The 70,051-nt window shown below is 51.8% G+C and overlaps 1 protein-coding gene across 1 annotated transcript; it reads left to right on the forward strand.

Annotated features, from left to right (window-relative positions):
* Positions 1-13,921: 13,921 nt before the first annotated feature.
* Positions 13,922-44,472, forward strand: NOL6 (nucleolar protein 6). Its single transcript, XM_050913641.1, has 26 exons — positions 13,922-13,927; positions 14,043-14,246; positions 15,258-15,374; positions 15,643-15,822; positions 16,455-16,623; positions 19,811-19,945; positions 20,087-20,250; positions 20,744-20,864; positions 21,208-21,266; positions 21,429-21,530; positions 22,063-22,178; positions 22,568-22,745; positions 23,147-23,269; positions 23,430-23,578; positions 24,354-24,429; positions 26,321-26,461; positions 26,761-26,878; positions 27,098-27,252; positions 27,487-27,650; positions 28,102-28,254; positions 29,447-29,544; positions 30,836-30,960; positions 31,120-31,209; positions 33,819-34,016; positions 42,768-42,869; positions 44,098-44,472. Exons 1-26 carry the CDS (start codon positions 13,922-13,924, stop codon positions 44,245-44,247), a joined length of 3,393 nt encoding a protein of 1,130 aa, XP_050769598.1. The 3' UTR covers positions 44,248-44,472.
* Positions 44,473-70,051: the final 25,579 nt, after the last annotated feature.

The following is a 70,051-nucleotide window of genomic DNA, read 5'->3' on the forward strand; positions in this document are numbered from 1 at the left end:
TCCGGACCCTCATTTGCACAGTGCTTTAAATAAAAATGCTCTTGTTCTTGTCTCTGGTACAGGGTAGGAAACGGGTGGGAGAGGGCGATGCATTCACTGGTGCTGCAGGGGAGGCGTTCAGCTGGTGAGCTGGCTGCAGCCCAGTCCTGTCTGGTTTGCACTCTCCGTATCTCTGAGATAATCAAAGGACCTTTCCTTGCTCTCGCCCTGGGGAAGAAAAAAAATCTGAATGTATTTGCCAGCCGGCGGGAAGGACCAAAAAGGGCAAGTTTTAGCTATTTCTCTCTTCCTGCTGCCCCTCTGGTGTGAGAGGGGGGTGAGTGGGGCAAAGCAGGGAAGCCCCATGGGATGGAGGCCTGAAAGCATCTCCCTCCACAGGGAAAACATATGGAGTAGGGCCTGCAAAATGGGAACCAGAGGAAGCAGCAAGCACCTTACAGGGAGTGAATCCTTCTCTTTGCAAAGAAGCAGCCAAAATACCACGAAGGCCACACAGCTCGGATAAAAGCTTTTCTCCACCTCAAGCATGTTCTTCTCTCAGCATCCGTTTTTAATCTATTTCTCTCTTTTTTTTTCTTGAAGTGCAGCACTAGTGAGCATTGCCAGGGCACTCAGATCCTTCCCTCGGCAGCAGAACACATGCTCAGCTTCAGAAATGCAGAGTTTTTCCCTAGAGTGAGACATATTTTCATTTACCTGATCACTTATGAGCAAAAGAAATTAGAAGGGAGGGTTTAGTAACAGTGTGCCTAGCTTGTCCTCTAACAGTATAAATCTGTTCCTTCCAGAGCCATTTCCAAGCTTGACTTGATCGTAGGGCATTTTTCTGTTTTTTTTTTTCAGATATGTGAAAATACTGTCCCAGTCATTCTGCTGCCCTACCTTCCTTTTTGTTAACACTCATCAACATCACGTCTTTCACATATATACGAAATATATATACATATATGCTTCTTTCACAGCTACTTGCTGTCTAAAAATTTGTGAAAGCTGCGGAAGGATCTCATAAAAGAGCACAATGAAAATACCCTGCTGTTACTCTTAATATTCTGATGATTAATAAATAATAAAAAACATTTGAGTAATATTTTATCTGGGGGTCTCGGAACACAGGACATGGGAATATATATAACCTGTGAGGCTCCCGGCCATTTTTATCCTTAGGGGTATTTCCAAAGGCTTGGCAAAGCACGAGAAAACAAAAGGCTTCTCACTTATTGAATCATGCAATCATAGAATGGTTTGGGTTGGGAGGGACTTTTAAAGGTTATCTGGTCCAACCCCCCAGCAATGAGGAGGGCCATCTTCAACTAGATCCGGTTGCTCAGAGCCCCGTCCAAGCTGACCCTTGAATGTTTCCAGGGATGAGGCATCTACCGCCTCTCTGGGCAACGGTTTCCAGCGTTTCGCCACCCTCATGGTAAAAAATGTCTTCCTTGTGTCTAGCCTGAATCTAGCCTCTCGTAGTTTAAAGCCATTAGCCCTTGTCCTGCTGCTAGAGGCCCTATTGCAAAGCCTGTCCCCGTCTTTCCTATAAGCCCCGTTGAAGTCCTGAAAGGCCGCACAAAGGTCTCTGCGGAGCCTTCTCTTGTGCAGGCTGAACAAGGCCAACTCTCAGCCTTTTGTTATAGGAGGGGTGTTCCATCCGTCTGACGGTGTTTGTGGCCCTCCTCTGGACCCACTCCAAGAGGTCGGTGCCTTCCTTGTACTGAGGACTCCAGAGCTGGACGGAGTACTCCAGGTGGGGTCTCACCAGAGTGGAGTGGAGGGGCAGAATCACCTCCTGTGACCTGTTGGTTATGCTTCTTTTGATGCAGCCCAGGATACAGTTGCCTTTCTGGCCTGTGAGCACACATTGTTGGCTCACGTCCAGCTTTTCATCCACCAGTACCCCCAAGTCTTTCTCTGCAGGGCTGCTCTCAATCCCTTCATCCCCCAGCCTGTATTGATATGGGGGATTGCCCTGACCCAGGTGCAGGACGTTGCACTTGGCCTTGTTGAAGCTCATGAGGTTCATATGGGCCCACTTCTTGAGCTTGTCCAGGTCCCTCTGAATGACATCCCGTCCCTGACTGTGTTTCTTGGGTGTCAGGTTGGGAATGTGGCCGGCAGCATTTTATTGACATTGGAGGTGGCCCAAGACTTCGAGGCTCTCTGCCAGCGCTGACACTGGCTTCATGAGACATACTTTGCTGTCGTGGTTTAACCCCAGCCGGCAACTAAGCCCCACACAGCCGCTCGCTCACTCCCCCCTAGTGGGGTGGGGGAGACAATCAGAAGAGTAGAAGTGAGAAAACTTGTGGGTTGACATAAAGACAGTTTAATAGGTAAAGCAAAAGCTGTGTGCGCAAGCAAAGCAAAACAAGGAATTCGTTCACCACTTCCCATCGGCAGGCAGGTGTTCAGCCATCTCCAGGAAAGCAGGGCTCCATCACACCTAACGGTTACTTGGGAAGACAAATGCCATCACTCCGAACATCCCCCCTTCTTCTTCCCCCAGCTTTATATTCTGAGCATGATGTCATATGGTATGGAATATCCCTTTGGTCAGTTGGGGTCAGCTGTCCCGGCTGTGTTCCCTTCCAGCTTCTTGTGCCCCCCAGCCTACTCACTGGTGGGGTGGGGTGAGAAGCAGAAAAGGCCTTGACTCTGTGTAAGCACTGCTCAACAATAACGAAAACATCCCTGTATTATCAACACTGTTTCCAGCACAAATCCAAACCATAGCCCCATACTAGCTACTATGAAGAAAATTAACTCTATCCCAGCCAAAACCAGAACATTTGCACACAGAGAGAGGGGTGGCAATGCTTTGCAAAGCCCTTGGTGTGAAGATGGTGTTATTTCCATTCAGTGGTTGTACACTAATATGGGGGTAATGGATGACTTGAAGACTTGGAGGCTGTTTTGAGTGCAATGGACTTGTCTCTTTTATAGACACAGATGTGAGAGCAGCCCAAAAGATGGAAAGGTGCTACCATCCGTTGGGATGACTCTGAATCCTGCTCCTACCAGTGCCTTCACCATCCAACTCTCAGGTCATCTTGGTCACGAAGACCATGAAGATATCGCACATGCTGTGCCCTGCTCACCCCTTCAGAGCAGCTGGGCCTGGGGCAGCTGGGCTGGGCTGTGCCTGCTCAGAGTATGTATTAATTGCTTTGAATATTTTCCTTTTTATCTTGTTTTCCTGTGTCACAGGAACGAAAAGGAGATTTGTAAATTCTCACTGCCAGGTCACGGGCTGGTTTCCCTCTGCCCTCGCCTTATCTCAGGGCCTTCAGGCTCGGTTTCTCGGATCGAGAGCCAGCAGCTGGTGCTCTATCAAGGTGCCACACCAAGCGATTCCCCCCCACCGCCGCCCTATCTCCAGGAACCTGCCTGCACGAGTCCTGCTGGGCACTATCTCCTTTCCCCACCTGCTGGGTGCCATATGTGCCTCCTGAACCTCATGCCTCCAGGAGATGCTTTTCACAGCACGGCAGTGAGATCTTGGGGCAGATTCACACAGGTGGATAACAAACTTATCATGACCAACACAGCGTTTCAGCACTGGGTGCTTCTATATTCTTGAATCTAGAAATGGTCCCCAATGGCCCATCTGGCTGTCCACTTCTCTTCGTGGAAGTCCACCCCTGGAAGGGCATAAGGGCAAGTGATACTTCCGTAGAATATTTCCTTGACCTTCGACATTTTTTTGTGACTCAGACTCCCTGAGTCAAAGGTGTCCTTGTATTTAATAGTCTTCAGTAGATTTTTCTCCCATGAACATGTTTAGTTATTTTTGAAGCCGGGTAAATTTTAAGTGTTTGCAACATCCTGTGGCAAACAGCTACCCAATCTAATGACCTGTTTGGGTCCAGAATCATTTCCTTTGGTTTGTTTTGATCCTGCCACCTGCTAGTTTTTTTGATGCCCTCATCCTTATGGTGGAGGAGACGATGGGTGGTCCTTTTCTATCCAACCACACTCTGCCCCTTGTAATTTTGCAATCTTTACCATAACCTTTCCCATGGATGTCTTTTGGGGTCAGAAGAGTCCCAGCCTGCACAGCTGTGGACACAGAGACCTTATGGTGTTATGATCACCTGAAGGTGGTTTCCCTTTTGTGTCCATCCCTTTCATAATAAGCACCATGACTCTTGGGTACACCCCCCAGATTGTTTAAAAGACAAATCAAAGGAAAATGCCCCCAGGCGAGACGTCCACCATCTCCCAGGTAACTTCAAATTGTCCTGTGCCCATATTTTCTCTCCTGGGTGCTGCTGCTGTCCTTACCCAGACTGCAAGACCTGCTGCCTGGGGGATCTGTCTCTGTGTGTTTCCTCCTACACTAGGTGCAGGGCAGGCAAAGGAAACCCCAAATGACAGCAGAGTCATTCATCTCCAGCATAAAAACTGAGTGCAGTAACCAGCCTGTTTCAGGACAGAGGTTCATCACTCGGGGGGCAAGGAAGCCTTCTGCTCATGACTTGGTAACCCACAGCAGGGCAGGATGGGGTATCCAAGTGAGAGCATCCAGCTGGGAGTTTCAAGCATGCCTGTCACCCCTGGGTCTGGGCATTTGGGATTTTTGGATCCACCTGGGCATTAGACAGCACAAAGCCCTCAGCTCCCTGTGCAGCCTTCAGGGCCTTCAGGAGGCATCTGGCCTCACCTCGTGTTCCCCTGACTCATCTCGAGGCATGTCTCTCCTGGGTGTGTAAGCAAGGGCAGGTAACTCCTACCCTTTGAGGTCAAACCAGGCTAAAGGGCAGCACAGCAGATTTGCTCAGATACCCCAAAGCTGGTGCCCGGTTTTTGCTTTGGTGGAAGGACCTTCATGTAGACCTCAAAGGGGTCTTCCCTGATGGGAAAGCCATTCTGACCTCAGAAGATGAGAGCTCTGGCTCACAGAGCAGCCTTGCAGGGGCTGTAGGGGCCGGGAAAGAGGGGTTCATCCCAGCCCAAAGCCAGGGTGCTCCTCTCTGTCCTTCCAGCCCCAAAGCACCCTGTGGGGTGAGGCCACATGCTTGGGACTTATCCCTGCGGAGAAGGAGGCCCAGGAGAACAGCCTCAACACCCACAGGGTAAGACTTTTGCAAGATGTTCCTGGAGTGGCAGAGCTTTGAAGCTCGTTGCTGGTAGCATCCTCTTGTGTGGAGGCTCGGGTGGCTAGTAATGTGGTTCAGCGTGCCCTGCTATCTTCCTCCCAGTGGAGGAAGACTTTGGTCTCTGTCCTCCTCCCAGCTGAGCTGCCTAATTCCACAAAACATCTCTGAAACACCCATATCTGGGGGTGAAGCTGCCCCTGTGGGTTAAAAACCATGAACGAGGAGGGATCTGGCAGGGAGACAGACAACACAGTTGCATAATCTCTGTTTCCATGGCAAGTGAGAGCAAAACGGAGAACTGTGAGGGAGTTTCCTGAATACCCATGTCAGCTCTGACTCAGCTTTCCTGCACCCCAGCAAACCCCGCCACTGCTTTGCCTCAGTTTCCCCATCGGGTGAATAAGGATGGACCATACTTGTCTTGAAGAGTCATTGGGATGGAGGGGCTAGACCAAAGAAAAAAAGGGCCAGAGCTGTTAAATCTGAGCCAGGTGTGCCTGAAGATTTCAATTAATGAAGTTGTCGTCATCATCATCATCATCATCATTATTATCATCACCTCTGCTGACGTTTGCCCAGCTCCACGCGGGCTGGGTTTGGCTGAAAGGGAGGGAAGGAGGGCACTCGCATTGCCAGGCAATTTGGCACTCAGAGGTTTAAGCCATGAATAAATAAACGCCACATTTGCATGTTCCTGGCTTTCTCCACTCCATCTAGTCTCAGGAGCTGCCCTGGAGATTGAATTTTTATTTTTGGGGCGTGTTGTGGTTTAACCCCAGCCAGCAACTAAGCACCACACAGCCGCTTCCCCCTCCCCCTCCCCCCTCCCAGTGGGGTGGGAGGAGGAAAAAAAAGGTAAAACTTGTGGGTTGAGATAAGAACAGTTTAATAACTAAAGTGAAATAAAATACACTACTAACTAAGAAGAATAATAAGAATATAATAATAATAATTGTAATGAGAAGGAATATAACAACAACAAAAAAGAAATAACACCCAAGAAAAGACAAGTGATGCACAATACAATTGCTCACCACCTGCTGACTGATGCCAGGGCAGCGATCCACACCTCCCAGCCAACTCCCCCCAGTTTATATACTGGGCATGACGTTCCATGGTATGGAATACCCCTTTGGCTAGTTCGGGTCAGCTGTCCTGGCGAAGCTCCCTCCCAGCTTCTTGCACACCTGCTTGCTGGCAGAGCATGGGAAACTGAAAAGTCCTTGGCTTAGGGTAAGCGCTACTTAGCAACAACTAAAACATCAGTGTGTTATCAACAGTATTCTCACACTAAATCCAAAACACAGCACTGTACGAGCTACTAAGAAGAAAATTAACTCTACCCCAGCCGAAACCAGGACAGGGGGGAAAACAGAATGCTATTCTGCTGCGGGGAGATTGCTGAGGGCTGTTTTGGTGCGACAGACAAGGCAAACCAACCACCGCTGATAAAACACGGCACAACTACAAGAGGAAAGGGGGCAGAGCTTTTCCGCTCCCTCAGTGTCTCCCATGTGATTTTTGGAGGCTGCAGGTTGTTTCTTACTATCAGAAAAAAAAGAAAAAGGTTTCTCCTCCTTGTTGCTATGTGTAAAGCCCACAGCAACAGCTGGGAAATCAGATAAATTCACTCTCTTGCCTGTTGCAGAAAGCAAACAAAAACGACCAGAAGATAAAAACAAGGGCACAAAACAATCTATGCAAAAAGCAAATTGGTAATTTAAAAGGAGGCAAGACACTGCTAGCATGTTACGAAGTGTATCAACTTCCCATTAGTTCTCTTCGTGTAATTCAGGTTGCCACGGTTTTGAGATAAAGCTGCCAGAGCCGCTGACTTTGGACAGTCAACATCAGTCTCTCCCTCTCCGCCCCTGACCTATAGGTATGGATTGGTTTAGTCCTCTTCGAATTTTTGACCTTCTAGGCTTTTATTTTTTGCCTAAGGCAGAGTGTATAACACACCCTCCCGGCATACGACCCACCAAGGAGGGCTCTGGCTGTCGCACCATCCCATGAACCTCGTAAAGCCCTGGAGCCGCTGCTGCTGCTGGTGGGGGGATGCGAAGTGGCTGCTCCATCCCCATGCAGACAGTTGAGGCTTAATGAACCAGGTGCAACTTAACGAACCATCATCCATCCAAGCAACAAGTAATGATTGAGGCTCGTTTTAGTCAACATGGTGCTGTGTTGCCTGGGTGGTCCCCAAGTGCTGGGAGGGACCTTGGCATCCCTCTGATCCCATCCCATGGGTGAGGAGCTGGTGGTGTCTGAGCCAGGAGCTGGGCTCCAGTTCTCCTGGGACCTTTTTTCTTTCGGTGGTTGCCAGGAACGTGCTGGGTGCCTGCCTGAATCCTGGGGTGAAACCCTTGGCATTTTGTTCAAAGCTTGAGTGGCTACAAATACCTCCTTTACTGTGTTTCTGTGATATGGCCATACTTGGGATGGACAGTCAAACATTACAGGAGTGCTTTCTTGTGTCATTACCCTGTGTGCCAGATTATTTTTGTCTGGGAGTTACAAATGACTGTGTTATGTGTTAATACTTGAGAATTTGAAGCACTTGAAAGTACTTTAGAAACCAAAGGGAGGAACCATTTAATCCTACAATAAAATACAGATTCTTCTGGGGTAGGACAGAACCCCCTCTCCCCAGGAGGAGCAAGAAACCCCATCAAATCTGGGTAAAGCTGCTGAGAGGGATCGGCCAGGCAATGAGAATTGCCACATCCCTGAATGGCTGGACCGTGGCTTTCTGCCTTGCTCCAGGCACTATCACCGAGATCAGGTGTTAGGGGTCTTGGAAAAAAAACAGCTGTGGCTGTGGGGTGGCCAAGGAGGGTTAGGGATGGATGCAAAGGTCTCGTGGGGACAGCCCCAGGCAGGAGCAAGCTTTTCCCATGGGGAAGCATGAGGCATCTGCGGGTGATGCTGAGCCTGGGGATGTGCCAAGGTTTTAGCTCAAGGGTCAGCTCCCCTCAGCCGCTGTGGGACCGGTGCATTTCCGCAGCAGCGGTGTTTGCGGGCAGACCCCGGGGTTGGACAAGGCGGTGTGAAGGGAGGGCGGACGCAGCACGAGCCGGGGTCAACATGACAGCTAAAGCTGCTCAGCAGCTCCGTCCGACCGCAGCCCCTTCCCGCTGGCCGCACATGATGCCAGCAGCATTCCTGGGGCAGGAGCAGAGAAAGCACGTGAAACATGTGTGCACGTGGGTGTGCACTCATGCACAGCTGTTTGAGCCACGTGGTCGAGGGCATCAGCACCACGGTGGGCTGAGGTTTGGAGGTGCTTGGGTTTTTGAGAGATGCTCCCAGCAAAGGCAGTGACAAGCAGCCATGTGCCTCCTCATGGTCCTGACGGCCCCTCTGCCAGCTCAGCAGGTTCAAAGGCTGTGGGCAGGAGGTTGCAGGGCTGGGATCTAGCACCCTGTTTGCAAACAGCTTTGGCAGGCCAAAGGGATTTAGGTCTCCTCAAAAAAAACCCCACAGGAACCATGTCCACAAATCACTGGCAGGCTTTTCATTTTGCCAACCGTAAAGGGATGGTGGGGAGCAGCAACCCCCTTTTTCTTCTGCACCTCCCGCTTTTTGGGACACCAGTGGTCCCCGCTGGTGGTTCAACACCACCCCTGGCCCTCCTTGCATCCCAGGGGAAACGACAGCCCTGCTCCACCAGCATGGGTGAACCAAGTGAGGAATCAATGGGAACAGAAATAACCCAACGGGGAGGGGAAAAAACTCAGCCCCAGCCTGTTGGTCCCACCAGTGCTGTTATCTCATGGGAAATATTTCGAGTACTGACTGTCACACCGGCTTGTCCCAGTGTGGGGCAGCAGGCTGTGCGCCCATGAGTGATTTCCGTTTGCGTGGAGCAAAGGCATGGGTTGTGCTTTTTGCCCTGGTGTTGGTGGTCATGGACCTTCTGGGGTTTGGGGCTGACTGTGTAGGACCCAGCATTAGGTATTTGTGTGGCTTGGCCATCTGTGTGACAGCAGTCAGGGGCTGTGTCATGGCTTCTGCAGTGCGATGTAGATGTTTTAAAGGAAGCATGCATGTTATTTTGAGAAGTTTTGCCATTTGTAAGATGCCACTGTTGAATTTTGATGGCGGTGTCTGGATAGCTGGTGTTGATGTGGGATTTCCCCAGGGGTGCATTGATGCTGGCTTGCCATCCATCTGCGCTTCTTAGGATAGCAGGAGCTCTGGGATGCCATGCTGAGAAGATGCCGGTAGACAGAGCTTGGGGATGCTGACCCTTGGTGAGAAACCACCTGGGAATGGCTTCACCTTGGCTAGGAAACCCCAGATTCCTGGGGACAGAGTCAGCAGAAGGATTCCTCCGACTCCCCAGGGCTTTCCAGGCAGCGGGGATGAAGTGTGGCTGGAAGCGGGAGCCCGGCAGCAGGCAGGCACCTGGGGCCACACTGCGGCTGTTTGGGCAAGGTGGGATGGTGGGAGGTACGTGATGCCTGTGAGGGTGGGCACAGGCTGTGGAATGCTGTAAAATATTTTTTTAGTATTAGTATTAGCATTGTAGGATGGGGCATAATTAATGACTCACTAGGTGCTGAAATACTTTATTAAATAACCTGTTCTGGGAAAAGCGTCACTGGGCCTGCTCCCCGCTGCAGGGCTGGCCAGACTGCCTGGCTGCCCTGGGGTGGCACGTCCAGGAGCTGACCTGCCCCAGTCCCCCTAACCTCCCCCCGGCACCCCCAGGTCCCCAGGCCCCCTGGCTCCAGCAGAGCTGGCAGCTTCTTGCTGTGGCTGTGTGTGCATGAGCGCATGTGTCTGTAGGTGTGTGTATGTACGTTTGTGTGTATGTGCATGCGTGGGTGTGTATGTGCGTATTTGTGTGTGCATATGTATGTGTGTGTGCATACGTATGTGTGCATGCATATGTGTATATGTGCATATGTATGTGTACGGGTGTGTAGGGGGTGTGTGTGCATGTGTGTGTATATGTATGTGTTCGTATATATATGTATATGTGTATCTACATGTGTGTGTTTATGCATGCACGTGTGGCCATGCATGTGTGTGCATGTGTGTCTAGAGGTATATGTGTGTGGTGGGGTGTATACATGTGTGTGTGTGTGCGCGTATGTGTGTGCAGTTGTGTGTGTGTATATATGTAAGTGTTTGTGTGTGCATATACACACGTATGCACATGTATCTGTGTGTGTGTGTGTATGTGTGTGCACATGCCCTGTCCTGGAGGCCATGGGGCTAGGGGTTTCGCCTGGAGGCAGGGGGACGCGGGGTGCTGGGGGGTGGCAGGAGGCAGGGTAGGCTCCAGGCGCTGCCCCCTTATCCAGCCCCCCGGGGCCAGACCCTGAGCCCCTTCTGGCACCCTGGCCAGGCATTACACCTCATCCTGGGGATGGCAGGGGCTAAGGGGGGATGCTGAGGGGTTTGCACGAAGGGCACCCCAGCAACCCACCCTGGACCTGCGGTTTATTCCCCATGTGACCAAGTCCTTCCTCCCCTGTAGCTCTCAAGCAGCGCAGGGACGTGACCTTGGGGCCAGGGATGACCAAACTGGTTTTTCCAGCCTTCCTAAAAATCCTGCACAGGGCTGTAATTACCTTCGCCTTAAATCAGACGGGAGCCCGACACCGCAGGTATGCCCACAGCACCCGCAGGTGTCAGGCAGTGAATCACGTCTCGGGGAGCAGCGTGGCACAGCGGGGACAGGGCACAACGAACCAGGAATGGGGGAGAGGAGTGGAGCTGGAGTGCAGGGGTCCTGGCTCCATTGGGGGCGGGAGGGAAGGGGGAAGAATGGGAGCGCCTCTGGCCAAGGAGCTGTTTCTTTTGGGAACACGGAGGATAAATTCCTCCCGAGTTAGGAGCTGATGCTGCAATTCATACTCAGCAGAGTCACTGGGGCTGTGCACAAGAATTACTTGCAAAACGGGCCAGGAGTTGAACATCTGTGCTAACTGGAAGTCAATTTTGGAGGCGACCTTGGGATGCAAGGGACTGCGGGGCAGCGCGTGTATGGGCGTGGATGGATGAAGGGGGTTCGTGTCCCCGCCTCGAGGGGCAGCCCACAGGACCCAACCTGGGCTGCCAAGATGGAGGAAGAAACGATTCGGAGGTTACAATGAGCAAAAATGCTCTCCTAGGATGCTCTGGAGAGTGTTGGGGTTGTTCCTGCTGGTGGCTGGGATGGAAAAAGGCTATGATGCAGCGGCCAGGCAGGAGCTGCAATGAGCAGTAACAGGGACCAGCAGCCTGGTCTCATACCTACAGCTGTCACCTGCATCCCCGCTGCAAGCGTTTGCGTGCAGGAGGTGGTCCCCAAATACAACAACGGGTCAGCTCAGCTCTTGGGAGACTTTCCTTGGAAAGCAGGAGCCAAACACCCACCTGCAGGAGTCCTGGTCCCCTGGCTGACACGAGGCTGAGACCTGGCTTTCAGCAGGTTTTCCTGTGTGGAAGTTGTCAAATACCGGGGACATGAGGCTTGAGGGGGCTCTTGGCAATGATGCTGGCGACCGTGCCCAGGTAGGCAGCAGGTCCGGCGACACACGGGCTGATACCAGCCTTTTTTCAGAACAGAAATGATGCCTGGCCTCGAGCAGGAGCTCGGCACCAGGATTTCCCAGCCAGAGATGCTGCACAGCAGCAGCGTGTGGAAACAAGCTCTGCAGGGTGAAAGCTGCGCAGCCGCGGGCACTGGCGGATGCGGCGTTGCTCTGCTTTCCCTAGCAGAGGTAACGGTGGGAGCCTGCCCTGCTCCGTCACAAGCCAGATGCAGCAAAGACCTGCAGGGCAGACAGAAAATCAGCTGCAAACATCCTCTGAACACCCAGCTGGGGTTTTTTCCCCTCCAACACCCAGCCTGCTTATTTTTCCCCCAAACCTGCTTATTATTCCCCAAACCTGCTTGTATTTGCCGCGAGCACAGGCCATGAGCAGTGGGCTGATTTGGCTTAGGGGTCCTCTGTTGGGGACAGAGCTCAGCCCAATTCACTGGGGAGTTCTCTGAACTCCTACATTTACCTTCAGGATGGGTACGTGATCTTCTACCCTCTGTCTTAACATGCCTACACATTTGCTCTTGAAGAGATCCTGCTTATAGCGTTCTCACAGTGCAGGAAAAAAACTGAACTGAGGGTGGACAGGGTTCAGGGAGAAGAATTTGGACTGGGCATGGAGATGACACACTCCAGGCTGGGATGCTATCTCAGAGCAGAGTCCTAAAGAAGGACAGTCCCACTGGAGTCACAACATCCTTGTTTCACGGCAGGGTGCGGAGAAGTGAATTAAACTGTCTACAGTTACGCAAAAGCCAGTCAAAGAGCTGGAAACAGAACTAAAATTATCTGAGTGGGTGGGCTTTTAAATACCCTGACAACCCAAATCTGGTTGGACCTGGGGTTCGGAGTTGCTTCTGTAAAGGCATATATATGTAAAGGCATATATAAAGGGGATACTTCTCCCGCTCCGGTAATCCGCACATAGGCTGCTGCTGGCCCAGCCCCGCTCCTGGTGGCTGTTCCAGCCCCTGTGGGAGATGGCCAAGCCAGGTCAGGCTGCTGCGGCTTTGCCTTGTGCTCTCTGCAGGTCACGTACGGGATGTCCACCCTGATTAGTCATGAAGTACCAGAGCCGGGCTCTGTGGCGTACAGGCAGCTTCACGCTCGCCCTACCCAGGATCAACCTAGCCGTGCTGCCAGCAGCCTGGCTGCTTTGGAAAATAAAGCTCTCTTCTTCTCTGTCTTCACTGTGTCTCGAAAATGTTGAGCAACTCAGGGTTCTTCAAAAATCCTCACACCAGAAGGCACATGCAGCTCTACCGCTGAGCCACCCAAGGCTCAAAACTGGAGAAGGATGATTTTCCAGACCCCGTTCAGCTGTTTGCCAGAATCGTGTGTACTGTGCAAACTTCAGCTTATTCTACTATGTGTTTATATACAGCCTGCATCAGCTGTTCTGAGCCCAGCTGATGCACCGGTTACCCACCTAACCCTTACACCCAAACAGCCCCACATTTTCCCCGTGTCTAGAGTACAAAGTCAGACCAGACCAAAAACTGGAATCTGGTATGTTATTAAGACCCGATATACCTCATCTCCCCCTCCCCAATTATTTTGAGGTCCCTTTTGAACACGATGTGAAAAACCTGGTGCTGCTTAAATCAAGGTCCCCAAGAGGCACCGCAGGTAGGCCCTGGTCAGTGGGGTAATGCCAGTCCCGGGCCAGGTTGGTCCAGTGCGGTGAGCCGGCTTGTGGCACCCACGTGTGGCCAGCCTGAACGTGAAACCATGCCAGGCCGCCCTGCGAACTGCAGTTTTGGGGTTAAAGGCTGTGAATTTGGCTTACAGCCCGTCTGGTCCTGGACAGCCAGCGGGGGCAGCTCTAGGCTCCACCCCAGCCAAGGGATGGGGAAGCCCGAGGGGGTCGGGGGGGCCCAGCCGGAGGCCTGCGGGGCCTGGAGCAGCAGCGGGCACCTCAGCGGGTCGAGCCTGGGTCCGTGCCCCGCAATGGGCCCGAGGGGGAGCGACCCCCACGCCGGGGAAACCCCCCTCCACACAGCCATGCGACGCGGAAGGCATCTGCCGTCAAGCCCCCGCAACTGCTGCAAAGCACGCCGCTCCCAGCACGACCTGCCGCAAAGCGAGGAAGCACGCCCCCTTCCCCGCCCTCTCAGGCGAGCTCTGCTCCGTGGGCGGTGCGGGAAGGCGGGGCGCAGCCGGCGCGGACCAATAGAAGCCTCGTGCTGGTACGCGCGGCCAATGAGGAGCGGCGCTCTGCGGCCAGCAGGGTGCGCGGCGCTGCACGTGGTGGCAGGGCCCACGCGCGCGTGTGCGGCGGCGGCCATGGCGGTGAGGCGGCGGCGGCGGCGGGGGCTCCGGGGCGGGGGGCGATCGGCGCCCCGAGGGCCCGTGCGGCGGGGGCCCGCGGGACTCTGGGTCGAGCAGTGCTGTCTTCTCCTCGCAGGGCTCTCCGGAGGCGGCGGAGGCGGCGGCGCAGGGCCGGGGGGTCGCGGCGCGGGGCGGGAAGAGGGCCGCCCCGGCCGGGGCCGGGGCCCTGCAGCCGGCGAAGCTGAGCCGGGCCGAGCTCTACAAGCCGCCGACTAGCGAGGAGCTGAGCCAGCTGAAGGAGACGGAGGATCTCTTCCACTCCAGCCTGCTCCGCCTGCAGGTCAGCCGGGAGGACCGCCGGCCCGGGGAGCCGCCGTTGGCCGCGCTCTGCCCCTCTGGGGGCTAAGCTCGGGGGGGGGCTGGGGTGGTGGCGGGGAGCAGTGGGACCCCGGACCCAGAGCTTTCCAGGAACCGCCTGGGGAAGAGACGCCGGGCCACTGGCAGGCCCCTGAGCCCTCCTGAGCCGGTAAATCTGGGCAGCGGCCGCTCCTCTGCAGGAGCTGGGCACGGCGCAGGGACAGAAGGCACAGCCTTTACAGGGCGTCCAGCGTATTGCTGATATATCCACCCTAATTCCTATTACCGTCCCGTGCCAGGCTCTGTGCTTTTACACTATTAAAATTGAACCTCTCCAGCACATAACTGCACTATGGTGGAAGTGCAACCATTGCATCCCTCGCTGCCGTGATTTGTTGCTTACTGGCATGAGGAAGTAACATCACCAGTTGTGCCCGGGTGCTGTCTTTGACAGCTTCTGGATGGGACAGGAGAATTTTTTTATGTCCTGGGAAAGCAAGCTGTCTGTGTTAGGGGGAGGTCAGGCTGGTGACTACATGGCTCCTGGTCGTTGTAACATTGGTGATTTTTATGAGGAGTGGCTTTGATCTGGCTACCTGCTGGTGTTGGTGGCAGGATCTGTAGGGCCTGCATCATGGTGTGAACCTGCGTGATTGTTTCCTGCAGCTGATACTCTGTCATACAAAAAGCCTTTCTGAGAGCTATGCCTGTGTGAATCACAGCAGTTTTTTTGTGGCTCACACAGAAGCCAGTGGGATGGAGTTGATTGCCATCCAGCACTTCACAGGAGATGGCAGGAGCTGCGTTATCCTTCTGCCCATGGCCTGAATGGACTCCCAGCTCCAGGCAGGGTTTGTGGAGAGGCGCAGGTGTGTTCCCCAGCTCACCTGCTGCCCTCCTCACCAGGCTCGTGGTTGGTGCTGGAGGACAACGTAAAGGGCAGGAGCAATTCCAGCGTTGCAGCTGCCTTTGGTGGTCCCCTTTCTCCCTACAGATCGAAGAGCTTCTGAAGGAGGTGACATTGAAGGAGACGAAGAAGAAGAAGATTGATGCCTTCCTCCATGAAATTAACAGCCTTCTGAGCGCTATCCCAGAGACCCCAGAAACTGAAGTAGGTTCCAGAGGGATGGAGGAGGCGGCAGCAAGAGCCCTGTATGGAGCAGGCTCTGCTGTTGCTGTGCAAGCAGAGGTCTTCTGGACTATCTCCCTCAGGGACTGAAAAAATATTATTTTGCTTTATCTTGGAGGGGAGAGGGGGACACTCTGTCTTTAACGCCTGGGTGCAGGCACCTGCAGCTGTGTGGGGAGAGGGGTCCTGGTCCCTGCAAATCTGCTGTTGGTGATGCTTAGAGCATTTCATGTGTTCCGTCTGTTCCCAGCTCACCGACCAGGCCTGGCTCTCCAAGGGCGTACAGGTCCCGTTCCTGCAGGTGCCATTCAGCGTGAAGGGGAGGTTCCGCTTCGTGCCTCCAACTGAGCTGAAGGTGGTGGGCAGCTACCTGCTGGGCACCTGCATTAAGCCGGAGATCAACGTGGACGTGGCAGTGACCATGCCGCGGGTGAGTCTGGCCATGACTACTTCTGAGTGGCCTGGGGCCCTGCTGAGCCCCGTCTCCTCCTGTCCCCCACGACCCCTGCCCTGTCCTCTCCATTCCTGAGTGAGGTTACAGCATCTGGACATGCAGTGTGTTGACTCCCACGAGGAGCTGGGGAGTGTGGTCTCAGAGCTTGTGGCTGCTTTGATATTAGTTCCTCGTGAGGATCTTCCTTCCCTCTGCCTGGGCTGAACCTCTTCTGCATTGCTGGCGAGATAGATGCTGTCCGGCTTTGTACCCCATTGCACTTCTGCCCCAGCTCCCAAGACTGTATTACAGGGAGGGTGATGTTTGCAGGCTGTTACCCCTTTAGAGCTCCCTCCCCTTGCTGCCCATACTTACTCTAATGGGGTTTGAGATGAAGTGACACCCTGTTTGGCTGCATGGCTCTGCTCTGTCTCCTGTAATCCTAGAGCCTGGTGAGCCAGCAGCAAGGTAATTCTCCTGACTGACTTGGAGCTCCTTGGGCCTGTAGCCACATGGCTGAGATAGGGCTGCCTGTGGGACTGGGGAGAGCAGTGGGTGGTGTAGTGCCTCGGGCTGAACTGGGCTCTGCAGGCAGATGAGGTGGGATTGCCCCATCCTTCTCTTCCCAGGAAATCTTCCAGGACAAAGATAACCTGAATCAGCGCTACCACCGTAAGAGAGCTCTGTATCTGGCCCACATCGCCCAGCACTTGTCCAAGGAGAAGCTCTTTGGCAGTGTGAAGTTTGCCTACATGAACAGCAACCATCTCAAGCCCATCCTGCTCCTGAGGCCTCAAGGTAGCACTTGAGCCTTGCTCTGGTGGGGGGTGTGGGTGGGTACTGGTGTTAGCTGGCGGGTGGTGGTGGTGATCTCATACCATGTAACAGGCCCTTTGGAGAGGGGTCACTCTGGGGCTGTCGTCACAGCTAGTTATAAATTTTGGAGCTTTGATGCTCCCAGTTGTCCTCTCCCTCCACACAGAGCCTAGTCCTCAAGGTCCCTTCCCCTCCCAGTCCCCCTCTGCAGCTTGGCTGGGCTCCCCAGCCTTGGCCTTGCTGGCTGGCCCATCCTGTAGGTACTTCAGGGAGTAAAGCAGACCCTACAAAAACATGTCTGTGTCTAGCACTGTCCTTCCTCCCTGCTCTCCTCACCCCTGCTCCCCACCATGTTCTTGCCTTCCCCAGGCAGCTGTGCACAGCCTGGGTCTTCTCTGAGATGACGTGGGATGCGTGGGCTGCTGGGTGCTGCTTGTTTCCACAGAGTCCAGGTGATAGTGAGTTTGGGTCTGGGACAGGCAGTGGCGTGGTAAGGCCAGGGCAGGCAGGAGAGTGCTAGGGTACCATACTGGCCAGTGGGGATGAAGATGGGACTTGGACATGAGCAATGTAACCTCAGGGTTATTGTTGGCTCTGGGATGTGCTCACTCTCTGCTCTGAGATGATTTCCACTGCTGCTGGGTGTCATGGTTTAACCCCAGCCGGCAACTAAGCACCACGCAGCCGCTCGCTCACTCCCTCCACCCAGTGGGATAGGGGAGAGAACTGGGAAAAAAAAAAAAACCAACAACAAACAAAACCAAAAACAAAACAAAAAACTCGTGGGCTGAGACAAAGACAGTTTAGTAGGACAGAAAGGAAGGAAAATAGTGATAATGATAAGAAAATGACAACAATAGTACTAAAAGAATTAGAATATACAAAACAAGTGATACACAATGCAATTGCTCACCACTTGCCGACCGATGCCCAGTCAGTTCCCAAGCAGCAATCGGCCCCTCCTGGCCAACTCCCCCCAGTTTATATACTGGGCATGATGTCATATGGTATGGAATATTCCTTTGGCCAGTTTGGGTCAGCTGTCCTGGCGGTGTCCCCTCCCAGCTTCTTGTGCCCCTCCAGCCTTCTTGCTGGCTGGGCATGAGAAGCTGAAAAATCTTTGACTTAGTATGAACACTACTTAGCAACAACTAAAAACATCAGTGTGTTATCAACATTACTCTCATACTAAATCAAAAACATAACGCTGTACCAGCTCCTAGGAAGAAAATTGACTCTATCCCTGCTGAAACCAGGACAGTATCGACCCTTTATTCTATACCATTTACGTCATGTACAGGTCCCACATTTTCTGATACATTTTCAATTAATCTCCACCACTTTTCCTGTCTTTTGGTACATATACACACAGATATCATTCACTTAATCTATAGGCCTTTAAAATGTTCGTTGAGTTCATTTAGTCCATGACTTTGGGCTCCATCGGTCATAACAGTCTTTCTGGGCAGGAGGGATGGTGCAAAGTCCGCTCAGTTGGCAGAGCAGAATTGGGCTTTGGTTCGGTGCAGCAGGAGGGTGGTGTGTGGTGTTGAATTGCATGCTGCAGTCAGTTCTGGTTTCATCACTAATGTGCTTTGCTCGGTTTTATCAAAGTTAATTCTTCATTAATCTGGGTAATTCTTACTGTAATACCATTTATAGAGCATATAACAACTATAGTAGTGATGACATACAGTGGCAGGTTTATATAGCAATTAAAATCAGACAATTTAATTCATTGGCTATTCTCACCTAAAAGCAAATCCCCTTGAGGCACACATTGGACTTCCCCATCCTTCTGCATCACCCACCAAGTGCGCCCAGATCCTTGAGCAAAAGCAATCCCACAAATGGGTTTGCCTTTGCCTGAGGCAGGAGTAACCCAGACTGTCTTCCCTAGCATATTTTTTATGTGCACTGCAGGGACTTTATCCCCTTCTACAGTACGTAACAACTTTGATTGGGCAGGGCCAGCCCGATTGGCAGATCCTCTAGTATTGACTAACCAGGTGGCCTTTGCTGAATGTGTGTCCCAGTGTTTGAAAGTTCCACCCCCCCATTGCTCTCAGTGTAGTCTTTAACAGTCCATTGTATCATTCCATTTTCCCGGAGGCTGGTGCATGATAGGGGATGTGATACACCCACTCAATGCCGTGCTCTTTGGCCGAGGTGTCTATGTCATTGTTTCGGAAATGAGTCCCATTGTCTGACTCAATTCTTTCTGGGGTACTCTGTCACCATAAGAGTTGCTTCTCAAGGCCCAGGATGGTATTCCGGGCGGTGGCATGGGGCACGGGATATGCTTCGAGCCATCCAGTGGTTGCTTCCACCATTGTAAGCACATGGCGCTTGCCTTAGCGGGTTTGTGGGAGTGTGATCTAGTCAATCTGCCAGGCCTTCCCATATTTATATTTCAGCCATCGTCCTCTATACCGAAGAGGCTTTAACCGCTTGGCTTGCTTGATTGCAGCGCATGTTTCACATTCATGGATAACCTGTGCGATAGTGTCCATGGTCAAGTCCACCCCTTGACCACGAGCCCAGCTGAACAATCTCCTGTTTAATTTGTTCAAAGGCTTGTTGTTGCTCAGGGTCCCATTTAAGATCATTGTTCTTCTGGGTCGCTTGATAAGAGAGGGCTTACAATCAGACTGTAATTTGGAATATGCATTCTCCAAAACCCCACAATGCCTAAGAAAGCTTGTGTTTCCTTTTTGCTAGTTGGTGGAGACATAGCTGCTGTTTTGTTGTTCACATCCATTGGGATCTGACGACGTCCATCTTGCCATTTTATTCCTAAAAACTGGATCTCCTGTGCAGGTCCCTTAGCCTTACTTTGTTTTATAGCAAAACCGGCCTTCAGAAGGATTTGGATTATTTTCTTCCCTTTCTCAAAAATTTCTGTTATGTTGCCCCATATGATGATGTCATCAATGTATTGCAGGTGTTCTGGAGCTTCACCCTGTTCCAGTGCAGTCTGGATTAGTCCATGGCAAATGGTGGGGCTGGGTTTTGTTCTAAGAAAATTAGCTCTATCCCAGCTGAAACCAGGACATGAGCTTTGCTGGGAAGGAGCTTTTTCCTTTCGCCAAGCTGGGGATGCTCCCTGTTTTCTCAAGTTAGTCTCTGACATGTCTTCCTCCTGCACGTCTCACCCTGGTGCTTACAGGCAAGGATGAGAAGATGGTCACCGTCCGACTCCACGCCTGCCCTGCCCCGGGTCTCTTCAAACCCAGCCGCTTCTATCCCAGCAAGAACAATGTCCGGACAGCCTGGTTCATGGAGCAGAGCACCCCCAAAGAAGGTAGGGCCTGGGGCTGGGGGAACACAAGGCTGCTCAGTTCAGCCAGAGGCTGCACCCAGTGCTGGGAGGTGGATTCGCTGCAGCCCTTTTCTGTGAACAGGAGGTTTGTGGTTGGGTCCAACGTGCTTTCTCCCCACACAGGAGCCACTGAGCCCCCGACCCCGCACTACAACAACTCCATCCTCTGCGACACGGTGCTGCTCTCCCACCTGCACTTCTTGTCTAGTACAGTCACCGACTTCCCAGGCATGAAGGATGGCCTGGCCCTTCTCAAAGTTTGGCTGAACCAGCGGCAGCTCAGCAAGGTATGTCCTGTGCCAGGGGACAGGGCATACTCTGCTCACCTGGCTGACCTGCCTTTGGCCTGCTCTCCCTTCCTAGGGGTGGAAAGGTGGTGGTTTGGTCCTGGTAGGTGGTGTGGTGGGCTTGTGACTCTGATTTGAGCTGTGTTAGGTTTCAAGGAGCTCCATCCTACCCTGTGGGTTGCAACAAGTCTGTGTGTACCGGACAATCGTGCTTCTTTGAGATCCGTGGAAAGATGTAGTGGGTTTTGGGATTGTTTGTGGGGGGGGGAATTCATCCCATTTCCCAAAGAACTTTGAGGTGTTGCCTTCCTGCAAGGGGATTCATATCTCTGCTTGTTGTACAGGGCTTTGCCTCAGTGTCTTCCTGGCGGGGTTGGGGCTTGGGGGCTGCCCTGCTGGTGATGACAGAGGCCAGAAGCAGTCATGTGGAGTGGGCTCTGGGGCTCATGGTGCCTCGTTGAGCTCTCGTTGACTCAGCCCTCTGTTTTCACAGGGCTTGGGGTGCTTCAGCGGCTTCTTGGTCTCCATGCTGGTTGCCTACCTGCTGATGAAACGGAAGATCGTCAAGATGATGAGTGGGTACCAGGTACTGAGGAGCACCCTGCAGTTCCTGGGTGAGTTTCCAGGGGCCTCTCTGAGTAGGGAAAGGCTGTTGTCAGCATAGTCTCTGCACAAAGCCTGAACACTGGTGGGGAAAGGGGAATTATGGCTTTTCTCTCTCTGATGCTGAGACCCTGTGGGTGGGATGGACAGGAGGGGATGAGGCATTAGAGCAGGGCTGGATGGGGCAGCTTGCAGAGGAGTGGGTAGGTCCCATCACAAGGCGGAGGCCAACATTGCGTTGTAGGACTGTTAATGTTACGAGACCACAGTGGTATTGGCACATAGCTGTACCACTGTCACTAGTGAGGGAGATGTGGATGGTGGTGTGACTTGTTCCTTCCTGTCTGCCCACAGCCACCACTGACCTGAGCGTGATGGGGATCAGCCTAGCGAAGGACGTGGATGCCTCCCTGGTAAACAGCCCTCTGGGGCGTCTTGTGCCTGTGTCTGGCTGTGCTGCCAGCGCTCCCCATGCAGGGACGTGCGTGTTATAGGGATGTCAGATAGCAATGAGGTGGTGGTGCCCAGGTGTCTGTGCTGTGCCGTGGCACTAAGGACAATGTTTGCTTTTCCAGCCTGTCCTGGACGACTTCCACCAGGCGTTTGAGGTCGTCTTTGTGGATCCCTCTGGGCTGGTGAACCTCTGCGCTGATATGACTGCCAGCAAATACCACCAGGTACAGAGCAGGTTGTGATGGTATCCTGAGATGCTGTCTTAGGAGTGAGCTGAGGCAGGCAGAGGGCGGTTAGATGTCTTGGAGGAGGACGTTGGATGTGGGGAGGGGGTTCAGTGTTGCTTTTTAAGCTTTTAACATCCATCTCCAGCTCTGAAGCTTAGAAGTGAATTTTAAGACTTGGATGTACTGCTGCCTTACCTCTCGTGCTTGAATGATAGAGGAGAGTTGTTTTCCTCTTTGTGGGCACCTTTGGGTGAAGCCAAGCAGGTGTTTAACAGAAGTAACTGTTTTGAAGCAGAAAAACCCCACCTTGATGGCAGGGATATCAAGGATGGACTGGCCAGCAGCAACAGCTGTTGGTGACTTGGCTTCACACTGAGGACAGAGGCTGTCTGGGATCAGGGTCTGCTGGTGACCATGGAGCTGGAGTGGCCGTGGTTGATGGGGGAGCATTGGTGACCACTGCTGGCGGGATTTGCTTTCCTTCTCCCCTCCCATTCATGCTCTTGCTCTGTCTTGTCTCCTTGCTCAGGTCCAGTTCGAAGCCAAGCGCTCCATGGAAATTTTGGATGATCGGATGGTGGATGGCTTTCAGGTGCTGCTCATGACTGCGAAGCCCATGCTTAGAGCCTTTGACCATGTCTTCCAGTAAGTCTCGCTGTGTTGGTGGGGTAATGCTGAGTAGCCTGTTCCGAGAGGAGTGGGCTGCTTCTGGCTTTGGACTGGGATGGATTTGGATGAGATAGCTCTGAGATAGACACTGGTGCCTCTTGCGTTTGGCCGTTCCACTTTTACTGTCTAGGTAGCCTCCCGGGAGGAGCAGGGCAGTGCTTTGGCCTTTGGGAATGATGACTGTCCCAAGGACCAGCATCTCCTGTGGTGCATCCTGAGATGCCAAAGTGCAGTGTTTCTTCTTGTAGCCCCCATCCTGGGCCAGGACCCTCAGGTCCCCACTTTATCCATCCTCTAGCATATCTTTCTCTCAAAAAGGATTTGGTGGCAGAGGTGGCTGACCAGCTTCTCTCCTTCTCCTGTAGCCTGAAGCATGTCTCCAAGCTGCAGGGTGCCTGCAAGAAGATGCAGCTGCTGAACGAGCTGATGGATCGGGGTGGGAACTACGTGGCCACGGCCCTTCCCTTCGTTGTCTCGCTGCTGTCCCGTGGGCTGGCTGGGAGAGCGCTGCTCGTGGCTCACTCCTTGCCCCAGATCCCCGAGGTAATGCAGCTCGGCAATGACACTGCATCCTTTGCAGCACATGGGGTCTTGTGTGTCCCTCATGGCACTGCTGGGCATGGGGAGGGGATCTTTGCTCACTGGGGGAGGAGACAGGCCTGTCCCCTTTGTGGGGAATACAGGACCTGAGGCCCTGCACTGGGGTGTGGAGTGCAGCTGGGAGGCTTTGTCTGGGCAGAAGTCTTGGCCCAGTAATGGGGCAGGGTGAAGACAACTGTTTTTTTCATTGGGGAGACCTATTAAATGAGGCTTTCCCTGTCTGTGCTCATCTGGGCACCCGAGATCATGTAGCAGGAGGTTTGTCTAGCAGCCCAGCATCCCATCAGCCTCTGCTCCAGCAACCTCATCTCTCCCTGTGCTTCACGTTCCCCATTTTCCTACAGTGGCCGATTGACGCTGAGGCCCCAAAACACAAGGATGTTGGGCCCCTGACGTTTGGGCTCCTATTTGGCCCTGAGTTTGCTGCCAGCACACTGGAGAAGGGACCGCAGGCTGATCACCCTGAGGTGAGGGGAGCCCTACCTGTTCCGAGTAGGGTGGAGCAGAGCTGGTGCCATTCTGTGGTTGCAGATGGCTGAAGGGCTGGCTGACGGTCATGGGAGTGGTTTGGCCGGGCCCGGCGGTGACCCATGTCCCTGGCCTGGCTTGGCCAATGTTCCCCCGCAGGCCCTGGACTTCCGGACCTTCTGGGGGGAGAAATCGGAGCTGCGACGGTTCCAGGATGGCAGCATCTGCGAGGCAGTGGTGTGGGAGGCCAGCACCGTCTGCCAGAAACGCCTCATTCCTGAGCAGATTGTCAGGCACCTGCTGAAGCTGTAAGTCGCGCCGAGCAGGAGCTGAGGCTGGGGAACCTGCAGCTGTGTGGGGGTCACTGCTGCTCTTCTGGCTTGTGCTATGTCCCCGGTAACCCCATTGTTAGCTTTGCGCTTTGGAGGACGTTGTGGGTCGTTTTGGCTTTGTGAAATCTGGAAGTCATTTCAGTTGTGGTCCTGATGCTGCGAGCTGCTTCCCAAGAGAAGGTGGGAAGGGCAAGCACATGGTGCTGTAGCTTCTGCTGATGGTAATGCTAAGGGCACGGAGGCAGCATGGTCCTGCCCTTACATGCAGATGGGATGTTGGGACACTCATTGTTGGCAGGGCTGGAAGAGAAGCTGTCTGGACCTTGCAGGATGTTTCATGAAATCCTCTGAGACCCTCTAGTGGTTCACAAGGTTGGGTCTCCCTACAGCACCGGAAAGCCTCCCTGTAGCAGTTTATACCTTCTGCCAAAAATGAGACCCTCTTGCACAGAATGAAAGGGTTGCCTGGGCCTCTTTATCCTAACTCGAGGAGGGGTCTTGTGAGGAAAGGCTGCACGTTGGCAGCTTTGGCTTTGAATCCTGTGAAGGTGCATGAGTTGCTGGGCTGCTTTGGGTGGATAACTGGGGCATGGGAGGAACGCACAGAGATTGGTCTTCTCACCATGACCTTCCTGTATGGAGGGATTCCCCATCCTTGGACTGAGCCTTGCCTGTGGGCGCAGCATGCATGGTCAGGATGGATGGATTGGCGTGTCGTAGCTCTAATGCTCTGTTGTCGTCTTCCACGTAGCCACGCGGACATTCCTGAATCCTCCATCTGCTACACAGGAGCCCTGCTGGAGTCTGTGATCAGGACTGGGCAAGAGGTATAGCTGCTCCCCCAGTGGGGCTGTGGGTTTCTCAGGGAAGGGCGGTATGGGGAGGGCTATAGAGAGGTCATTTTAGCTTTGTCGCCCTGAGGCAGGTGGTTCCCAAGAGAAGGTAGTGAGGGTAAGGAAAATTCCTGCCTGCGGGTGCTTCGATGGGCAGCGTGGTGCTCTCCTTGGATCTGCCAAGCTTTTCATGCCAACCAAGGCATAGCTGCTGAAGTCCTCTTGCTCTGGCAGACCCCACACCCCATTTTCCCCTGCAAGCATCCCACTGGCCTCCTCTCTCTGCTTGTGTCCACTATGTCCACATCATCTGAGGATATATCACTGTCCCACTGTGCTCGTCTGGCTGTACCTTTTGGGTCCTGCGTCCTTCAGAACATGGGCCGGATACTTCTGTGCCTTCATCCCGTAGGTCCAGCTGGGAAACCCAGGAGAAGGATCTTTCTTGTCGTAGTGCAAAGTGCTAGATCGTGCCCACCAAACATTACTTAGTGCTCCAGCTGAATGTGCAGCTGAAACAAAGAAATGTCACTTTGAGACAGAAAGATACATCTTGGAGGTTGGGAAATGCTCCTCTCCCTACTTTTGCTCTCCAGCTTGTGAAATTAAAGCCTGGAGATGAGCCATGAGCACCTTGGCACCACTTCGCTGGTCTTTGGTAAAAACAGCTTTTTACCTGGTTGTTGGATGGAAGATGAAATTGTTTCCTTTCCACTTTTTAAGAGCAGAGGGGAGCAAAACTGTTTGAAAGAATCTTCTGTGCCAGGACCAGTTGCAGTCTGGCAGAGCTACTTGTCAGATTTGGGATGAGATGCTAGTTTGTACAGCCTGTTGTGTAGTGAGGCAGCAAAATCTGTGCGCTGTGTCCCTGCAAGCTAGCCTGGGGTGAGCAGGGCTGATAAACCCCATGCTGAGAGGGGATGCACTTTCCTGGAGCCTGAGGGGTGTTTAGGAGTCCGATTGTTGCCAGTCCTTGAGGAACGAAGGAGAAACTCGCTGTTGTGTGTAGGATGGTGGGTAGGGGTCTCTGCTCCTCCAGCCGCTTGTGTGCAGGCAACCTGGGGAGTCTGCGGTGGTCGAGGGACATGGGGGAGGATGGAAGATGGACGGTGCAGCCAGCTCTAGAGACAGGCAGGACGGGGGTTTGTCGTTTGCGGCACACCCCGCAGAGGGTGCTGCTGCTCTGCCATAAAGCCCAGGCTGGCCAGATGTGTGTGACTCGATTCAGCTGCATATGAGCTGAGTAGTTTGGCGTCAGTGATGTCTCCTCCTCCTCGTTCAGGCTCCTCTGCTGTGCTTTGGGGAGACGGAAGCAGCAAGGGCAGCAGCAATTCTCCTTTTGGTGCCTCTCATCTGCCCTCCCCAGGGCTCCTGCTATGCTCTGGATATTTTCTGTCTTTGCTTTTGCGATGCTTCACAGCTCTGCCTTGGCTAAGGATGTAGTCAGTGCAGTTTTCTGTTAACTGCTGCCTCTGTTGGCATTGCGGTAACTGGCGGAGAGGCAGTAGCAGAGCTCCCACCTTGCCCGTATGTGATCTCTTTACTCCCAAATCACTCTTAGCTTCTCCCTTCCTAGGGAGAATGCTGGCAGTACAGCTCTTGGTGCTGCCTTAGTGTCTTGCACAGGAAATAATTTCACTTGGCACTTGAAATGCAGCCTCTAGGATGCCTGTGGCTGCTGGGGAGCCGCAGACAGTCTTGCCCTTGTTTTCCTTCTCCCTCTTGCCTTCCCATTTTGCTGAGTGCTCTTGCCAGAAGCTGCTCCCTGGAGTGGCAGTGCCGGCTCCTTGGAGCTTGGCTGTGATGCCAGCCCGAGAGGGAGGCGAGGTGAGCGCCCGTGCAGGAGCAGGAGAGGTGAACGGAGAGGCTCCCTGTGTGTCCACAGGTGTCAGGGACGGGCGAGGAGGCCATGGTTAGCGTTGTCTGCTCCTACGACGACCTGAGCCGCAAGCTTTGGAACCTAAAGGGGCTGCCGCTGACGGTGACAGCCGTGCAGGGTGTCCATCCAGCCCTCCGATACACGGACGTGAGTGTCCCTGGGCACAGTGCGCGCATGGGGGTCTGCGGGGAGCTGGGGGGCTGCCCTGGGTTGAGGAAGGACAGAGAGAATTAGTCACTCTCTGCTTTTGTGGCTCTTGAGAGCCCTTGGAGCAATGAAGTGTCTCTTCTTTGCTCTTCTGTCCCTCGGGCTGGCTATGCACAAGTTGGCTAAGCCCTCCGTGCCACAGGGCTTTGCTGGGGTGAATGGTTTGGGGTGAGGGGGTGCACGGTGCCCTGGCGTTTCTGCTCCCTGTTCTCAGTCCCCGGGTGGCTGTTCTCTCCCAGGTCTTCCCTCCCATTCCCATGAAGCCGATTTATTCCTTCCATACCCGAATCAGGACCAAGCACTTGCTGCTTCCCTCAGAGGAGAAGCCCTGCCCGGCCTACATAGCCCCTTTGAAGAGTAAGTGGGGAGAGATGTGAGAGGGAGGTGATTTGGTGGGGGGAAGTGGAGGCAGGCAGCGATGCTGACTCCGTTATTGCTGTGCTGGTGTGCTGCAGGCAGGAGCAGAGCCCTGGCTCCTCCTGCTCTCCTGCTGTAATCTCTAGTCCCAGCCACCCTCATCCAACACCTCATTTCTGCGTGGGGCTCACTGGCCTCCTGCTGTCCCTTTGCCCCCAGTTGTCTGCCACATGGAGGGCAGTGGCCAGTGGCCGCAGGACAAAGAAGCCATCAAGCGCATCAAGGCGGCTTTCCACCTCCAGCTGGCTGAGCTTCTCCAGCAGCAGCACCAGCTGGTTTGCAGACCTGCGGTCACCCACACAGACGTGTACAAGGTAGGGGGGCGACGGGGACCTTCTAGACCTGACTTGCTACCAAGGAGGCAGGCGGGGGGCTGTGACAGGGGTCCCACTGGACAAAACCAGAATTTCAATGGTGGGCCTAGGAAAGACCATGGTGAGACTGTGCTGATGCCAGGATGCTGCTATTGTGTCCCTGAGGTGCAGCGTAGCACACCAGCCTGCTTATGTTACCACCAAGCCTGACTTCACCTTCTGCTCCCGTCTCAGGATGGCTACGTTTTCCGGCTCCAAGTAGCCTATCACCGGGAGCCCCTGATCTTGAAGGAAGTAGTCACCCCGGAAGGGATGCTGAAGTACCAGGACACAGAGGAGTCTCGGCAGCTGGAGCTGGAGACGTTGCATCTGCCCTATCTAACCAGCTCCCTGCATGGGTAGGTGAGGCGGCGGGTGCCTGGGGGTCCAGGACACGGGACGTGGCTGGAAGCCAGTGTGGAGGTGCCCTTGGATGTTGGAGGGTGATGGTGGGCAGAGGAGCTCACCCTGGGAAGCGGCCCTTCAGCCCACCTTGTGAGAGGCTCTGTGGGAGGATGGAGAGACGAATGTAGGTGGGGGCGACACCAGTTGTCCCTGTTAATCACATCCGTGGTCACTGGTATGGGGAGACCAGTACCAAAGAGCAGCATGGTTAGAGAGGAGCATGTGGCAGCATTTCCCCTTCGTTCCCCCAAAATCTCAACACTTGTAGAGAGTGCCCTGTGCTCATGATGCTGCACACATGTTCCTGGCACATTTTTGCCCCTCTTCTCTCTTGCCGAATGTCAGCAGGCCGTTTTGGGTCCTGGGATGTGTGTATTGAGCAGTGGCTTGTCTCCTTCCTTGCAGGCTCCAGCAGCAGCACCCTGTCTTCGGTAGCACTTGCCGGCTGGCCAAGCGCTGGGTCAGCGCCCAGCTCCTGAGTGACAGCATCTCTGAGGAGTGTGTGGACCTCCTTGTGGCATTTCTCTTCCTCCACCCAGCCCCCTTCATGCCACCCAGGTGAGGAGGAGGAGCCTGGGCTGCTCCGATGGGGATTTAGTGCTTTTTTTCCTTACCTGGGATGGAGGAGGGATGAGATGCTGCTAGGGCAGGAGGTTCTGGGAGGGTGCACAGCAGGGAGCGTGAGGCCCCTGTGCTGCCAAAATGCTGTCCCAAGCCCTGTTGGGAGTGGCTGGTCAGAGCAGATGGAGAGGCTTGGTGCTGTGGGGCTGTGGCTTCCCCTACCCTGTGCGCTGCAGAGAAAGAGGGGAAGCAGGTAAGAATGTGAGCAAGTGTCCTTGTGGCCTCTGGATGCTGTTGGCACAGCTGCGGGGTGTCTTGTGCCTTCTGGAGGACAGGTGTGGCCCCTCATCCTGGGTGCGATGGCCAGGAGAAGCAGGGATGAGAGCTGCGTTGTGGCTACCAGCACGCTGGGGCTCCTGGGTTCCCTGGGAGGGATGTTACGGTGGTGCTGGCAGCTGCAGCCTCCCTTCCTTCTGGAGAGGACTCCCGAGGGAAGGGCGAGAGGTCGGCCACTGAAAGCTGAATGGAGTAGCATGTTGGTAAATAACCCTGCGGGGCCAGTTGCTTGCTGGCCCCTGGCAGGTGGATGGGATGCGGCCCAGAGGGAGTGAAATGAAGTTAAAGGGAGCGTTTTTGCTCTGTGTGGAACCAAAAGGTTACTCTGCCCTGCATTTGGGGTCTGGTTTCCTTCCCCAAAGTAGCAGGAGTAACATCCTGATGCCTAGAATGCTTTCCTGTCTCCTAAAATACCCTGCTAGCAGGAGCTCCATCTTCCCAGCTGTCTGGCTTCGCACGCGTGTTGTGTTGCAGGAGAAGAGGCACAGTGGGAACTTGGCTGACGTTCAGAGCTGCAGCAGAGAATGGGAGCAGCCCTCTCTCCACCTCCCACTTGCTCCAACCCCAGGAGTCTGGGTGGGGAGAGTGTCAGGAGATGGGGCAGCTGGCGGCAACGTTTTACTTTCTGCTGGTTTCTTTTACTTGGGGGGGGAGGAACAAAGGGGAGACTTTTAGCCTCGGGATTTGGAGAAGGGGAAGTGCTTCATGCTTGCCCTGGACTTCGCTTTCCCACCATGGGCATCCCTTCTTGGGCTGCGTGTGGGCTGGGCATCACTAAGTCACCCCCAAGCCCAGCCCCTCTTGCCGCCAGGGGAGCAAATGCCAGTGTTGAACTGTTTTGTCTTGCCTGCAGCTCTCCCCAGGTGGGATTCCTGCGTTTCCTCGACTTGCTGGCAACCTTTGACTGGAAAAACAACCCTCTGATCGTCAACCTGAACGCTGGGCTCACAGGTGAGCAGGCAGCGCGCAGGAGAGCCATGCCATGAGGGTCAGCACCTGGCTCCAGGGGTCTTGGATACATGGAAGCATCACAGCTACTGCCAGGGGCAAGAAGGTTTTTCACTCTGCCAGGGGCAAGAAGGTTTTTCACTCCTTTATTCCTGTTCTGCCGTGCTTAACTTGGCTTCAGGATCGGTTTGGTTGTGGCATGGGCTTTTTTTTCCCCCTGCCTGCCTTTGAAGAGGTGGATCTCAGTGGCGATGCTCTGCTGCTTCTGGTCTTGCTGAAATCTGTGACGAGCCTGAGTGGTGTTGGATGTGGCAGTGTCTTTGAAACCCTCTGCTCCTTCGTAGCTGGCATTTTTGCTTGAGGCTTTGCCCTGGCTCTTGGGGGCCAAACCTTCGGTTGTGCTGGGAGAGCAGTTGGGCCCTTGAATGGGAAGCTTCAAAGCCTTCTACCGTGTGTCTGCTTTGAGAGCCCCAGCGAGCCACTCAGATTGTGGGGATGATCTGCTAGTCCCCGATTTCAAAACCTGCAAGGGAAACGGGCTGCAGTCCTCCAGGTTTTGTTACCTTCTGAGCCTTGAAAATTTCCTGGTAAAGGTCTCTGGTTTCCAAAGGAGCGCATTGGTGCATCCAAGCGGACCTGTGGTCCTGCCCTCTTCCTTGTGTTTTGTCTGTTGCTCGTCTTCTGGATACATGCCATCATTCCCCAGGAGCCAGAAGAGACCACAGGATTGTCTTGGCTTTGCGTGATCATGGGGTGGGGGAGATAGCTACACCCAGCTTTTAAAGCTGATTTATAAAAAAAGGTAAAGCTGCTTGGGAGAGAATTGGGTTTTGGAAACTGATATTTTTCTACCCTCCAGCTTTTTGTAATGAACTAAATGGGAATTGGTTTTGGCCAAAGAGCTATTTTTTTTTTCACCATTTCGGGAGGGTCGGGGGGAAGGTAGAAAACTCTTTGGGTACAAACTCTGTCATTAGCTTATAACGTGAGTTCCCAGCCTGCGTCAGTCCCGGTGCCTGCCGTGTCTGGGCCTGCCCAGGTGGGTTTAGAGCAAAGGTCCATCTAGCCCTGCATCCTGTCTCCAAAACTTCCCGCAGGCGGATGCCGAGGGAAGCGTGAGAGCAGAGCAAGCCCGAGGCGATGGAGCTCTGGTTGCATGTGGACTGTGGGATCAGAGGGTGGGAGAGGATAAAGCCTGTTGTACTGCCCTTTTCTGGGCTGTGATAGATGGGCGAGGAGGCCGGAGGGCTGTGGATGGGGCAGAGCCTCTCACCCGTCTGCCTGCCCTCTCCAGACACTGACTGCACAGAGATCAAGAACAAGTTTGTGGCTGCTCGCTCTCGCTTCCCCGTCATGTTCATTGCCACCCCCAAAGACCGGTGGAGCTCCATGTGGACCCAAGAGCGACCCTCAGCGCAGGTGAGCTCGGCCCTCTGTCCTTGCCCCATGGTGACTGCTGGCTTGGGGCAGTTCACTGCTCCCAGTGCTAGAGCAAGCTCCGACGGCCCCGTGGGCGAGCACGGTCCCTGCTACATCCAGGACTGCCAAGTTTCACCCCCTGGCTTTCTTCCCTCCCAGATCCTGCAGCGCCTTCTCGTGCTGGCCTCAGAGTCTCTCCGGGCCCTGGAGGAGCAGCTGATGGACCCACTTAACAGCCAGGATGTGAAGGTAAGTAACCTCCTGGGGTGCCAGCACAAGGGTTTTCTGGCTCTGGCAAAGCATACTGGTCCTCGGTGATGATCACTGGGATGTGTTAGTAGGATTCAGGGTGTGGCATGCGTGGTTGCCCTGGGATGAAGAGCAGCAAGGATGGGAGCATGGAGGCTGGTGTCCTGCTGTGCTACCCTGCTTCTGGGGGACCCAGATCTGCGTAGCAACTTGGGGTGAAATATCATTGACTAGGACAAATTTATTTTGTATTCTCTGGTTTTCTTGGGATGTGAGCAAACCCGCGATGTTCCTGTGCTGAATTGGTCACATGTCTGTGGCTGGAGCAAACAGCTCCTCTGGGAGACTCTGTCTTGGTGTAGCTGTGCAAAATCTCGCTTGTGTGCTCGAGTCTAACCAAGCCCAGGGTGGCGGAGGTTTTGGTGGGATGCTAACAGGCACTTTAGGAAGATATTATTTTTGTTTGAGTGGAGGAGCAAGGCCATATATAGTTTAACCCTCCTCATTTTCTCAGTGATTTTATTTTTTAAGTTAAAACATCCATTACTGAAATGCCCCTGGGAGATGTAGACAAATTTATTTGCCCTTTGAAGGGAGATGTGTGTGTTTTGGAGGGGAGCTTGTTGGTGTGCCAAGTAGTGATCTAGGCAATTAAAGCTGAGAGGACTCAAAAAGCCAAACAGTGGTTAGATATGACAAATTCACATTAAAAAAAAAAAAAGCCAAAACCCACATATAGTGGATTTTTTTTTTTCTGCCTAGGCAATATAAGAAGGATTTACTGACATTGCTTTCAGTTCCGCTGCATTTTGCACTGGAATTATTACAGGGATGAGATCTACTTGAGGCGGTAGCAGTGTGTGTTACAGGGCTGTGAAGATATGAGATGCTGTACACGTGAGATGTGCCCGGTGTGCTGCAGTCACAGTGCGGACCCAAGACTGAAATTCAACAGGCGCAGTGTGAGCTGGGGGTGGTTAGCTCCCAAAACAAGCTGTCGCCTGTCCATAGCATCCTCCCAACCCCCTGACTCAGCCTCCTTGGTCCTCCTTCCCTCTCCCCTCCTCTTGGCCATTGCAGTGGGATCCTTTCCCATTCCCAGGGTATCCCTCCAGTCCATACCAGTGTCCTCCCAGGCCTGTGATATTTCTTAGGGATAAACATGGGATGCTGTTTCCAGGGCTGCTAATCTATTTGTAAGCAAGTCTTGGGGCGGGGAGGAGGGAAAAGCCTTTCCAGTGCAACCTGGAGTTGCCTCTTCCCATGTATCTAAGAGGGTGCTCCAAGTTTTTTTTTGTCTTTGCATTTGGGTCACCTGGGGACGTGCCCGCTCTCATGCAGATGCAACATGGGTTTGTGAGGTCCATTTCTTTGCTTCCAGAGGAGTACAGTAAGCTATGGACTTGGTCAGCTGGGTGGGAAAGGGGGTCTGTGTGGACCAGAGCTGGGACTCAATGGTGGTCACTGATGTTCTTCATGTGTGTTCTCCCCAGCCTGTGCTATAAACCAGCTCTGAGCAGTGGGTTTTCTGCCAGTGCCAAGTTGGGCAATGTCCCATGCCTCTGTTAATGTCTCCACATCATTTATTCCATGAAAGTGTACACATAGTTTGAAGTTTTTTCCATTTTAATACAGCTGCATCCACAGTGCCAGATCCTGCCTGTCCAAATATTTATGTCTGGGATTGCTCCCCTCCATTAATGGGGCTTGCTCTCACCCTCTGTCTGCTTGGTGGAAGATGCTGCTGCCCTCTGGGGCAACTCTTATTGGACAGACAGGACTGTCCCGTTATTACACAGCTCCTCATGTCCCCTGGGTGTCATTCAGCTCCTGTTAGCTTCTTGACTCCCCTTTTCATTCTGGGACTCTGCCACATGCGGCGTGGTTACCTGTCTCAGCTCACCATCTGTCCCTCTTTTGACTGCCGACTCCACTGTTGTGCACTCAGGTGGGCTTCCTGGGGTCTGTGGTCAGGGCTGGAGAGGACCACCTTGGCCCTGTGGAAAGCTTTTCTCCAGGCACTGTCCCCGAGTCCTGGGGACAGCAGTTAGATTTTTCTGCTGACTTGGGAAACCAATATGGTAGAGAGTGTAGTCCTTCTGGCTAGACATCTGATGTGGGTAGGGAGCAGCTCCCTTCTCTAAGTGTGGAGCTTGCTGGACAGTAGGGCTGTGGCAATCAAGTGTGTCCTTCCTGGTGCACTTTGGTGGTCCAGAGAACATTTAGGCTATCCACCAGGAGATGGCCATGGGGGAACCACCTTGTTCTCGACAGAGTCCGTGTTACAGCGCTTGCACGAGGTGTAGGGGTGTGAGGGTCGCATCCTTCTGATGTGAGCAGAGCCCATGCTGTAATGGGGATGTGTCTCAGCCCAGAAGGAATAGGGTGGCCAGTATGGGCTGGAGCTCCCCGTGGCTCCACCACAGCCTTGTTTTTCCTGTGGATGTTTTGGCAAACTTCTGACATTAATCTCACAAAAATTTTGGCTTTGGTTCACTGCTTTCTAAGGAGAAGGGAATAAAATGCAAGCAAGGACTTGGGAAACCTCTCTCATTTCTCCTGCTCACCTGTGTCCTATATTGAGTAGCACTGGTCTTTTCTCTCTGCAGATGGTCTTCCGCCCTCCTTTGGAATTCTATGATGTCCTAATCCACCTGAATCCAAACCAGATTCCTCGGCATCTGGAGAGCGTGGACCGGCCACTAAAGTCGTTTTCCCGGGGCGTGGTGAAGAACAGCACTGCAGTGAAGATCCTCTTTCCTGTGGTGGATTATGACCCTGTACAGTGCTACCTCCAGGAGCTGAGAGTAAGCATGGCACCTTGGGGAGGCACAGGGGGTTACCTGCCTAATGGGGAGTTGCCTTCTGGCATTCAGGTTGCCTGCCACTGCAGGACCTAGTTGGTGACATCTTTATGTATTTTGCATGGGATGGTGACTCCTTGTGTGCATCTGAAATTGCTTCTTCAGCAGAAGACCTGGTGAATGTGCCACCCATTCAATGGAAATGGGAGTGCTGCTGGTGTGAGGATGACCTCAAATACGAAGCACCCGGAGCTTTTGCTGAAGAATATTATATTTCAGTGCAAAAGTATCTGTAAGCCTTTTGTCTCTAGTCAGTTAATTGACTTTTAATGGCCTGTTGTACCAGCTGGGGTGCATGATGGACAGTAGCTACCCATATTTTCTGGGGGGATGTACAGGAATCCATGGCATGGTACCAGTGGGGCTCCTGCTGTTAGGCCAATGGTTGCATGAGCCACAGAGGCTGAATATTGGTCACAGGATGGTTTCTCTGTGTCTGGTTACATGCATGATGGCAGAGGAAGTTGGTAATGTGGGTATACGGAGAACATCAGTATCCAAAGCCATCAATCCCGTTCTCTTCCACCGTGTGGCCAAGCGAAAGCCCAGCAAGCTGGGGAAATGAGCAAGATGCTGGGTGGCAGCAGTGATCTAACTGGATCTGGCAGCAGTGATCTAACTGGATCTGGACAGCCAGTGCTTTGCAGATGTGCAGCCTCTGCCTCTTTGGCCCTTCCCAGCTTCACGTGCGGTAGCTGAGCTAAATGTTAGTGTGCGGAGAGGTGGGACTGTGATGTTCATTTTTCAAAACTTGGCTTGACTTTCAAGGGCCATCATTCCTTACCCACAGAAGTGCTGTGAGCAGTGTCAGAACTGCTGTAGGAATCGTAGGCTGGCTTTGGCAAGAAGGGTGCTGCGGAGGTCTCTGGCCCCGTTCCCCACTCAGGGCCGAGCCAACTTTGACATTAGAGCAGGCTGTGCAGAGCCCAGTTCTGTTGAATGCCGACTGTCTCCAGGGATGGAGATTTCCCACTTCCCTGGACCAACGTTTGGCCACCATTGTGAAAGACGTGCCTGAATTGAAACTCCAGTTCAGGCTGGAAGATGCTGGGCCCTTTCAGTTCAAGCTCCCCTTTCACCTTAACCCAGGTAGCTTAGGAGGTGGGCAAAGAAAACTTGCAAGGGTTTGTTTGAAGGTTTCCTCACCCCAGCACAGCCCTGTTACCTCCCAAGCTGCCTGCCATCTGCGCTGCGTGATGACCTCTGCCCATGGGAATCTGCTGTGGCTTCAGTAGAGCTGCCAAGTCTACCAATGTGCCAGCTCAGTCCTGTCACCCACAGCAGGTTGGGACAGTCTTGAGGGGTGAGGAAGTAAGAGACAGGGATGCATGCAAGGTCTCTTAAAATTGAGAGAGACCTCAAAACTGTCCTACAATTTCCCTGCAAGTAGCATGGCTTCTTTAGCAGGAAGGACATGGGGGAGAGGAGGTGCCCAGTGCTCTCCTGCCTTTGAGAAGGAAGATGGTTGAGAAGGTGGAGGTCCTGCAGAGACATTGTAGAGAGCACTGGGGGATTTCTTGGGGTCCAGGATATGCAAGAAGGAGGGGCAAAAGCACCCTGCACAAGACTTTTAAAAGGGAGCAGGAAGCACAGCGATTGGGAACCGTTCTCTATTTCACTCTCTTTCCTGGTGTCTGGGTCTGAGGAGGAATATCAAGATCAGCCCTCTCTTTTGTTACCTAAATGATAAGGATTTGACCTGCTGCCATGAAACCTCAACCAGGAGGCATAGATATGGGTAGGAAATGGAGTTTCTTAAGCCTGAAATCCATCTCCACCCCATGCTGGAAGTGGGGGTTAGAGCTGAACAGAGCCTTTCAGAACCTGCCAAGGCATTAGAGGTGCCTGTATGCACGGGGCTGGAGCCTCTGTGACTCTGAAGGGGTCAGGGCTAAGCAACCCTCATGGAGACCTGGCGGGAGGCTGACTTGCTGGAAGAGGAACTGGAGACTGCTGGACGAGCTGATTGGGAGAGCGGGCTCCTTGGGGAGGCTGTTAACTGCTTGCAGCAAATCTGGCTGTATATCGAGGCAGTCAATCAGGAGACTTATCGGGGTGTGTGGCAGTTTATAGGACTTTTTTGTGCTTCTAGTCAACTCGGTGTCAGCAGATGGCTCCAGAAGTTAAAGGTGCAGAAGACACTTCCCTGGAAAGCAGCTTTCATTATCCTTTAAGCAATTATGACTTGATTGTTGCAGTCAATAGTGACATCCAAGCTGTCTGAATTTTTACTGCCTGTTTTCTCTAATACAGGTAATAATAGACTCGGAATAGGGTTTGATTGGGTTACAAATTACAGCTTGTCCTAAATCCAACATACTGACATCCCAATGAAGAAACATGAGTATGAGCAAAGGTCACGTTGCCTTGTTGGAAGCAGCGTTGCGTTCGCTTGGTGTCTCTTGTTCTTTGACCCGAGGGTGCTCAGGAGGGAACAGAGCGGGAACTGGTCACAGGTTTCTCTGAAGAGTGAGCTGTGGGGTAGAGAGCCTGAAATCTGCCTCAGCAGCCCTGTCTGGGTGGCTTTTCCTCCTCTTGAAGGCTCTGAGATAGGTATGGCTGTGTTCCTTTGCAGCCATCGTATTGGAGGTATCTTGCAGTACGACTTCACTTGTCTCTCATAGCTTCCAGATCACTAGCAGGCAGACCTGAAGGGCCTGATGAATATCTCTTTCTGGGCAAACAGGTGTTTCTTCTCCTGGAAAAATCACAGAGGTGATGCTGCACGTGCTCTCAGATAACTCAGCCGCATCCACCTGTGTTGGAAGGCCTCAAAAGCTGACTTTGCACTGCAGGGTCACCAGCCAGCGGGTGATGCCGAGCTGTCAGTAGAAACTTCTCCGTCAGAAATCATCTGGCTTCGTGTCTCAGCATACCAATGTTGTTGTTTAAAGGCAAGACCTTTGCATCGGCTTTGTGCTTTGACCTGGCTTTGGTTGTTAGCCTCTCCAGCACCCTTGTATTTCTCCTTCTCTGGCTTTTGCCGCTCTAAGTGGCGTTCAGCTCCTCCTCATCCGGCAGGCTGGAAGCCCCAGGGATGATCCAAACACAGCAAGAAGCTGGTGCCGGAAAGGTGTGTGGTGACAGCAGTGAATCCTTATGAGAGATTTTGGATGAGAAGGCGCTTGGACGCAGAACTGGCTGGCTTTGACTCAGAGTAATTTGCTATCCCTTAATAGCACAAACCACAGAATTGAGCAACAGGGTTGTAGCCAAGCCTGACAGTGCAGCTGTGGTGGGTTTATAGCAACGAAGGGAGACATCTGCCATGCAGCGATGCTGCGGGATTTTGTTCTCTTCTATGGGCAGAAAAGAAACATCTGCCCTTTTCTGAGCTTCCCACGTGAAAAAGGGATTTAAGTGCCTGGGCATATTGATTGAGTTGAGAGGGCCAGGGAGTAGCATCTTCCCCAGTGTCCTTGGCCCAGTAACCAGGAGACCCACTTTCCTCCTGTTCAACCTGTTTGCTCCTGAGAGGTCCCTGTTCTTCTCAAATCAAAGGCGTTAGCAAGGCAGGAGTGCTCTGGAGCTGAAGGATTGCTACATGCCTTCCCCAAGGAGCCTAATCAGAGGAGAAAATGAAAGGAGGGGAGGTGTTGAGTCCTGACTGCTTTAATTTTTCCTGCTCCAAGGAGGTGTGCTGCAGGAGCTGGTCTGATCGAGTTGCTCTGGTGCCTGAGAGGCTCTGGGTAGAGGTGAGAGGCTCTGGGTAGAGGTGAAAGGCTGGTCATGGGATTCAGACAGCAAATTCAATTCCAGGACAGATCTGATAGAAAAGGCCTGTTCTTGGGAGTCTGTCCAGATGAGAAGGCTTTGCAGACAGACGCTTTTGAGGGAAAGCAGGTGCCAGACGTCCTGCAGAGAGGCCTTCCCTGGAGCTTTGGTCCATCACCAGCCTCTCTGCCACTTACGATCCCAAGCACCTTGACGAGCAAACCCTGGCTTGGGTCCTGGCAGGGGTTCTTCAGCAAGGCTAAATTAAGTCTTAGTGTCTCAAATGAGGCTCCTGTTGGATCTCCATCGTGACTGCTGGTCTGTGTTGTGGTGGCTGTCGAGCTGCAGAACGCCCAGACGTTCGCTGGGGACGTGGCGTGGGAAAGCTCGGTCAGTGCAGCTTTTGTTCCACAGTGGCTTGGCTGTCCTCTGGACTCGAGGCAATCCAGAGGACACAGGACTTGTGGATGTGCTTGCCATGCCTATCTGCATACATTTAGGAGCTCACAAAGCCGAAAGGCTCTGGTCATCTCCCTGAGGTCCAGAGCTGTTCTCTCATGGTGGGGAAAATTGGATGAAGCTGCCTGTGCCATGTCCATCTGCATGTCTATAATGGCCGTTAAAAGACCTAACATTTCTTACCAGGTCTTTGGTCTCACTAGGTCACTGGATGTGAAGTGCTCTCTTTCACTGAGATTTAGCTTTCTCTGGCTGCATATGCCTGTGGAAGAGCTCATGGCAGAGGAGCTGCTTATCTTGTACATGGGAGATCTTTCCTGTGTGGATGAGCAGGAAAGTGTTTCCTGCTTTACTGTAAACATCCTTCCCTCTAAAGCAATGTTTTGCATTTCTTGCACCTCCAGACAAGACCTATCTGGAAGACTTAACAGCCCTGTCCTTGCTTCCTCCCATGGTATAGGAATGTGTATCTTGCTACTGCATGTTAGGAAGGAATTAATGATACTAAAAATTCTCAGTCTCTTACAATATATATAAACTCTGGTTACGGGATGTAGCTGGAACTGGTGAAATCCTTTTAGGTCAGACTGCTCCCTTCCTGTTTTGACTGACAGGGCTGACTCCTCCTATGGCGACTCCAGACAGGCAGAGATGAACTGAAAAAGCTCTGTGGGCTCTTGTAGCATGGAGGAAACCTTCCTGTCTGGATCTATGCCCTTGGAGGGGCAGAAATGGCAGGAAATCACCCGCTTGATCACCCGCAAAATCAATGCACAGCAGCTATGTGACCCTTAGCATAGTGCCCAGGGTTGGGGGTGGATGCACACACACATGTGCGTACGCATATGGGCTTAGCGAGGCATCAGCCCCTTGTGCTCCTTGGGTGAGCTGACAAGGTACTTGTGGCTGCATTTCTTCTGTGTTGGTAATGCCTTCCCAGAGGTCCTGTAGGATTTGTCCCGTAGGAAGTGACTGAAGACTTCAGTCTCAGATCGTTGGGTGGATTGGTGGACAAGGCATGTTTGCTAATACAGCCAGGAGAACGTGGGTGGCTTTTTTCCTTGCCATACTTCTTTGCCGCTGCCCCAAACCCCTGGGATAAGGATGCACATGTGGCTCTGATGAGGCATTCGGAGGTGGAAGAGTTTGGATAGTTTGAAATACCTTTTACCAGCCGAATCCCAAACCTAACACCCACGTTTCTTTTCTCTTTTAAAACCTCTCCGACACAGAAGTAACCCCAGCCTGGTTTTCTCAACAGTGCTCCTTGCTCTGTGTGGGTGTGGGGAAAGGCTCTGTCTGTATCACGTAACCTGTGAGCATCAGGGCAGGTCGCAGTAGGATGACAAGGACTTTAAAGGGTTAACCACAAATGTAGTTGTTTGTTGGAAGTAAGTAGCTTTAATCGGGTTTTACACTGGTAGATCCCTTGCTGAGAGCACTTAAAATGTTCTAAGCACTGAGCAAATTTTGATTGATGCATTTGCCACTTGAACTGCTGTTGCACCAGGAAGAGCCTCTAGGTACATTTCAGGTGTGGAGACCTCCCTAAAAGGCTCCTATTTTTCCAGCAGCTGTGATGCAATGAGCCTGATCTCTGGGTAGGAGCAGTGAAAAAATGGGTGGAGAAATGGTTAGGTAAAAAAAACCCACCCCTAAACAACAACAATGTAGTTGCTTAACTAGCAATGAGCGCTTACCTCATTGCAAAATCCATGCTTCAGCCTGAGCTGCTTAATCCAGTAATCCCATTTTAGGTCAGGGTATTGTTTTACTCACCACCTTTCTCCATCCTTTCATTCCTACAACCCAGATGGTCCCTTACAGACCTTGAGCTAATCTTCCAGGCGCCATGCACCCCTTCCCTGGACAATGAGGCTCTGCCAAATCGCAGCCCTGAGCTTGCAGGTCCCCCATGTCTCTGCGAGATGGGAACCAGCTGTAGATTTTGCTGATGGCAGGGATCCTCCTGAGCAGGGAGAGCTTTCTCTGGGCCTTTAAAGCTGATTTGCAACCAAAGATAACAGCAGCTCGAGAAGGGACTAGGGGTTCAAATGTTCTCCCTGCCTTTTCTCCCTTTTCTCTTAAACTTTCCCTTGAGGAAGGTGTTTGCAGGCTCAGGCAAGCCCAGTGGCACTGGGCATGGAGCATGGGATGTGGAAAGGGAGGTGAACTCCATGTGCTTTTACGCCCCAAGCCTCTGTACAAACAGAAGTGCGGTGACTAATAACACCAGACCCTTTTAATGCTGCACTTTCCCAGGAGTTGAGTGTGCATCTCCACAGCTCAGTGGAGCCGGCCTGAAGCACTATCACATGGATGAGGCTGGGAGCAGCGCAAGTGCAGGAGCTTGCCCTTTGCTGGGATTTTGAACTGGATGCCTTCCTTTTAATATCTGCCCTCTCTGCTCCCTGCTGTCTGGATAAAAGGTGGTGGGTATCAGGCTCAACAGTGGTTTTATTGGGAAATGAGCTGCGCCTGGGAGAGCTCCTTTACTGCAAAGGTTTCTGGCTCCTGTCCAGCAAGACATGCCTGTAAAAAATACCTTTCTTGTAGGGAGCATCGCGTGGCACTCGAGACCTCGCCCTGTAGAGTAGCGGGACTTTTTCAGGTTCTCACATGCTCTGCTCCCCTTTGGTTCGGAAAGCTGCACGTTGGCAGTCAGTGTGCCCTGAGCTTTCTTGCCCTTCGTTGAGCTTTCCCTCCCTCCTGCTGTTTACCTTTTGGCAAAAGGAGGAGTCTTCCCTGTTGCCTGGGCTCTGAGCATAACTGATCACTCTCAGTAGAGGAATGCCAGGGCGGGTTGCCTCTTTCTCAATGTATTTTTAGACAGTGGTTTTCCTAGCCAGTTTGGTGAGATAATGCCTTGACCAGCCTTGCCCCTGTGAAGATCCCATGAAGTGGGATGAGCTGGCAGGTCTCAGGATCTTCCCAGCTTGATGGCCTAATCGTGTTGCCCTCTGTTTGTGATACTTCAAGTCTGAACTCATAAATCTGGCTCTGAAGGTTGCAGACAACACCACCCCTCCCTGCTTATCAGGTCTTTACTCTTAAAAAGCTACCTCACCCTTTGGAATCACTGGTAATACCAACCCAATCCACCTTTTTCTCCTCCTACTGCAATCCTGGTATATCCATACAAGACCCCTTCCAAGCTTGCCTTTGATGTTGATTTTTTTTCATGCACATCCTCTTGAAAACCTCATGGTACAATGATGCCAGCAGAGATCTCTCTTCAGAGGAGCGTGGCAGAATTGCAGCTGGGGAAACTAAGGGGATGAAGAAGGGTGAAGAGGGAGCAGAGGGTCTGTATTTGTTGCAGTCGGTTGCTCCAAAGCTGGTGAGGCCATGTGCAGAAACTTGTCCTGTACTGATGCTGGGGGCTGTTTGCTCAGTCTGGTAAACATGCGCCATTGCGTGATGTTAATCTCCACCAAGACAAACAAGTGTCAGGGAGCATCTTCTTGGCTGTCTTGGTCAGCTGCACTCAGGATGCATATCTCCAGGTACCAGCGTGTTGGGTGCTGAGCTGTAGGGCCAGACTTTTGGGTTCGAAAAGTTGCTTGCACACAGCATTGTTTACTTCTGCTGCAATGCTCATCCCTTGCCTCCTTGCAGCGCTGGGAATCCAGCTTGTGTGGGCTGGGGGGAAACCAGACTGTGGACTTTAGTCATCTCTTTATGCAAGATCTTTTTGAGCTCTCCTGCCCAGCACCGCTGAAGGAGCTGCTCATTGACACAGCTGCTGAAACACAGGGGCAAGGAGAGCAGATTGCTGCAGTGCCTCCATTGAGCATTCCATCTCTTTGCACGTCACAGGACTTTGTGTTACTTAAAATTTCTGTTGTTATGTTTCCTTTTGGAATGCTGTGTGGTGACAGCACACATGGGATTTATCCTGGGGGAAGAAGGAGCTTTGATACCTTGGTTGCAGAGATTGCAGAGCTCGAGATGCTGGCCTCCAGGGAAGGGTCCTTGATTGGGGTTTGTCTTTGCTGCCATGTAGTGAAACATATTGTGGCAGGATTGCCTGCTGGGCAGGGCCCGCCTCTTGCCATCTGATACACTGTGAAGTCTTGGACATGGCTGTTGGACACTGGGATAGGACAGCTTGGTAGTGCCAAATCCAGCTGATGGGGGACTATGGTGAGGACCCTAAGGGGTCCAGTGTCCTAAAGCTGGATGCTGATTTCTGGGTGCTCTTGCAGGCCTGTGGGAGATGGTGGATCATGTTTCTGCTCTCTGGGACAGCAAGAGGTAGTCAGTGATGAGGTCTGCACACAAAACTTGGAGGCAGTGCCCTGTATCCATCAAGGCTGGGGGAAAAGAGGCAGCAGGAGGCATCTAGGACTTGTCCATGGGCTGCCAAGTTGCTTTCCTTGTTGGGAATCCACTGGGAGAGTTGCAGCTTTGGTCCTGGCTGGTGTGGAGCTACTGTGCATCACTGTGTAAGGAGACTGAATCAGGGACGGGCTCTGGCTCTGGGATGTCTGGCACAACCTCTGTTTGTTTTCTACCCAGGACGCCTTCAGCGACCTTGCCTTGTTCTTCTACGACAAGCATGGTGGGGAAGTGATTGCAGTTTTGTGGAAACCTTCGAGCTTTCAGCCTCAGCCTTTCAAGGTTAGTTTTTGACTCTACGTGAAGCTTCATGTTACGTTTTATGCCCTGAAAGCTTGGAGGGCTTTTCTTCTGCATTGTAATTGCTTTGTCTAACTCTCATCAGCCTCAAAGCCCTTTGAGAAGTGGAGCTCATACTTCTGTCCCTTCTTAGAAAGGGTGAAACCAAGACAGGGCTGTGGCCACAGTGCCCCTGGTCATCAGCAGAGCTGAGAAGGGAATATGTGTCCCTGGACAAGCCTCAGCACCATAATCATGGGTCAGAACAGAGCTCTCTGTCCCAGGTGCTCTTCTCTGGTCCCCTCCTGGGAGGTGGGTGATGCCTCATTTGCCAAAGATGTTTGGTGTGTGCAACAGGCTGTCCCATTCTCGGGGCTTTGGGCGTCTTACCCAGAAATACCTGACCTGCAAGAAGCTGGGGTGGCAAGCCTAGGTTGATAGTGCCTGAGTCCTATCAATGTATGGAGGTATTTTCCAGCTACACTGTGTGGGTTGGCAAACTCTAGAGGGTGGTTAAGCTAGGTGTGAGGCACGCTGGAGTGACTCATGCTGCTTTCTATGAAGGAAAGACGCAAAGAAACCAGTGACTCATGGCTCAGAGTTGGCAGCTCAGGCTTTTCTGCTGTCAGTCTCTGGGTGATTTCTCTCCCCTCTCTTCATGGCCAGAGGGCATTGGCCATTCAGCCTAGCTGCAGTGGTGAAACCCAGTTATTCGCAGTGGTGAAATGAGAGGAGTAGATGCTTGCATCTGAGCTCAGTGTGGCTTGCTTAAACATGAGGGTTTTTTTTTTCCTCTGGTGGAGCCAAGGTTCTCTTCCCACTCGAGGTCTTGACACCCACCAAAGAGCGGAGCAGAGCCCAGGCAGCTCTTACTCAGCATTACGGTGTGGTCCCTTTTGCATACCCCATCTGCTCTGCTTACACAGACTCCACCATGCACCTGCGCACTCCCTGGCCATTACTTCTGTCCCTCCCTTGCGGTCTTTGGACTGTGGCTCCAGGGTAGACCCTAAAAGGGGCTGGAAGGGCCCCTCTTGTACTTTATTAGCTCTAATAATGACCACTGCTGGTATTGAGAAGTGAAGCTTAGAAAATTGGGTGTAGTGGTGTGGCAGGGGTTGGATGTGACAAGGCAGGAGAGCAATTTACTTCTCTTATTTGGGGCTTGCAGAGGTTGCGAAGCAGCTCTGAGCGGGTGCTCCCATTTGCACAATGTTTGTGTGTTCTGCAGGTCTCCAGCATGAAGGGAAGGATGGTGACAACTCTGAACAACGAGCTGGTCTGCGTTCCCAACGTGGAGGCAATTCTGGAGGACTTCGAGGTTTTGGGACAAGGCCTGGTCAAAAGTGTGGAAGCTCGTACAGAGAAATGGACTATCTGAGGCCACTGAGGGGTGTCAGAGGGGCCTGTCCTGAAGCAGAGTTTGTTCACTCTGGGGACTGTTCATTTTTACAAATCAGTCCTAGGAAAGGCTTTTGGCTTTTTAAATCCCAGAACTGTGTGTTTTACTCTATTTATCTTTCTATGCCTTATTCAGAAAAGTGATGGGACCTGTTATCGTTTTCAAGAATACAAATGCCTTTTTATTTTGAAGAAAATATAAAGATGGGATAAAGTTTTTGAAAGTGTTCCTGTTCATTGTAGGAAACAAAGCTGTGTTCACGTGAAAACGTCAAGGCCTGAAAATTCTGGCTGAGGTGTGCATTGGGAAGGCAGTTTCCTAGTTCAGTAGAGAGTTCATAGCAGTTGCTGTTATTCCAGTGGTTAGCAAAACCAAAGAAACGCTGAGCCATTCAGAAATGACCAGGTTACTCCCCTCTACTCAGCCCCAGTGAGACACATCTGGCATGCTGTGTCCGATGCTGGGCTCCCCAGTAAAAGAGAGGCATGAACACACTGGAGTATGTCCAGTGAAGGGCAACGAAGATAATAAAGGGGTTGAAGCCTCTGTTGTATGAGGAGAGGGTGCAAGAGCTGGGCTTGTTCAGCCTGGAGAGAAGGCGGCCCAGGGGATCTTACCAATGTGTTTAAATACCTGATGGTGGAATAGAGAAGATGGAGCCAGGCTCTTCTGAGTGATGCCCAATGATGGGATGAGAGGCATAAGTTGAAATGCAGGAAATTCTACTTAAAACACTCCTTTTACCATGAGGGTGATTGAACACTGGCACAGGTTGCCCAAGCAGGTGGTAGAGTCTCCATCCTTGGAGATACTCAAAACCCAGCTGGACATGGTCCTGGGCAACTTGCTCTAGGTGACCCTACTCTGAGCAGGGGTGTTGGATTATTCCTCTCGTGTGAAATGATCGTGGGGACTCCTGATGGGGAAAGAGAGAGAAATAAGAGGGAGTGAATGCATTAGTCCCATCCCCTCTTCTGATGGAGGCAGCACGCATACTCCAACAGCAAAGCACGGGTGAATCACAGGTGGAGTAAAGAAAACAGACTTCGTGACAGCAGATTTTGCAGAAACCAAACACAGATCAGGCTTGGAAAGGCAAGTGGATGTTCAGGCAGTTTGATAACTGTGGACAGTTGTTGCTTGGTAAGGAGCAGTTTGGATGGGATGTTGAATCTGTTGCTTCAAGACCTACTGGCCTCTCCAGCTGTTGGAAGTGGGTCCAAGGCTTTGTGGAGGAGATTCACAACTTGTTTTTCAAATGTTTTCTCTGAAGCATTTGAAAGCGGGCTGTGGCAGAGATGTGGCACTGGGCTGATGCTGTCTACCTAGTGCCCATTGATCCAGTGTTTGGAGGCACAGTGTGTCCTACAGGATAGATACATGTGTGCAGCATCCCTGGTTTTGGGATATATCTGCTATATTAAAATCACAAAAAACGTCTTTCTCTCTTCCCTGTGCTGGTGGCTGAGGGAGGCTGTAGGTGAAATCCTTTGCCCATCCTTTGCTTGCAAGGGCTTTTTGAGTACACCTAAACTGAAAACATCAAAAGCACTTAGTGGGCAAAACAGGTGTCAAACCTGAGAACAAAGCAGCACTTTCTGTTGCTACCATGACCCCTGCAGCCTAAGAAGCTGCTGACAGGTCCATTAGCAAACAAGATGCAGGCAGTGATTTCAACAGGTTTTAGAAGCAGTTGATTAGGGATTAATTTTTAAGCTTGTCTTTGTTCTATCATCCTCTAGATGTTGGAATCGCCCAATCTGCCTTCAGCGATGGCTGTAATTTTCCTTGGTAGTTAGATTGTTCCTGCTTTTTGTGCCTATCTGCCTTCACTCCGAATGTGCAGTTTGACATTGGGATCCTGTAAATTTGCCAACACAACTGTTGGACAATGCTCGAGTTGCCGCACCAAGTTGCTTGTGCCAGAGCTCTGCCTGTCTGTTCCCTCCATGCCCCATCCTGCCCTCGCTTTTCCCCTTGCTCTGTGTTGTGGATGTAAATGGTTTTGGGCTGGGGCACTCTCCTTGCTGCGTATATCCATGCTTTTCCCTAGGGCAGAGGCGTGTGCCGAAGCCCCTGTTAGCTCGCAGGGGAGCAGAGCTCCTCCAGCCCCCTGCCATACCAGGTGGATGGGAAGGTTCTGCTCCCCCTTCCCCAGGGCTGTCACGGGATGCGGCCCCTCACTGGCTTATTCCCTGCCTGGCAATATTTACGGAGAGACGGTCTCTGCTTTTGCTGCTGAGCAGTGCCGTAGTCCCCCCCTGCTCTGTCCTGCCCAGCCCAGCTCCCATGGCGGGACAGCTTGTGAAGTATGCGAAGTACAGACCCTGTAGCGGTACCCCTGCGGCACCTTTGTTTTTATCTGCTTCTGTTATGCTGTCAGGTATTGTATTGCTGCTCCTTTTCCTTTTTGCCTTTAAAAAGACATAAAACTATGCGTAGCTTCGATCTACTGTATATTGGATCTCCTCTCTGCTCCTCCATCCTTGGGTAAAACACTGCCATTTGCAGCTCGCAGCAAAGGGTCAGGCAGTGTACAGGCTAGCCTTCTGCAAAAATAACAATGCCAAGGTAACTGATGATAAATGAACTCACTCGTAACCAAACCCTCATACAAGTACCAACCTGCTAGTGTTTCACAATGTAACGCCACTGTGCTCAGCAGCCAGATGTGAGCCTAGGTCAGGCCTGTGCTGCAGATGTTTGCTGATGATGGTCCATTTTGGTGACAGATACTGGTATCTCAGCAAAGGCCTTGAAATAAATGCACTTAAGACTGGCAAAACTGACCGCTGCTAACCCAACTTACATCACCTGGAGGGGACACATCTGTGTCAGCAAAAGTTACCCAAGTAACACGTTATCCCAGCTGTGCTCACAGTGCTCCTCATGTTGCCAAAGCCTTGGTTGATCCACGGGCTCCTGCCTCCTCTTTCAGAGGAAGAGTAACTCCTCAATGCCCCAAATCCCCCAGTATGCAAATATTTAAAGGCACCTTTGAGCCATTCTGGAGCCCTTGTTTGTACAGTCAAACATTGCAAATGTTCTGGGTTGTGTTTTATTATCTGCTAAAGTCAGAGCCCTGTGGCCAATGTGGGTGGACAAAACCACCTTGAAATTTAGCTGGAAAGCCTGGAGATGCTCTTAGGGAGTGGGTGTTGGTGCTCTCTGACTTCTTGAGCAACAGTTGGTATCTAAAGCAAAATGCAAAGCACCTCTGCCTCAGGAGCAGAGGGTCCCTGTGACTCTAAGTGGTCTGGAAAGGCAGGATCCAAAGGAAAGGGGTGTCTTAGGTACTTAAGAGGGGACAAGTGAGGTCTCCGTTGCAAACTTTATCTCCTGTTGCCCGATGTACTACTCTTGTCGGAGCTCTGTGACTAATTTCTATTGTGAAAGCTGGGGTAGGGCCTGAGTTGTTCAGAGCACTCTTGTTTGACAACCCGTGCTGGGTTTCCACTTTCAGAGCAGTGAGTGGGCACTCACTTGCAGGTGTTTGCTTAGCTGTGGTCCCAGCCATAAACAAGAGCTGTACGAACACACAGCCGCCCTGGAAAGCCCATGCCTTGGTATGTCACAAGAGGCAGGATGAGGGGAAGGGGAGGGAAGCGCCACAGCTGAGGCAATAGCAATGGGCTTTGATGTGTTACCACTGCTACTCTGTTGATTTTGCAAAGCTACCTTTGAAGCTCCTTTGAAGGTCTTTACGGCGAGCCTTCCATGCACGGGGGGCAAGCACAAATGGGGAGGTGTTTCCAAATGCAAGGCTGGACTGCAGGGATGTTGGTATGCTTAGTGGATGGATGGGGTCAGCCAAGACAGGGCTCGGCGGTATCTGCTTTCTAGCAGACCTTTCTAAAAGCTTAGTGTGTCCTCCTGGGCCTTTACCTGAGCCACCCTTTGGACAGCTTTCTCCTAAAAGGATCAGCTCATGCTTTGCAAGGATGCTCTGTGAAAAAGCAGTTGGGAGGCAGCTGGTGCTGGCTCAGGAGAAGGGGGTGATGATGGCTCAGGTGAGAAGGGGATGGAGCCTTTCTTCTGGCACCAGACCCCTGCTTGCCAGGCGCCCTTGATAGCTTTGAGTGGCAGTCCCAAGATTTATGAAAGGAAGCTGGGGAAACAGGTTGATGAAAACGCAGCTGGGATGATGGGATGATCAGAGCAGGTTGAGTGCTGTGGGGTTTTCCTGCCTGCTGGTGAACTGTTCAGCCCTTGCTCATCAGGGCCGCCGAGATCTTTTCAGAGGCAGTTTGGGGTCTCCGTGGCTGTCTGACTTCAGGCTGGTCCCCTGAAGGCAAGAAGCACGTGTCTCCTGGACATAAAGGCACTTGTAGGGAGCATTTTGCTCAGGCACCCACAGTCACTGGTCATTTTTGAAAACCTTTAGGCTAAATTTCCATGGCTGGCTGGGGAGGGAGCAATTGCCTGTTTTTTGGCACAGAAAGGGAATATCCTCCGCTAGTTTGCTGTTCCCACAGCAGCCATGCTGCTTGGCTGAGGGCTGGCTTGTTTGCCAGGGTTTCTGTTATCAGGAAAACACTCCGGACCTGAAGTGATTTTTCCTCGCCGAGGCAGCAGCTTTCTGGAAGCGCCAGTAGCGAAGTGGCTCTGGCGGGCGGCAGCTTTTCGTGTATGTGGTCTCCTCGGGAAGGCAGAGTGATGGTGCTCAAGGGGTGAGGGCAACACTTAGCAAGTGCAGGGTGCATGCAGGGAAGGGAAAATCAAAAGGTCGGGGGGGAATTGAAAAATGGGAAAAAATGTGGTCTGTAAAGAGGCTGGGGCTGGGGAAAAGATGCTGGTCACTGGCATCCCAGGGCTGTGCTGGAGGAGCAGGAGAAACTGCAAATTGCTTAAACAGTATGAGTCTTGGCTGGTGCAAAAATGCAGCTTCTGGTGCCGTGAAGTCTTTGCACCAAACCCGAGTGCTAAAGGCTCAGCAGCCACTAGGAGAAAAATAAGCATTGGCCATGAGCAAGGTGGGGAGGTGCTGCGTGGCTGGTGAATCCATGGTATGCTCTTGCAGAGGAACGGACCAGGGATGCATTAAGGATCTCCCCATTACTCCACTTTCCTGCTGAGCATCGTGACCAGGTTCAGCAAACTTGCTGCCTCTTCCCACCAGAGAGAGAGAGAGGGGGATCTGCTCCTCAGGGCTTCATATGCAGTCACTAATGAAGGTGCTGAGGGCTTGCGTTGGCCGTGAGCCGGCACAGAAACACTTGCGCCTTGTGCTGGTGGGTCCTGCGCTGCTGAGGGTACCAGACAGACCGTTCCTGTTCTTGTTGCTCCTGATGTGCCTGGAAGGGCTGAGGGAGATGCCAGCAAAGGGCATGGCAGGAGCCCGGGACAGTGTTGATTTATTAGCTGGAGTCTCTCCCTTTTGGCTAAATTGTCTGTTGTTTCCATGCATGTTAAAACACTGAGGATCGCAGTGTTTGGGAGGAAAACTACAGCGGTGGCTCTGCTGGGCTGTGAGTTTGTAGCTTGCTGGCTCTTCCCTGCCAAAACACGTGGTAGCCAAGCTTGGTTTTGCTGAATGCCGACCTGCCTTGTGTTAATGCAGGGCGAGACCGTAGTCATGGGCCAGAGGTGCTGCCATAGGGTAAGCATGTCCTTCTGCGTGCTTGGAGACCCTGGTGGTGTTACAGGGCAAGGGATGAGGGGCGTTGTATTGCTGGTGGGCAGCCAGCTCCCTAGTGACACCAGGGAGCGGCAGACCTTGTCCTGGAGCGAGGACCGCCCCCCAAACCAAAGGCAGAGCAGAAGGGGCAGGTAGTGATGTCTTTCCTCCATCCAGTGGGATCAGGGCTCACAAGGCAGGACTGCCCTGTGTGAGGGGTGTCTTACAGCGCAGGGCTGAGCCAGCTCTTGCTGTTAGGTCTTGTTGGTAGGGATTAGCTTTGCTAAAGGCTCAGCCAGGTGTAATAATGGGCAACCGAATCCCAGGCTCCCTCCCATCCAGCCTGGGGCTGCAGAAGCGTAACCCTCCTCCCGCAGCCGTGGTGCCAGGACCTCGTCCCTTCTTCCCACAGCAGTCCCACCCCAAGGACCTTTCCTTTCCCCTATGCCCTTCAAAACTGGCCTCCATGTCCCTCCCTTGCATGGACACAGGGCAATATATTGCCCTGCCTTATACCTGCCCTGTACCTTATATTTATATAGGTATGCCTGCATCTTTTCCTTCACTTTTTTAGGGGTGCCTGGGTACCTGTTGGGGGATGGCGAGGTGTTGGGAAACCACGCGCCTTTCCCTGGCACAGGTAGCTGGGGGACCGGTGGCCTGTGCCACTTCAGCGTCGGCCGGTCGTGATGACTGAGGGCTCCCAGTCTCCATCCCTGCAGCTCCTGCCCCTGGCCCCTTTTGACACAGCCGAAAGCAGTTCCCCGAGTGAGTAATACTTGCAGCTCCTGCCCCATGACGGTGATGTTTTTCATCAGGAACTGCAATTCGTTTAGTTCCAGCGATTTGCCACGGCCCAGTGCAAAGAGGCAATGAGATACTGTCCCTGCCCTGAAGCACCGACGGTTGTAGGGAGGCGGGATGAGACATGGAGGGTGTGAGCGGCAGCCGGGGAGGGAGTGTCGGGGGAGCGCGGGTCCAGGGCAGGGATGGGGTGGTACATCACAGCCATGGGTTCTGGAATGACCCCGAAAATGGCAGGAACCTGTCCCTGTCGTCGGAGGCAGGAGGATGGCTCCCTTTCTCGCTCATGCTGGCTCGCAGCAAGATGGGCTTGCAGGGCCCGTTTCCTGCTCTTTCCCTGCTGTGGAAATGGACCTCATTTCAGCCCTCAACAAAAGCATCCAAAAGTGTGTTTGGCATCCCCTGCTCACCCCAGTGACATGCTGTCTATCCCAAGGTGGGTCTGCGGCACTGGTGCTGCCACTGTGCTGGGGAGAAGCGTTAGCCTTTTCCAAACCTGTGCTCCCTGTCGTGCTTACACCATTTCCCCAATGCAGCAGCCATTCCCTCGTCTCCCCAGGGCCAGGGTGGGGGGCAAACTCGGCAGTTTCCCTGCATGGCTGCACTATTTGCCACCTGTATGTGAAAAACACTATAAAAATGCCTTACAGCCACGGTCTGGCGGTGCAGGGACATGGCTGCCTTTATCTTCCCACCTCAACTGGCCACTGAGGCTCATGGAGGCAACAGGGCTAAAGCCCCAGGACGAGTCACTGGCAGGGCTGGGAGCAGGGACGCCCCAGGGCAAGTCACTGGCAGGGCTGGGAGCAGGGACATGGCTCCAGCCACTCTCGCCCCCTCTTCTAACGAGTTGACGTTGCCTCGGGGCTTTGCAGGCTGGGAAGAGCAGCCTAGCATCTCACAGATAACTTGTTCGCAGCGCATGAAAATATTTCCACATGCCTACTGCTGTGCCTAAAGAATAATGTTCAGAGCTGCCAAGAGAGTTTTCTTTCAAGGGGTGTGAGATTGCCAGTGCTCGGGAATGATCCAAGATAAACTTATCAGCCTGTAACACGCTTCTGCGAGGCCTCTCCTGCATCTCTGGGTGCCAGTGTGCAGCCACGGGGCAGCTCCGTGGAAATGGGACGCTGCAAAGTTGCCGTCCATCCTGTGACAAGGGAGGAAGAGCCCTGCCTGAGTGGAGGGATTTCCCCCAGAAGGCTATCGCCCCTGAAATAGGGGGTGGCCTGGCTGCAGTTTTGCACAGGGGAACATTTATTCGGTGGCAAGAGATGGAGAAAACGGCCTGCTAAGCAGTGAGCAGCCCTGAATCCACAAGCTGTGGTGTTCTGGGGATGCAGGGTGAGAGATAGACCGGCTGGATGATGCTTTGGGCTTGCACCTGCTGCTGGCAGTGCTGCTGGCAGAGATGGAGAGGATGGCCGGCATGGATGTGCCCTGGGGTCCAGTGGGCATCGCGGCAGGTCAGGCTGGTGGTGGAGGGGTGCGTGGGCTGCCTGCCCAGGTCCTAGCTGCATTTTGTGGCTTGCGAGCCAGGTGCCACCCTCATGTGCCTCTGCTGCGTCCCTGGTGCAAGCTGGAGAGGGCTGGGCCACCTCCCTGCCACCTTATGGGGAGCGAGCCGAAATCTGGGACCTGCAGGCTGCCAGGGCACCCCATTATCGCAGGTACAGGGTGGACCAGCTCCCCTCCGCCTCCTGAACCAGCCCAACTCCTCCAGCCTCGGAGAGGCCAGGGGGCCATCTGTGCTCCCAGCCATCAGCCTGATCTCCTGGCTCTGCCTTGGCCGTGTCCTGCAGCGGTGGCTGGCTCCTGCTGCTGAGGGTGACACTGAAACCCGGCAGCGAAACTCAGCCAAAGGACTCACGTGTCTTGAGTTTCATCTGAAACCACAACACTGCTGGTGGGTTTCTGTGCAAAGCTCAGCAACCTCCTTCTGTCTTATGCCAGCATTTCCAGCAAACCTTTATTTATTAGTGTTAGTTTTTCTTCAGGAATTTTGGCTGGGCCACACGAACTGGCAGGCCTCGCTCAGGCTGGGATTTACAGCTTGAACGGTACCCCTGGGGCAAACGGGTCTCAGCGTGAGCCAGGGCAGACATCGGCCTTGCCAGCGCGTGTGCTGCAGCCCTTGGGAAGGTCTTGCTCTCCTGGAAAAAAACTCAACAGCCTCCATTGGGAGCTGCCAGTGACAGCAAAGGTGAGTTCACTACTAGAGCAGCTATTTGGGGCTCCCGAGAGAAGAAAACTGTTTTACTTGTCCCCGAATTTCTGGGTTTTGAGCAGCTCCGATGAGGAGCTCAGTGTGCATGGCAGGAGTGTTGCAACACGCTGGTGCCAGGCGAGCTGAGGTCTGTTTGGGGATCACCCACACCGAGTTGTCAAGAAGACATGGATCCAGGCCGTGTGCATTGCCAACAAAAATACCTCACCTGGCATTAGGGATGATGGGCATAGATGTAGCACCGAGAGGAGTGTGGAGCTTGCACTGCGCTCTGCTTTGCCTAAGCTGCCTCCATGCTGCCTTCTGTAGCGTGCCCATCTCTAGTTAAACCCTTGGGCTTCGGGTTACCCTTGCACTGCCCGCTAGGACAGCTTCAATCTGTGTTACCCCAAAAAGGTCTTCAAAGCCCTGAGAGAAGGACCCTTTGCATGAAGCTTCTGCCTTGAGCCCGTGTGTCCGCTTGGCTGGTGAAGCAGCTGGGAGGGCTGGAGGGCAGCATCTGCCTTCCCACCAACCTTCTAGGGGGGCTGGGTGACCACCATCTGGTCCTGGGGTGGGAGCAGAGAGGCCCTAGCTGGGCTCCTGAGTACTGTGGGTCCCACAAGCACTGTCATCCTGAGCACTGCTTCTGCGCCCTGTCACATCTCCTGGGACCTAGGGGAAAGGGCAGAGCCCGTGCGAACTTCTTGTGCTGCTCTCTCTGCAGCAGCACAAAGGACATGGGCTGCTCCGAGGGTAGGTATGAGTTTAGTCTTTCCAGTGGGAGTGTGGCACTAGTGTGAGAAGTTCCTGTATTCATCTTTAATCCACCTGGGATTTCAGCAGTAACATGTCCAAGGAGTGGTCTCCAGCGGACGGTCAGATGCTGCCTGTGCTCTCTGTGGGCAGGTTGGGTCCTGGCTCTGCAGGGAGGTTTGCCCTGATCCCATTAAGCTGGGACTCCAAAGGGATGTTGCTGAATGTCACAGAAGACACGCAGCTGGGGACCACGTATCAGCTGTGCTGTGTTGTTTGCTCGTCTCAGGCTGAACTGTGGCTCATGCAGTCCCTGAGGGCTGCATGTCTCTTAACCTGTGGGAGATGCTCCCCCAGCATGAAGTGGCAATGCCAGACTGTCCTCTGCATTCAGGGAGTGGGAAACATCAACTTTACCTTCCTGTCTTAAAGCAGAGATGACTCACGGTGGAGCTGCGTTTGTTCTTATGCGCTCTCTGGCTCAAGGGACTTTTTTTTTTTTTTTTTTGTCTTGCGAGGTGGAACAACTCAAGCAAAAGGCATGGAGAGGTCCCCCTCCTCTCTACCCTCACCCCATCTCTCTGTAACACCATCTATGGGTAATCCGCTGCTCCCAGGGCTCAGCTCCCTGAGTCCGAAGTCCCAGCTGTGACCCTGCCATACCTTGGCCATGTGCTGGGGAAATGGCCACGCTGGGAAAGGTAAGACTGTAGACAGAGGTGGGATGGTCAAGGCGACAGCAGAAAGGAAAGGTGCAAAATCCTAAAGGAAAAAATGCAGGGAGTCAGAGGATTTGTTTGGCACCACGGTGGGGCCATCCCTGGGAGCTGTGAGGACCGACAGACAGTCCCTGGCCAGCAAAGGCTCTTTGGGCACCTTTTTGAGGTGGTGAGCACAGTAACACCTAGCCAAGGAGCTCACGAAGTCCTAGCTATCTTTTGTGTGCATGTGTTTGCCAATAAATAATTGTTTTACACTTTTAAGGCCAAGCTCATTTTCTATCCTCAGCAGGTTTGATTCATCCAGGCCCCTTGTAAGCAAGCTGAGCACAGTCATGCCATCCCGCCGCTCCTTCACTCTTTCCCTGCCCTGAGCATCTCATGCATGCTGGGGACAGTGCTGGGGGTAGGGGAGGCTGTGTGGGGCTGAGAGGATGTATTGGGTTTGCGTGGCAAGGTTTTGGTAGCGGGGGGGCTACAGGGGTGGCTTCTGTGAGAAGCTGCTAGAAGCTTCCCCTATGTCCGATAAAGTCAATGCTAGCGGGTTCCAAGGCGGACCCGCCGCTGGCCAAGGCTGAGCCCATCAGCAACAGTGGTAGCACCTCTGTGATAACATATTTAAGAAAGGGAAAAAAAGTTACAGGGGAGTTGCAGTTGCAGCCAGAGAGAGCGGAGTGAGAAGATGTGAGAGAAACAACTCCGCAGACACCAAGGTCAGTGAAGAAGGAGGGGGAGGAGGTGCTCGAGGCGCCGGAGCAGAGAGAGATTCCCCTGCAGCCCATGGTGAATGAAGACCACGGTGAGGCAGGCTGTCCCCCTGCAGCCCATGGAGGTCCACGGTGGAGCAGATATCCACCTGCAGCCTGTGGAGGACCCCACGCCGGAGCAGGTGGATGCCTGAACGACGCTGTGACCCCGTGGGAAGCCCACGCTGGAGCAGGCTCCTGGCAGGACCTGTGGACCTGTGGTCCTGTGGAGGGAGGAGCCAGCACTGGAGCAGGTTTGCTGGCAGGACTTGTGACCCCACGGGGGACCCACGCTGGAGCAGTCTGTTCCTGAAGGACTGCACCCTGTGGAAGGGACCCACGCTGGAGCAGTTCATGAAGAACTGTAGCCCATGGGAAGGACTCATATTGGAGAAGTTCGTGGAGGACTGTCTCCCGTGGGAGGGACCCCACACTGGAGCAGGGGAAGAGTGTGAGTCCTCCTCCCCTGAGGAGGAAGGAGCGGCAGAAACAACGTGTGATGAACTGACCCAAACCCCATTCCCCATCCCCCTGCGCCGCTCGGGGAGGGAGGAGGTAGAGAAAATAAGGAGTAAAGTTACGCCTGGGAAGAAGGGAGGGGTGGGGGGAAGGTGTTTTAAGATTTGGTTTTATTTCTCATTATCCTGCTCTGCTTTGACTAGTAATAAATTAAACTAGTTTTTCCCCAAGTCGAGTCTGTTTTGCCTCTGATGGTAATTGGTGAGTGATCTCCCTGTCCTTATCTCGACCCACGAGCCTTTCGTTTTATTTTCTCTCCCCTGTCCAGTTGAGGAGGGGGAGTGATAAAGCGGCTTTGGTGGGCACCTGGCATCTAGCCAGGGTCAACCCACTACAGAGAAGGTACCCCAGCATGTGTTGGACAAGCAGGACTGGCCACTGGGTGCTGTACCCCTCTGTTAGCCGGCTGCTTTGCCTGTGCTACCTCATAACTGCTTCCTACCACCATCCTCCATCAAGCAGAGCTTGCGTGAGGTGTCCCTGCCCAGCACTGCACCGAGTGGCACAGCCTTTCAACCAAGATCTAGTGTGGTTCTTAAAGCAAGACCCCCTCCACCAAGTGGGACGGACAGGCTCGGCGTGGGAATTGCTGGGTGTGGAGGTCTTTGGCCTGGGTGATGCCAGCGGTCAGCCTTGATAGTTACGGTCCACCTGCCTTGCAGATCTCTGGATATAGGGGTTTGCTCCGCAGCGGTCAGCAGCAATAATGCCAGGAATGGGACATAGCTGTGTGTCCTGGCCTGGACTAAGGAATCTGACCCAAGAGCAGGTTTTCCTGCTCGTGACTTGTGCTGCCCATGTTGTTGCTTCATCCTGCTGCTGTCTTGCCTCATTACCTCCCCTTGAGTGATCCTAAGATGTCCCTTCCTTCAGCAATGCCCTCTGCCATGGAAGTGTGGTGTGAGACCACCTGCTTTGCTGGGCACCCTCCCCATCGCAGTACTTCCTATGAGGGGGTTCAGGTGGCTTCGCATGGCTCAGCTTCCCTAGGGTAAAAAAAAGAATAGGTGAGACTAGTTGTGAAGGGAGTTGCAGTGCCTTAAGAGCCCTGACTCCTTAGTGAGGCTATTTTTCCATTGTTGTAGTTGTCATTGCCAGGCACTGAGCCCTTTTGTGGTGTGAACCCCAGGAGATGTTCCCAAGGTGATGTTTTGGTGGGCTGTAGCATGAGATCCACAGGCTGGTCCTGCAGCTGGGCTTGCTCTGCTAGGCAGAGCTCATGACATGGATTCAGTTCTTCCCTTCCATATGCAAGAATGTGACAAGAAAAAAATGCATGTTCCTCCCCCCACTTTCATCCTGAAATGCTGCCTGACATGCTGGACTAACAAGGACAACAGATCTGCCACTGTTGATGCTTCCATTTTCTCTGATTTGAGAATTGCTCACGGCCCATGAGAAATTTGGGCTGTGCATGATGCAGTGGTAGATAGCAGTGCTCACATCCAGATATGCAGGAGGCAGTTTTGTCCAAAGGAATCTACCATTTATGAGTAGGCTCAGCCCTTGGAAGAGGATCTCTATCAGTTGCTGTTTGCACATTACAAGACACTCTCTGGATGACTAGGTGGCGTTTGCACTTGGCCTGATGAGCTGGTGTTTCTCAATTTATTTATTTATTCCTTGCTTTTATCATTGATCTCAATGTGAGAAGGAGCCAGCCCCCACATGCAGAGATGGGAAAGTGCACAGCAACAGCTGAAGGTGCAAGGAGTGCCTGGTTGACCTGAGGAAGGGAAGGTGAGTGCTCCCATGTTACATCCACGATCTGTCTACTCTGCCCGTGGCTGCCCATGCCTGATACCTCCGAGAAGATATCAGCTTCCTTTGCCTTGTAACACTTCATTAGCCTTGACCAAAGAGGCTGTAAAGACGAAGATAAGGAGGTGGCTGGGCAGCAAGTGATGCCCCAAAGCTCTAGCAGCAGATGAGCAATAGATTAAAAAAGGCAAAATGTCGAAAAAGATGACAAGTAAGAAAGAGACCCACTTGCTGAGCTGCCTGACAACCTGCCACCTCCTGCCCTTGGCACTATGCTGATGTTTCTCCCGTGCCCTAGCAGGAAAGCAGCAAGAGTGGTGGTGCAGGGAAAGCCTTCCCTGCCTCAAGCCATGTGCAGGGCATCACCAGGCTGGCTCAGCAGCGCTCCTCACCTGGGCTCCAGGGTGAACACTGCTGCTTCTGCTCTGGTCAAAACCAGACATGCAACCTTTTTTGCAAGGAGTGTCCACCAAGCAACGGATCCCCTAGAAGACACAGTTTCTGAGCAGCAGGAGTGGCACTAAAAACAGAGGTCTGTTGGCTGAGTTGGACCAGCCAGCCAAGCTCTTGCCTGGTGCAAATCCCTTGGGCTCCCTCCCTTCACATGGTGTGGACCATTTCCATCATGGCTTTACACTGTGCCTGATCTTGTGCATGTAGATCAGAGCCCTGAAAATGCCTCGTGGTAACTAATAAATGTGACATAAAAATGCTGGCAAATGTTTTACTGTGGCAAGAAGTATACAATGATGTCTGTATAATTAAGACAAGTGGTAACTATCACTGTGAATATTCCTGCTACCTGTCTTCCAATATATATACGTGTATCACTTTCCATTGCCATTCCTTAGCCAGGCACTGGACCCCAGAAACAAGGGGAAGAAGAAACACATTCTTTATTCTGCTAGAGCCTGGGGAGGGGTGGACACTGCTATGGGGCTTCTGGGGGGCAGCTGGTCCCATGCAGAGGGTGATTTTGGACTTACAACACACAGCTGCCTGTGCTCACTAAGAGCTCCCCATAAATCACCCTGACTCCAGTGTGTGCTTTAGTGTCCCCGCAGCAGCAACCAGATCTTTTCTGCACTGGGCTGTAGGTGACTTGAGTGTTGCTGCACCTGCGTCTTGTGGTCTTCTGCCCCGTGAGCCTCTCTGCACAGCCTGAGGCACAGGGCTCCATCGTGGCAGTTTTCAACCGAGGCGTGGAAAGCCTGTGTGAGGCTCCCCTGGGACACCTGGGGAAGGGGACTGCTGTGGGATGGGGACACATCTAACTCCAGCGGCCTTTTCCATCCAGGAAACATGGTTTTAACTGCCCTGGCCTCCACACAGTGCACAGCAGGGGAATTCCCAAAATTCCCAAAATGCTTCAGTCTGAGAATGGGGGTGTTTAAGCCAAATACCCACCATTTCCATCCCCCTTAATTCTGGGCAGGGGAGGGTACATAGACTTGGTCTGTCCTCTCCTACAGCTAGCTTCCTTTCCTTCCCTGGCTACTTTCCTATTTTTACCTTTTTACCTCTCTATCCCATCCTGTGGTTGCAGGAGATCCGGGTCCAGCTCCCTCCCCACCTGCAGAGACCTGAACCCAGTCTCTCATGAAAGCTCAAGTGGACTTGAGAGGGCACTGAGGTGAAGGGCTCTCACCAGCTCTCCTGCTGAAGGCCCTCTGCCATGCTGTGCTGGTTTTGGCTGGGATAGAGTTAGTTTTCTTCATAGTAGCTAGTATGGGCCATGTTTTGGATTTGTGCTGGAAACAGTGTTGACAATACAGAGATGTTTTAGTTATTGCTGAGCAGTGCTTACACAGAGTAAGTGCTTACACATGAGGGGGGAGTGAGCGAGCGGCTGTGTGGTACTTAGTTGCCGGCTAGGGTTAAACTATGACACATGCCCTTTCTGATGGAAGTGACTTGCACTTTCTCTTTTGGATTATTTTATGCCAAGTGGGAAAGCTTTCCAAAGAAGAGATGTGGAATTCTTACCCATGGCCACCTGACACTTAGGGTGGCTGTTAGCATGGGGGCTGATCTCTTCAGTTTTGGATCCGATTTCTTCAAGGAGAGAAAGGATTTGAGTACAGATTCCCCTGATCATCAGGTAAAGACCAACTGGGTGAAGGAGGTCAGCACTGACTCCTCTGCATTATATCTGAGGCTTGACAAAGCCTTGGGAGATGGACTGATGCGCCAGTGCTTTGCCAGGAACCCTTCTTGTGCACTGCCTATGTTGTACCAACATAGTCGTTACTTGGCCAAGAATGCGCTATTAGTAATTTCCATTGCTTGGTTTTGGTGCATGGTTTGACCCTGAGAGTTTGCAGTGTTCTCCTCCAAGCCTTGTTCTTTGGTGCAAAGTGTATTAATCGTCATCGGTTCCCTGACCCAGGAAATCTCTGGTGCAGCAAGGCCGGTGCTGGTCTGCATTGCCTCTGCTGTGGCCATGGAGGGCTCCTCTGCAGCTGGAGGGTCTCACCTCCCCTGTGCATCTGAGCAATCGTGTGCTGCTACCCACAGTGACAAAAAACCCTGCGAGGCATCAGCCTGCGTATCAAATGGAGTTCTGGATTACCTGACTGTCACTAAGGCTTGCCAGGACCACCTGTGAGACTATTTTGTCAAATTCTGTTGTCTTTTGTTTGACTTTGATGGGAGCTTTTTGTTCATATGAGCTTCAAAGCCTGATCTTAATCAGAATAACATGACCCATGATTATCTCCTCTTGCACAAGTTGCAGTGCAAAGTCTGTTTGCGTTGGTAATGAGTGGGGATGTCCTGAATACACCACGTGTGTGAGACAGAGGTGTGGGTGGCACATCAGTCCTTTTTGGGAAAGCTTGAGTGGAAGCGCCTGTTCAACACTGTTTCACACAAAGGGAGGATTTGGTGCAGGCATCGCTGGGGCCAGGTTTCCCTGGTCACGCTGCAGAACCAGTTTCCCGACCGGACGAGCAGGAGGTGAAGGCAGCCTGAGCATCCCACGGGTTGGCATCTCATGTCTGCCCAGGGAATTTTACTCAGAGTATAAAAGCCCACAGCTTTCTGCCAGGCATGGGGCCAGTCATTGTCAAGAACCCAGCGCCTTGTGCAAGAGCCCTCTCGCTCTTGCATTACACGCATTATCTCCCCGGTGGCATGGGTTTGCTTTCCATCTAGTGACTCAGTGAACTAACCTTGGCACAGAAAAGTCTTTGTGTATTGAATAACCCCTAGATAACACCATTTTTGGAAGAAAAGGAGGATGGGTGGAAGGAGTAGCTAGGAGCAATCCCCTCGCCTCTGTCGCCCAACCCAAACCCAATTGCTATCGCAGCGGCCACAGAGCTCAGGCAGGCTCCAAGTGTATGAACTTCTGGTGCCACAGCCAGGCTTCAGTGCGTCAATCTGTCTGTGGTACCTCGACTCCTGTTTGATCCAGCCCATGGAGACGTTGGCTGTAAAAAAGGTCTCCTGACTTATCTTCTCCATTCCCGTCACCTGAGGAGAAAAGCTGTCTCCCTGCTCTGCCTGTGCACACCCGCATGCCCCGTCGTGCCTGTGGTAACTTCTCCTTGACTCATTCATTTCTGCAGGAGACATGGTGGGAACTCCCTCCCTGGGCAGGGCTGGTTACAGGGAATGATGCTCTGGCTCCCTTTCCACCTCTCATGATTTCCCTTTTGATTTTATTACACAAGGCAAGGTTTCTGGTTTTTTTTACCCTAAATCTGCTGCCAGCTGTGTTGGGCTGTGCCAGAGAAGTATAATGCCCTCCATCTGGGTGTCATCCATTTGGCCCACCTCTGTGTTCCCATGTTGACAGCTGGTGCTTCTGTGACTGAAGGGAAATGCGCTAGTGCACAAAATCCCACCTCCTCTTGGATTCTCTTATGGTCATTCTCCTGGGAAGAGCTATTAGAAACCATCTTCCTCCAAGGCTCTGAAATATCCCACGAGGACTGCTCTGCACTGCCCTTGCTGTTTCCTACATCCCCATCTCGCTTTTCAGCATATCACCTTCCATTTAAAAGCCCAGCCCAGCAGCAAAACCAACCCTCAGAGAGGGCTTTTCTCCTCTCCTTACACCTTTCAGTCTCCCCGCTGGTACAAGAAACTTCTCTGCAGATCTGACACAATGGACCAAGCAGTTCCCAGTGTTTCTTTGCCTCTGGGCCCTTCCATGGTACTTCAAAGCACAGCTGAAACCTCACTGTTTATTTTCAGTGTATGTCCCCATACACATACAAGTGCTTTTCCTTTGTAATGTATGCTATTATCACTAAAAACAGCAGCAGTAACAAATTAATTTCACTGAGATCCCTGCTGATTCGATCTCATCCTGCTAGGCACGGTGGAAACTTCTGCAGACATTTCCTGCCCTGAAGTGCTTGCAAGATCAAAATCCTGTCCAAGACCTGTTGAAGCTGATTGAAAGAGTTGTACTAAAACCACAGGTAGCTTCAGGGTTCTCCAAGAGCAAGGTTTTCCAAGAGAAGGAGCAGGTCTCATCTGCCGTCCCTATAGTGGATTGATTGGAAATGCTGAGTCTAATTTAATGGTGTTCTTGGGCTTTAAAATCTATGAATCCCAAATCCTTTTCCTGGAAAAATCTGAATATTGGGGCACAGAAACGGGACCTTTGGCTTCTGCTGTATGTCTTGGAGGCAACTCTGGCACCAGACTTGGCATAGCATTCCCACTTTGTTTTGGTTTCCACCTTCTGGAGTGAAACTTGCTCTATTACTATCAGCATTCAAACGTTCCCCACGGCCATTTCCTGCTGATTTGAAATCAGAAAGTGTCAGTAAAGAAAACCAGGCCTTTCTGAGCAAGGCATTCGAGAGAATTTTCTCATTTCTCCCCTCAAAGGTGTGTTACAGCGGTGGATGGACACCCCCTGCCTCTGGGCAACCCCGTTAGAGCCAGACAAGGTTAACAGCGAGGTGGTAGCGATTACAGGTCTGTTTTCTGCAGGACGCACAACCCTCCTCCAGTTCGGGTGTCCTGCAGGTGGGCTTGGAGCCAAAAGGTACAGTTTGGCTGGAAGCTGCTCCTCTCGGGCTGGCTCAGTGATGGAGGTGCACTTGGTGGGCATGTTTGCCATGTGCGTGCCACACGCCTCCTTAAGACAAGAAGAGCATCCTCCTCTTTCCCTTCCTTGTTGCTCCTCGGATTAAATTTTCTTGATGTAAAGAGCTAAGTACTGGTTGATTGGGCCGTGACCTGAGTTTTATATAATGCATTGTGCAATGCACTTTATGTAATCAGAGGTTTCTTGTGTAATTTATTTGCAGGGCATTTGCTGAATCAAGGACCAGACCTGATTCCTGTTATACAGGAGAGGCTAAGTGGAGGGGCACAGACGGGTTTGCTGTTCTGGGCTGCTCGCTGCCTGGGAGGGTGTAGTGCTGGTGGGCCAGGAAAGCAAATCCATGCTGCTGTGGGTTTGATGGCTCTCAGTCCATGTCCATCTCCAAAAAGGTCTCTCCATTCTCCTCAAAAAGAAAGAAGGCAGAGCTTGAGTTTGTCCTCCTGAGGGCCAGGTCTAAAGGGGGCTCAGCTGCCCCAGTTTCCACCAGTTATAGTGGGAGTCTCAGGCACGGCTTTCCCCTTTGATGCCTCAGTGATGTGCTTGGAATTAGCCCTCACCATTTCCTTGCCAAGGGGGCTGGATCGAGCTAGAAGGTGGGTCAGGAATGTGAGGCAAGGATGTGATTCAGGCTGTAAACTGAGGATATGACCCCTGCAGCATGAGATTAAAATTCAGTTCCTCCTGGCAGCTGCAGCCTGAGCACACAAATCGTGCCTGCCGTTCACACTGCCCACTGAGGTGGTTAATCCATCAATGGGGCCTCATCCGTGCCCAGGAGTGGAAGCATCCACACCCAGACTGCGACGGAACAGCTAATGGGCTGGAAACAGCCAATGCAGACGCCAAATGGAAGAAAAATAGCTATGGGGCCCTTTCATGAAACAGGCTCTGGCTCAGCAGCATTTCTGGGTCATTGTGTGGCCAGCGCATGAGTTGTCCCAAGGGTGGTCAAATGAGGTGCTGCAGCATCCCAGAGCCTCCCCAGTACTCCCATTAGGCCTCTCCAGCCTTCCTCCCCTCCTGTTAAAGGAGAAGTTGGGTCCTTCTTGCTGAGATTTCTGGGAATGTGCTGAAAGCACGGCTGTGGCATGGCATGGCTTGCATAGCCCAGTGAGGTGGGACTGCCCTGTCCATCTCACTGAGCACCAGGGCCCTTGCAGTGCTCTTTCATGCTACAGAAGCTGTGCGTGTGGATTAACTTGGGATTTTATATTCTTTTGTATTCCTTTAAATTAGGAGTATTTCACAATGGCAGGAGAACCTGACACCGGCCGTGTGTGAGCCGGGCGGCTGACAGGGCTGTCAGGTGTGTGAACAATGTCCTGCATGAAAAATTACAGCGGGGAAGGCTGTAGGGTTTTTGGGTGCTAAAGCACTTGCTCCTCAGTCAGTTGAGGTCTAATTAGTAAGGGAGATTGTAGTGATCAGGAGATCCTGATACAAAGCAAAGAAGATATACAGACAATTTGATGGACCTTTGCTCTGTCTTAATCTGTGACCTGAACTAGCTGAGAAGCTTGATGCCAGTTAAAATATTCTTCAGCATGAAGAGAAATAAAAGAGGGAAATTTCATGAGATGGGCATTACCAGATCCTTCATGGATCTGCTTAGCTTGTCCTCACCACCTCTGCAGGAGGTGGAGTGCCCTGGTCTCACTGGGGAGTATGGTCTGTACAGGATACCCTACATGAGACACCCCACCAAACTCTGGTCCATGGGGCATTTCAGAGTAAAGGTATTCAGTCAAAAGTCTCCAGACTTAATTCTTTTGATAAAGCTACAAATTTCCTGAGACTTCCCCTTCATCCATCCTCCTGTTCTTGCTGCTATTTTGCATTGAATTTCAGCTTTCGCTGAAGCGTGTATGAAAGGCCAGGATTACTCTGATGGGTTTCCTGGTCATTGTTCTCGAGAGATGCCATCACTTGTTTCATCCACCTCACCTGCCAAGCAGCCAAGGTGCAAAGCCCCAGGTAGATGTTGAAGCTCCACCTTGCTGGGAGCTCGCAGGGTCACTACCCTCCACCGGTGAAATGTGAAGCGAAAACGGGTGTTGCATCAAGATGAGATTTTCGCAGTGAGGCAGGTTGTGTTGGGTAATGGCTGGGGCATTAGGAAAGCCATGCTTTTCGCTTTTGCTTCTGGGAATCCCTGCTTGAACTCCCTTGTCCCCTGGAGATAACCAGAGCTGCGTGGTGCCAGCATCACAATCACATGCTCATTTGCGCAGGTTGTTATGAGACATACACTGTTTGGGCTACATCTTGCAGACCGTCAGCAAGGAATCAGGAGGTGTTGGGAGAATTTCCCACTCAGAAGCAGAGATTTAATTAAAAAAATAATGTGACTCATCACAGACAGTGAGTTGTCTACTGTGGTGGTCAGGTCTCTCTGTGGAGAGGCTGAACTAAGCAATGTTTTGAATAATTCAAATGTTTTTTTCCTTGCAGCTGGCATTATGGAGTTCCATCTGCCAGTGTTATCGACCACTGGACCATCACCATGCCCAGCCCCATCAGTTCTTTGTTCACTGTATTTGTTAGCTCTGACCGGAGAGAAGGAATGCAATTCGAGGAGGATGGCGCAGGTTTCGGTATGGATGCAGGAATAGTCCTCTGTACAAACAGGGAGGGCAGACAAACAGTCGGGTAGACTACAGCTGTATAGAAAAGGCTTTGCAGGTGGTTGGAGTAATTATCAGCTGACCGTAAGTCAACAGTGTCACGGTGTTGCAAAAAAGAAAGGAAAAGTTAAACATCCCTGAGATGTATAAACAGCAGCATTGTTTGTAGGACACATGAAATAATAGTTCCAATAATCTGTTAGTGTAGACCATGCCTACACAGCAGTAATATGACCAACTGTGGGCACTGCCCTTCAGGAAAGATATGTACCGTGGGAGAGAGTCCAGAGGAATGCAGCAGAAGTGATTGGAAGGTAAGGAAACATGACGCATGGAAAAGGACTGATGAGACCAGGGTGGTTTAGTCTAGAGCAGTGGTTTTTCGGACTGTGGTCTATTGTCTTCTGGTCTATTTGTAAAGAGTCTGGAAGACGTGACTAAGAAAAGCAAGTTTCTGTATGTTTTAGAGCTGTCTACAGATATAATATCTCTAAAAGGTCTGCACTTGCAGGAGAACTTATTTAGGGTCCAACACTGAAGTGAGAGACAGCGAACCACTGCTGTTGCACAGAGAAGACTGAAAGGGCCCAGTGCCAATTTTTAAATGCATGAGATACAAGGAACAAGCTGTTCTCTCAGATGGAGGGGCAGAAAGTTAGGAGAGTGTGTTGTAGCAATGAAGGTGTAGGAGTGAAATCTTCTGGATACTAGGATCACTAGGTGCTGGAACGTGTCATCTGGGAAGGCTTGAAATTCCCCGCATGGGAATCTCAAAGAACAGGTTGGATAAACATCTCTCTGTAATCACAAGGATAGGGCTGACCCCTTCTTGGCGCTCTGAAGGTCACTTTGCATCCCGATTCTCTACAATTGTGTAACTAGCTAGTGCCAATTTATGGTCATTGTTATTTAATACATTCATAAACACAGTTGAGAAGGGAGTGAGCAATGAACCAGTTGTCACCTAACTGCTCACTTCCTTTTCTGGATTAGTAAAAGTATATTGAGCAATACTAATCCACTAATCCAGCCCCAGGTGTCCACGAGTTGCTAGGCAGACCTCCCCAAGTCTATTTTTCTATGATTCTGCATCACAAGACTGGCATGTTCATTCTGGGAGGTAAATACAGTAATTTCACATAGTCTTTTTTTACAGCATCTGATTTGATGCTAACTTTTCACAGTGCTGACAAACAAAGCTTCCTGAATGTCATCCACCTCTCCCCTAATCATCGCTGTCTTGAATTTTACCTGGTAGCAGCGAGACAAAAGGTAATTCCACGAACGGCAGGCAGAAACCTTGGCTGTGATGCTATTGCTGTTGTTTGGCAAGGATCTGATTCCTCTAAAAACGCTTGCTGTGGCTTGAAGAAAGCAAAAGCTGCAGTTATTCACTGCAATACCTCTATTTGCTAGTGAGGAGAGATGTTTGAAAGCCAGTCAAAGCCTTGTTGTATATCTAGCTTTTTAGAGAGGCTTCTTGCAGAGGACCTCACTAAGGGGTAGCAGAAGAGTGGAAGAGCTGATGGACATGGAATGTGGTTTGAGGACAGGGTATTTAATGCGGATGAGCCAGGGGAGGTGAGACACTTGCACTCTGCATGGGCGGATTCAGGACCTCTGTAATTGCAGTGCAAGGGCAGGGGCTTTCTTTTTTTTGCTATTTTGGTTGTATTCCAGTTACATTCACTGCAGTTCATTTGCAGTTTTAAAAGCTTCTTGTCTCTCAAATCCTTCACTAATGTGCCTAAAAGGCTTTGATAAGTTGAGGCACAGTTTAGAAGTGGGGCAGTCGTCGTCTCTGGCATGCAGTAACTCATCGCCCCACATTAGCTTCACAGCAATGATGAAAAAGCATCTCACCTCGATGTGGACACCACTTGGGGCACTTACATGTGCTGCCCGATTTTTCTTAACAGACTTTCTTTTAATCCTGGTTTGTGGAGAGGGGGTTTCCACTCCAGAGGGTTTCCTGGGTATCTTTGCCCAGGACTTATGGGGTAACATAATCAAAGGCAAAGTTATTTTGTAGGGTGTTAAAGTAAGCAGAAAGTGAACAGTGCTTCATGCTAGCTGCAATCCCTTTGCAGAAAGGCCTTGCAGGGATTACAGCTCTAAGTGCGCTCACCCTTTTGCCCAAATTAGTAGAAGAGCTGCTGCAAGCAAGTATCATCAGTAGCTAAGAGGCTTCACAGGCAGCAGTACCATTTCCTTGTTAAAGAATCCTTACGGGCATGTCAAGAATAAACTCTTAGGTTGAATGGACAAATACAGGCGCTATTAATAAGTCCTATGAAATCAAAGAAATCCTCTAAGCCTATTATTCAGAAGAAGTCATCTAAAGACTTGAGATAGCAAATCCCAGTAACTAGCCAAAGCATAATCAAATCCTACTGGTTTTCTTTCCCATTGAAATTTTGTTTGTGTTTCATCTCCAGGAAAACATGTCCCAATCATGAGATTAACAGGGATATACTGAATTAACCAGAATGTTTAAAAAACCCATTAACATCTATAAAGGTGTCGGTCTGATTTGTGGGCAGTGGTTTAAACGCTTTGCCCCACCCAAAGCGCAGAAGTCTCTGATATGTCATTTTGCTGAAACTTTGCTGGATCTGACAATTGTGCTGTGTGATAAACTCTTTTATTTCTGTTGTTCCTCTTGCCAGGTTTGTTTGCAGAGAGGGTGTGATGAGTGCTGAGGCATGAGGATAGAGGATACATTTACAGGTTCAGTTCAGATGTTTTTTTATGATCACTTCTTTCCAAAGACCCAAAGAAGAAAGAAAATGCAATTCTTTTATACTTGTCTGGATTTGAAGCAAGCTGTTGTGTTGCCTCCATGTCCTTGCAATAAGTCAGTGTCCTCGTGTGGTTAACTTGTTGAAATTTTCAGCTCATGGCTTTGTGGACTTTTTCATTCTTACAGAAACTACTTTTGTTTCTCTTTTTTCTTGAATACAGAAATTACCTGAATGGCTTTCAATTTGGTGAGATGCCATTCTAGATTTTTTAGGGTCTTACAGGAGTGGAGATTTTATTCCAGACAAACTGGACAAACTTTACTATTTGTATACAAGTCCTCCAGCATGCAAGTTGTCTTTTTAATGATACTAATTCTTGAAGAAAGTCTTAACACTTAATTTCTTTTAAAAAATCCCACCATCTTTTCTTCCTAACATCCTTCAGATCTTTCTGAATTTTCTAAGGAAGTTTTCAGTGTGCTGCCAGACAAATAATTTCCTGATTCTTACAAATACTCTGTATTCTGGTGGTGATCATGCTAACAATTGTTTTCCTAGGGAGTTTGCCGTATGCAATATAAACCCTCTCAGATCTACATAAAAAAGCAATGAAGGGGTAATTACACGAAGGTTTGTATAAGGTGAAAAGAATCTACACTGAATTTCTTCAAAGAGTTTTGTCATCACAATCAGTTAAGGAATAACCAAGGCTAGTTAGAGTCTTGAATCAGAAAGATAATCAGTATCTGTAGAAACTTTTCCAGCCATCTATCAGCTTGAGATATATGGGGGATAGAAAGTGCCTCTAGAAGAACATACTTTTCATACAAAATCTGCAATGCCTTTTGCCCTTACTTAAACTAGTGCCTTTCTCAAAGTAGCGTCTTTCTCAAACTAGCATCTTTCTCAAGCAGAACGTAGGCTTGTGTTTTTCTGACATAGCTAATGTCTCTAATGGCTCTAATAACACCCTCCTACATCTTTGCTCCCAGCCAACAAGCCATATAATATTTCTTGCACAATAATATCTCATTGAAAAACATAAATATCTTACAAAGCTTGCTTTCCTCATGTAGATGTTGTGTCTACACTAAATGTGATATTTCGTATGTGTAGGAGTTGCCTTCCCATAAGAAGACATTAATTGTTTCCTTGCCTTTTGGACCAAAGGGTCCTGGTTTTGTAACCTGCTATGTAAAGCAGGTTTATAAGTTGCATGTAAAGGTTATTTTCTGGCTTGTGATCAAGTTCAGGTGAATGTCTTGATCTGCTGTTTTGCATCTAAATTACTACACAGTCCAGCACTACATCTCAGTTGGGAGGTGGCAATTAACTGAGAGCTTCCTAAACCACATAGCAAGCTGCCTGTGGCTGTCTGGGTTTCCTTGTCCACCCTGGTACAAAGTAGCTTGAATTCCTTATTGTTTCCCAAATACCCCACCAATATGCAAGCACTGCGTTTTCAACCCTCTCCTAGCAGTGCCCTGGTTTGCACACACCTCTGAGCTGGGCAAAGACTGGTCTCAAGAGGCTCAGCGAGGGCAGGTCTTAGCGCTGGAGACCCAGGGAGTGCCAGGTCCTGGTGGACCCAAAGCTGCGGAGGTGGGAGGTCTCAGGGAACACCATTGAGCTACTCATTGTTGTATTGAGCTGGAGACAAGGTGCCGTGGCTGCCCTGGGAAGCACAAACAGTGGAGGAGTCTCTCTGCAGGAGGAATTGAGCTGAGGGGCTTTTCATTAAGCAGCTTGCTGGGGACAATGGGGCTGGCAGCACTAAGTCCTGCCCCTGCGCAGGAGGGGGAGAGAAATGTTGGACTGAACATGGAGAACAGGAAAAAAGTTGGAGGTGGGCCTGATTAGCTCATTACTTGAGAGAAATTCCAGCAGCCATGCTAGCTGGGTGGGTAGGGATGAATTTTCTCTTCCAGGTTAATGACCAAAACCGTCTACTTTTAGACAACATGAGGAAGAAGGGTCCAAACTCAGGAGCAGGGAGCTGTGGAGCTGATGGTGAAGGATGTTCCATATGCTCTGCCTGCAAACTGGGGAAGATTGGAGAGTAATTGAGATTAGGTGTAGAGATGGATTCACAGACTCTGGTAAAACCAAAGACCTTTATTGTTTACAAGTTTATGCTTATATAGATTCATTAGCTGTCCACGCACTCAGGCTTGTTCCTCGATTAGTTAATACTTTCTGTTCACGCACTGCGGCTA

The sequence above is a fragment of the Gymnogyps californianus genome, chromosome Z, assembly GCF_018139145.2.
Source record: "Gymnogyps californianus isolate 813 chromosome Z, ASM1813914v2, whole genome shotgun sequence".
Classification (NCBI taxonomy): domain Eukaryota; kingdom Metazoa; phylum Chordata; class Aves; order Accipitriformes; family Cathartidae; genus Gymnogyps; species Gymnogyps californianus.

Bases quoted from the DNA above. Each gene is read 5' to 3' on its own strand.
- NOL6 (XM_050913641.1), top strand. The intron at 14,247-15,257 runs GTCAGCCGGGAG...TTCTCCCTACAG, and splicing joins CCAGCCTGCTCCGCCTGCAG to ATCGAAGAGCTTCTGAAGGA. The intron at 22,179-22,567 runs GTAAGTCTCGCT...CTTCTCCTGTAG, and splicing joins GCCTTTGACCATGTCTTCCA to CCTGAAGCATGTCTCCAAGC.